This window comes from Notechis scutatus, chromosome 1 (genome assembly GCF_049901735.1).
Source record: "Notechis scutatus isolate UNSWTSFEM ecotype Mainland chromosome 1, rNotScu1.2, whole genome shotgun sequence".
NCBI lineage: Eukaryota > Metazoa > Chordata > Lepidosauria > Squamata > Elapidae > Notechis > Notechis scutatus.
Window position 1 is genome coordinate 55,471,663 of NC_142009.1, and position 50,587 is coordinate 55,522,249.

Here is a 50,587-nt window from a genome sequence, read left to right on the forward strand (position 1 = left end):
CTAAGAAATCAGACATGCTCAGACATTCCACTTTTTTAGCCTCCTGAGAGCAACAGGGGTTTTGCCAAGTGTGAAATATGTCTCTACATGAGATATATTTCAGAGGTACTGTGCCTAAAATCCAGCCAGTTTTGTGGGTATATCCAAAGTCTGGTGGGATTTTTTTTTTTTAAATTCTCTTCCTCTTTAAACAACAGAACTTCAAGGCTTTATCTCATCTGACTTGTGAAATTCTCTTTGGTTTCAAAAAGAATGAGATTTCATGAGATGAAAGCCTGCTTTCTTAAATCCAAAATCCAAAATGTTGCCTCCCAGGCAAGAACTTGTTTGGCAACTCCCTGGATCCCCGCCAAGCATTCTTTGTCTGGGTTGCCCAGCACCATTTTCTTCACAATAGTTACACTGTAGAAATGGTGTTGCCAACCTAGGAGGACCCATAAACAGAAATAAGTCTAGCTATGTGAACACATTTATAATACTGATGCCTTAGGGATGTTCTAGTCCTCAATTTATTTAATTGTGGGGACTGGCTGAACATCCCTAATCCTGTAATTGTCAAGGGAAATTGCCCTAAGCAAAGACTCTTGGAAAGGTAAACCATTAATTCTTCAGTATCTGTGCCAGTATGCGGAAAGGCATTGGGCTTGGCAGATTTGTAAAGTCTGAAGGTATAATTTTAATAACAAAAGTATAGTGGAAGGACTGTCAAGCCCATAATCTTTTATATTTCACCACCCACTGGGAGTTTAGAATTAGCAAGCATTTGGAGGACAGGTATCAAATGTAATTAATTTGGAGGACAGGGTAGCAAAGGTCAATATGTAAGTGTAGATATAATCTCAATTGTCTGAAAAAACATGCTTTTCTGAGGAAGTTGTTCTTTGAGATCAGTTGGCATTTTAATAAGTAACACTGGAGTGCTTATTCAGTTGCTGTGAGAACTAGGCCTCTCCTGGAGGAGAAAGCTATTGCCAGAAGAGACACAATGCCTCTCATTTGCCTGCTGCAGGACAAAGTAGATAGGATGTGGGGAAGACATGGAATACAGCTGAATATTGTGCCATAATCTTTCTTCTTTTCCTCAAGCACCATTAAGCAATAGCTGAATTTTAAAAAAAAGTTTAAGCTAGTTTTCTAATTTTAGCGAAAGATAGAAATTGTAGTAGAATTGTCCATAGGAAATTTCCCCCCCTATGCTTACTGTTTTGAAACCAGAGTAATAAGAACTTGTGGAATCTTGTAACAAGGCTAGGTTACCTACAATCTATAATCCCAAAGCTCCATGCAGGTTTTAGTCATCTAACCCTCCTCCAATCATGCCACTGAGTTTTATCAGTGCAAGTGTAGAAAATCAATCATGTACTTTCCTGCCATTTTGAAGCAGAAAACATATAAAAATGCATCTAAATTCTCAAAATAATTTAATCTTCTTTTATTGTTGATGTTGTTTTTAAACAAAAACTCTGTTCTATCGCCAGGACAAAGCAGACTCGAAAACCGGAGTTGAATTCAGCTCTTTATTAGCAACCAGTAACTTCAACTAAAGTCGAGCCGCGGCAGCCCTTTTTATAGTGGCTGCTCGCGGCTCGTAACCAATGGCATGTATTTAAACTTCCTGCCGCTTAGGCGGCCAATCGGAAACTCTCTTTATTAACCAATCGTTAAGCTATGTTAACTAACCAATAGGAATGTGGTATTAGAAGTATGTACATGAATACACTACAAACTCTAAATCTGCAAGCCAGAGCAAAGGACAAGCAGATGTATGAGACATAAGTCTACCCACTTTGCATTATTACATCCCACTGAAAACTGGCAGAACACTAGTCAGCTGGACCGGCTGGACTACTTCTGGCCAGTAAGCAAGAAACAAGATGTGCTTTGAAGATGGATGAGCATGCACAGTGACATCACTGCACCCACCCCACCCTGAAGAGTTGCCATGACGTGGGCATATAAAGGAAGAACTCGAGCAATGATGGTACTGCAGAGTTTTTCATTTGCTGCAGACACCCCTAGGAGAGATCATCTATATACCTCACAATATGTAAAGTTGGTCAATATAACTCAAACATGAGAATCAGTATACACAAAGTTGGTGTATGTTGAACATGTACATTGAAATTGGAGGTTCATGGGATTATGGTCAAAAGAGAAATTCAAACTGCTGTGTAGATACATTTCCTGTGCTTGCTCAGAATATAGCAGGTGCAATATCAATGCTGTAATTTAATAAAATGAGCCCTCTAGAGCTCAATGTGTTCATACATCATATTAAATCATAGCTTGTGTCAGTTTATAAGTTAGAAATAAGTTACACTCACTGATAAGGATAACATGCTATAATGACAAGGTTTTGACTAATTCTTGGCACAATATCTCTTTTTATTCTTTCCAACCTAATAGAAAGTTTGAGATAAATTATGAAAAGGATCTCAGAATTCTGTCCATAAACAAAATAATTCTCAAGAAACAAAACAGAATTTGATATTGTAAGAAAGGCTGGCTAATGTTCCCCTCACAAAACTCTGAGATTGAAAATGGGCTAGATTTGGCCTAAGGCTGCAACGGGAAAAAAAAATCCAGTCCACTGCCTTTCCATCTCTATTGGGGAAAGAAATACCATGGAATGTTAATGGTTGCTCAGTTGTAAGCTGCTTCTCTTGAGGTCACATGGTGGTCTGCAAGGACCCTGGTGAGGCATAATGGGGGGGAGATAGGCAGGGAGCTGCTGTAACATTCCTACAGTTGGTCTTCAAAACCGGGTCATATATAGGTAGGTTTTTGGGGGTGGGGGAGTTAACTTTGAACTGTTGTCAAATGACCAATTGTATAATTTTGAACATGAGAAAAACATAAAGGATAAAATACTTTTTTTCTTCAGCTTCTTTATGGCAAAATTACATCAAATTCTAGTACTGTGTAGATCTTTGTGATTTGTTGGATCTGGTCAGAATCAGTATTAGAATGTATTTGATTGACTAATTAATTGATTTCCCACTTTTTTCTTCAGGAATTCAAAGCAGCATACCCAGTATCCCCCCCCCTCCAATTTTTCACTACAGCAGCAACCTGATGAGAGGAAGGTTGGGCTCATTGACTAGGTCAAAATAAATAATTTAAGAGGGAGAATGATTTATGTTTCCCTCCATGACTTATTCTCCCAAGAAGTATCAATTCCAGAGTTCTTTTTGCATTAGTAAAAGGGATGTCAAGTTGTTCAAAACATTAGAATAATCAGATACTGATTTCAAAAGGCCTAAAACTGTGTCCCTGTTAGGGCTTCTTCACCAAAACATAATTCACCCACCCACATCTTCCAGTGATTTTTGCCGGTAAGGACTGTGACAAATGTAAGGAAGGCAGCCAAAATAATGATATGTGCTGTGTTCTTGTGCTACTCCTTCCAGTGACTGAGAGAATAGTACAGATTTGTACTGAGCTACAAAATGCAATACTGTTGAAGACCATTACAACATATTCTTACTAGAAATCAAAAGAGCCATCAAACTATATGTACCAATAACAACTCCCAAAACCAGGAAAAACAGATTACCCATAACAAAAAGGAAGCTTCAATCCAAAAAGAGATCACTTTGGTGAAAAAACAAATCTGGTCACATTGCCAACTTCAAAAGCCGATACAAAAATCTATGCCACCAGATAAAAACTGAACGCACCAATTATCACATTAAACAAGAGGAAAACCTTCTACGCACAAATTCCACCCGTGCTTTCTCCAATTTTGTAAACAACAAACTAAAAGACTCAAGGTACATCCCACCCCTGAAAGGACCTAATGGCAAAGACTGCAACAACGACACCATCAAAGCAAAACTCTTTAACACATTCTTTGGCTCAGTATTTGTAAACAGCAATGGATCAAGCCCAGTACTTCCTAGTCGAGCCACAGACAACTACAATGATCTAATACATATCGATTTTACAGAAGACATTGTTGAAAAAGCACTGCGCAATCCAAAACCATCTCTATCTATTGGACTGTATGGAATATGTGCCTACTTCTTAAAAAAGCTATCCACTGCCATAGCCAAACCTCTAAGCATAATGTTTGAAAAATCTTTCAGGACCAGCTCCTTGCCAAAACTATGGTCACAAGCCACGGTCATCCCTATCTTCAAAAAGGGAGACCCCAGCCTAGTTGAAAATTACAGACCAATCTCCTTATGCTGCATCACCTGTAAAGTCATGGAATCAATTATTAACCAATCCATTATCCTCCACTTAGAGACAAACAACCTACTCTCTAATAAACAATTTGGTTTCAGAAAAAAAACTATCCTGCAATCTGCAACTCTTACACTGCAAAAATATATGGACTACACAACTCGATCAGGGCAAAGCAATAGGTGCAATCTACATAGACTTCTGTAAAACCTTTGATTCAGTGGTACACGACAAACTACTCCTAAAACTAAAATCTTATGGCATCTCTGGACATAACTGGATAGAAGCATTCCTGTCAAACAGACAACAAATGGTCAAAATTGGGAGCGTCCTATCAAATTCTGTACCTGTCAACAGTGGTGTCCCCCAAGGCAGTGTGTTAGGACCAACTCTCTTCATACTCTACATAAATGACCTCTGTGATCATATTAAGAGCAACTGCGTTCTCTTTGCTGATGATGTAAAGCTATTCAAAACCACAGGCAATACTACTACCCTCCAAAAAGACCTTGACTATGTATCAGAATGGTCAATCAAATGGCAACTTCAAATCTCAACAAATAAATGCTCTGTCTTACATATTGGCAGAAAAAAATCAGAAAATAAAATACAAGCTAAATAGTCAAGACCTTGTTGAGAATCCAAACTTTGGCAAGAACCTTGGAGTACTCATCTCAAATGATCTAAGTGTTAGAGCCCACTGTAACTACACAGCCAAAAAGGCATTAAGAGTTGCTAATCTAATCCTATGTAGCTTCTTCTCTGGTAATATCACACTACTAACTGGAGCATACAAAATATTTGCTAGACCTATACTTGAATACAGCTCATCAGTCTGGAACCCATATCATGTATCTGATATTAACACAATTGAAAAAGTCCAGAAATATTTCACAAGAAGAGTTCTCCGCTCCTCTACTCATTGCAGAATACCTTATGCCACCAGACTTGAAACTCTAGACCTAGAAAACCTAGAACTACGCCGCCTCCGGTCTGATCTAAATATAGTATATAAAATCATACATTGCAATGTCCTACCTGCAAATGAATACTTCAGCTTCAATCATAACAATACAAGAACACACAATAGATACAAACTCAAGGTTAATCACACCAAACTTGACTGCAGAAAATACGACTTCAGCAAACAGAGTGGTCAATGTCTGGAATACTCTACCTGACTCTGTGGTTTCTTCCCCAAACCCCAAAAACTTTAACCTTAGACTGTCTACTATTGACCTCACTCCCTTCCTAAGAGGCCTGTAGGGGGCATGCATAAGCACACCAATCATGCCTTACCGTCCCTGTCCTATTGTTTTTTATTTTTCTTATAAGTATCTATCTCATGTATTCAAAACTATATTTATTCTTATACCTGTATCTTGTAAGCGATTGACAAATCAAATAAATACTAAAATACTAAAAATACTACATTTTTAAATGTAAGAAACTTACATAAAAAGGAAGAACATCTGAAAAGAGGATTCTTTATCATGACTAGCTCTTCCTGCTACGGTTTTACCTGATCCTTTATGCTTCATTGGCTGCTAAATCAATTGTTATTTAATGAATTTCTGTCCCTGGAGTGTTTAAGTCTTGGCAATTCAGCCCCCAAGATTTAAGGCTAGATCTACTTAACATCCTGTGTTGCGTTGTCTCTTCAGCACTTTTGCTTGGAAATTGGCATGGGGCAAATGAGCTGAATAGCTTCATCTTTTGCTCTTAAATCTTTCAACGCCTATGTTGCTACACACATTCTTTTCACTGCTATTTATCAGGTCATTTTTTTCTTTTCAACCATAGCTACATGATAGGGGATATCTGAAAGTGCAGGGCTAAAATAATCTTTCAAAACAGGTTTAAAATAGATAGTTCAGCTCATATTAAAGGCAACCTCAAAATAAAACCTTCAGTACCGGTTCTTTAACATCCAAGGCCTCTAAAGTTGGTGCAAATAACAGCTTCCTGCTTCCCTACCATAAATTATAATGCATAAATGCATGTTTCTTCATATGCATCACCAAAACAATCTGCTATCACTGCAACCAATGCAAGAATGTTGTGCATTCATTCCCATCTGTCTTTGTCCATAAAATTGTCATGAGAGTAATATCAATATAAGAAATCTGACAACCATATGTGAAAATGCTCTCTACTTTTTCACAAATGAAACTCCATTCCATGTATGGCATGCAGCACTTCTACCTAAGAGGTCTGTAGGGGCGTGCATAAGCGCACCAACGTGCCTACCGTCCCTGTCCTATTGTTTCTCTTATTCTTTTATTTTTCTTATATGTAACCATTTCATGTATTCACAACTATGTATACATTTATACTTATTATCTTGTAAACAATTGGCAAATCAAATAAATAAATAAATAAATAAATAAATAAATAAACTTATCTGTGGTAGGAAGGGGAAATAACAGCAAATTTTAAACTAGCCAGGGAGAAATCCCCATTGCTAATGTCAAAATAGACTAGAAATGGACATAATAAATGTCAATCTTTCAAGTTTCTTAAATTACAAAATTTAAGAAGAAACCAATTCCACAATGTTGTATCTACCGTATAATAGTCTGAAATAGTTTTTTTGTTTACAATCCTGTATTTATAGAATTGATTTATATTTACTTTTATTGCATTCAGGGTTTGTTTTTTTCATTCAAACTTCTGGCTTACTTTAGTTCCTTCGTATCTGCAATTGTGTGTACTCTGGACCCAATGATCTATATGAATAATCTATATTCTGTGTACTATGAACAGTGTACATAGAATATGTACACAATACAGATTATGGCAACATGTTCTCAAGTTGGGAGGCATTGTCTTAATTCTTTCTCATGGGTGGATCTCTCCCTGCTGGACTTGGAGTTTTTCAGGGTTGTCTTCTGCTGCAGTGGAGAAGGACCTGTTTAATCATCCACCCTGATGCCTGGTGAACCCAGTGAGGATCCAAATGGGATTTGGGGAAGTTCCTAAGCATTGGTACATGCTTCAAAGATGAATTATTAATCACTGCTTGGAATGAGGAAGCAATAATGTCCTTCAATAGCTACACAAACTTATCCTTCCCAACCAGTCCAATTTATTTCAACTATAATTCCCAAAATTCCCAGGCAGCATGGGAATCCATTTGAAGGGATTCCATTTGAATTTGGAATTAGAATTGTAATAATAGTAACAACAACAATAAGAACAATTCCCTTCATATTCAAAGTCTTTAACAGGACCTAAATACTATATGGAGGAATAGATGAAATGTTGCAATCATTACTTCCTGCTATTTTAATAATATTTATATAGTTAATTTCTAATGAAAGTGGTTCTTTTCAAAGTAAAACACTTATTTCAAAGATTTTGGAAGAATGTCAGATCTGAAATGTTTATGTAGCAACAAGCCTCTAAATAAACTGAGACTTGGCAATAAACTTCTAAAATATGAGGCACTTCATTAATGTAATTGTAAGTACATTCTTGTCACTGGAATTTCAGTACAAGGGAAGTAGAAGTTTCATGAATTGTTTCCATATGGGCTTTAAAAAGACTTCATTGTTGTAGAAATGAGACAGTCAACAATTCTAGAACTGAAAGGTTTGGTTAGTTTCAATCAATTCAAAGAATCTTGGAACTGTATCTGAACATTGTTCTTGTTGTGTTGGGCCATTCCTCGGTTTTCAATGTCTTAGATGGCATATGGTTATGTTGTCATCATCAGAACTGTACACAAGAGAGACTGCAGCGGTTAGTTCTTTTTTTTTTTAAGTGAGCATGAGCTTTGATAACCATCTGGTAATGAACCACAGTGGTTCTTTAAAGAATTGTTAAAGATATTCCCTTGGAAAATAAAAGGAACAGAGCTTTTAAGTACAAATTAACAAGGGAGGCCAGAGGATGAAAGACATAATCAAGTAATGATTGGATTATTTTCTTCCAGCTTTATTTGTAATTTAAATCATAAAAAATATGCATTAATGTTTACATTATTTAAATAAAAGTACTGTAAATGTTATATTTCAGTGGCTCAAGATCTTTTATTAAAACCCACTGTTTCACAATCTGAAATTATGCAATACATTTTAATAGAGCTAAGGGGCTAATTGTAGAGCTGTAGTGAAATCTTCAAAATAAAATAGTAAAATTTGATGAATGAAATATTTTTGATGCCCTGGAAATAACTGAAGTTTCCCCTTGCAGTTATAGCTATTAGTATTGTCATGAAGACCTCCTCGACTTCAAAGGTTGCTAACAGTCATTGGCCATGATATTTGAGGACTGGCTGAAAACTGCATTAAATGGACTTGTTGCCAGGGGTGGGATTCTACCAGTTTGCACCTATTCGCTAGAACCAGTTGTTAACATTCTAAGCAGTTCAGAGAACCGGTTGTTAGAAGAAATTACTGGCCTAATCCTGTAAGGAAGGCAGGAAGGAAATATTCTGGTGTTGCTTACAGAAACTGCCTCTCTGTTAACCCTTATTACTTTCTTAGCAGGATTAGACTTCCTGTCTCAGGAACCTCTCTGGAGTTTTCTTTCCCTCGTTTGCTGGTACTTTGCTTGTGTGGAGTGACCATTCAAAGTTACAATGGCACTGAAAAAAGTGACTTATGACCATTTTTCACACTTACGACTGTTGCAGCATCCCCACAGTCATGAGAGGCCAGGCGAGGAGATGCGTGCCTCAATGTGAGTGATATTGAGTTGGCCACACCCAGCCAATAACATGACCACCAAGCCATGTCCACCCAGTCACATGACCACCAAGCCACGCCCACAGAACCGGTTGTTAAAATTTTTGAATCCCACCCCTGCTTGTTGCCCAAAAAATGGCTTTAATTTTTTAGCAGCTGCTACTTCCTGTAGCTTTAAGAAGCATGCACAGAGGATTCTGCATCAACACTAGGGCACCAATGCTCAGTTCAGTTCTGTATATGATTCCCTTTTCTCCAAATCTTTGCATGCAGGATTTGAAACCAAAAAGCAAAATGATGAGTATTACATGAACTAATAATCACAAATCCTCACAAATATATTCCATACACCTCCTTTAGATGACAGAACAAAACAAAAGCATGAGTTTTACTGTGTCTGAATATGACTGTTTGTTACTACTGGCTCTTTTCCAAGAGCATGAGTATAATTTATCTATCCACAATTTGTTATCAACAAACATTATTTCCATGACATCTGCAAAGTATTTCCAAGCACACTTAATCAGACAGTGTCCCCATGAACTAATTTGCAACAAACTATGAGATCAATCTCTGCTTATTTTTTAATGTATATCCAATATGCTCACCTATATTGTACCTTCCCTTGGTTTCCCTGTGCCCAGATGATATTATAGAGTATCCTCAAGGTAAATAGAAGGAGCGGGCTGTATTCTAGAAGAAAAGTGTGTTGTACCTGTTTATGTCTCCTGTAGAGCTGTATTTGTTGATGACCTTCACATTAATTTGTTAACCTAAACTCTTACCTAAAAATAAAAACACACAACCATCTGTGCCCAGTTGTTTCTACCCATCCTATCAGATGCAGCACAAAGGGAATACTCCAGGCTCCATCAACAAGGGATTGCCATCTGGCAGGCTCTAGGAAAGAGAGCCTTTTGTGCCATGATGCCTGCCTTTGGAATATAATCCTTCCACATAGCAGACTGGCCCAGCCCCACTGGCTTTTCATAAGGTCTTGAAAATCTGTTTCTGTGTCCAAGCCTGGGTATGTGATGGAGCCTGTCTCCTGGCTATGTTTTTATGTTTTCCAGCTGTTGTGTGTTTTTATTTTTTGTGTCGTATATGTTTTGTCTACTTTATTGTGAGCTGTGCGTGGATGGCTATATAAATTGATGAAATAAATAAATAGTCTGATAGCATGTGTACTCGAGTTTCAAATAAACAGAATGTAAATGTTCTCTTAATTATATGCACACAAACAAATTCATCACGCTATTCCATTTAGAGGTAAGCAATATTGTGGAAAGCACATTCTGAATGTTGTAAATACACTAACCACACCTCCTGGCTGGTGAGATGTAGATAATGGTATGCTTACAAGACTGTTTCTAGATTAGAGCTTCTAACTTGCATAGAACATTGTGACCATGTTTGGGGTAAAACTGGCCTTTTATTTTGTTTGTGGCATAGTAGCCAAAATGGACTGACCTGAGTGTTCCATACTAGCAGGCTTGAAGACCTGCATTCCTATTGGTCCGGTAAAGCCGGGCCATGATTGGACGTTGTTGAACACTCCTGATTGGCTCATATAGGGTTTGCCGCGATTGGATAAAACCAAGTGTGGCAAGCTCAAAAAACTGTCATTGGCTGCCTAGCTGCGGGCAGCTCTATAAAAAGAGCAGCCGCGGCTAGGGTTGTTGTCTCAGAAACTGGTTGCTAAATAAAGAGCTGTTGTTCACTACTCGAGCCTCGCCTCTCTATGGGACCCACTGACCATACTTGACACTGGCGACGAGGATGGGATTCTGAGACAACAAGTCTGATCAGCACGTGGCAAACAGAGCAGAGACGACCAGCGAAATGGCCAGCAGCGCCGCGCCACCCACGCCATTTAACCCAGCCAGCGAGGACTGGGAGTCCTACATTGATCGTTTCCAAATGTTTTTGGAATCCAACAACTTAAAAGACGCTACCGGCAGCAAAAAACGAGCGGTCTTTTTAACGCACTGCGGACCCACCATTTTTTAAATGGCCAAGGCGCTCGCGAAGCCCGCAGATGTCAAGACAATGGATTGGGAAACCCTAGCTCCCATCCTCCGGAACCACTATGCTCCGGCTGTACCAACTCTCATCCGAAGGCATGATTTCTATCAGAGGGATCAGCGCGAGGGTGAGAGCATTGGAGAGTTCGTAGCCGACCTGAGGGACCTAGGGGGCTTGTGCGGATTCGCCAATTTGGATGAGGCCATGCGTGACCGGGTCGTCCTTGGCCTGAAAGACCCAACACTCCAAAGCAGGTTGATGGCTAAAGGGGACATCTCCCTCACAGACGCCATAGCCGAAGCCACCGCAGCCTAAGCCACCCGTAAATCAGCGGCGCGAATGCGGCGTTCAAACAGAACCGACTGTCAATCAACCAGCGAGGCGACTACCACACTAGATAAACACGCAGCCTCCACCCACCATGGCAACATCGAATCCCTTCTGACAGTGAAGAGGAAGAAATTCACATACTTCAATCGGAACGCGAGCGGCGAGACCGGCACGGTCGTAAGATGGGATACCAATGTGCCGGCTGTGGAGGAAATCACCCGCATTCCGAATGCAAGTTCCTGGACGCTGTTTGCCGTTTTTGCGAAAAACGAGGGCATATTGCCAAAGTATGCCGCAACAAAAGAAATTTCAGCCCCCGACGTCGGGGAAACAGCCCGAGAAGACTAGATGGCACCCCCACCAAAAACCGGGACCGCTCAACTGACAGCCGATGGAGCCGGGACAACCGACCCAAGAAATTCTTAGATGCACCAAGAAGAGAAGAAACGCACCAAACAGTCATCATCGGCCACGCTTCATCAATAGACGCACGGAAGATACGTGTTGAGGTCACCATCGAGAACCAACCTTGCACCATGGAAGTGGACTCTGGCTCCTACCTCTCTATGGTCTCCTGGCGGACCATAAAGCGTCTAATTCCCAGCATACGCCGCCAAGAACTTAGCGACCAGAAACTAATCTTGAGAGACTATCAAGGTAACCGCATCCCGGTCACTGGTATAGGACACTTCCAGATTTCTTTCAAGAACCACACCAACATCCTACCACTCACAATCATTGATAAAGACCGCCCCAGCCTACTCGGGTTGCAATGGTTCGCACCACTGGGAATCGAAATGGCAGGCATCAACCACACAGATGATGAAGACTGGGAAGTGGCACTCATTCGGGACTTCCAAGAGGTCTTCGATGACACCCTAGGCAAGTACAAGGGGTCCCCAATCTCCTTTAATCTTAGCCCTGACATCGCTCCCATCCGCCTCAAACCGCGCCAAGTGCCATTTGCACTCAAGCCTAAAATAGACGAGCAATTAAATAAGCTAATAGCACAAGGCGTATTAGAACCTATCGACCATGCCCGATGGGAAACACCAATTGTCACCCCCATCAAACCAGATACCTCCCTGAGAATTTGTGGAGACTACAAGGCCACCCTCAACCATGCCTTGCAGCAGAGTGCCTACCCCGTGCCAGTAGTCCAGCATCTCCTACACTCACTGGGGGGGGTGGCAGAATTTTTGCAAAGCTCGACCTGGCACAAGCCTATCAACAACTGCCGGTCGATGCTGAAACCTCTGAGGCTCAAACTATCGTGACACATCGAGGAGCATTTAAATGCAACCGACTCCAATTTGGAGTGGGCGTCGCACCAGGGGTTTTCCAAAGCCTAATAGAAAGGCTGTTGCAGGGAATTAAAGGAGTCGTACCCTATTTCGACGACGTTCTAATAGCAGCCCCCACAAAAAAACAATTGGAAAAACAACTGAGGGCAGTCCTACAAAAATTTAAAGACTCCGGCCTCAAGGTAAAAAAGGAGAAGTGCCAATTATGCACTGAAAGGGTTGAATTTCTCGGATACCTCCTTGACAAACAAGGAATTCACCCTACTGACAAAAAACTAAAAGCCATCAAAGAAGCCCCCAGACCAAAAAACAAAACGGACCTCCAAGCCTTCCTCGGACTCATTAATTTCTATAATAATTTCCTACCCCAGAAAGCGACTGTCGCGGAACCCTTGCATAGACTCCTCGATAAAAAGGCTTCCTGGATATGGGGACGGCGAGAGGAACACGCTTTTCAACGAATAAAAAACCTTTTGACTTCAGACGCAGTCCTCATTCAATATAACGAAACCCTACCTCTGACTGTTACATGCGACGCATCACCCTTTGGGGTTGGCGCAATCCTGAGCCACACTTTGCCAAATGGAACAGAGGCTCCCGTTGCATTCTTTTCCAGAACCTTGTCCAAGCCGGAGAGGAACTACAGCCAGCTGGACAAAGAAGCCCTCGCCATCGTTTCCGCAGTAAAAAGATTCCACGAATACATTTATGGTAGGACATTTTCAATTATTACATACCATAAACCCCTACTTGGCATTTTAGCGGGTAACAAACCCACTCCACACATCCTGTCACCTAGAATGACAAGATGGTCTGAATTTCTTGCCGCTTATAATTACCAATTAATACATCGACCAGGCAAGACTATCTCACACGCCGATGCTTTAAGCCGATCCCCCCTGCCTGACGTGCAAGATGACCCAGCACCCACGTTATCAACCTTGCAAATTGAAACAGTATCCACACCACCATTAACCGCACTAGACATTGCCCGCGAAACCAGAAGGGACAAACGTTTGGCGCGAGTTCTCAGCTGGGTGGAGAGGGGTTGGCCTGAGAGCGAGAAAAATGACCTCTTTAAACCGTTTAAAAACAGGCAAACTGAACTTTTTTTCGCAAAAGGGGTGTATCCTATGGGGAGACCGGGTGGTAATACCGGAAACATTACAGAAAACAGTTTTAGATATGCTGCATGAGGGGCACCCAGGCATTGTACGCATGAAAGCCCTGGCCAGAAGCTATGCATGGTGGCCAGGCATGGACAAACAAATTGAAACCTGGGTCGCCGCTTGCAACAGATGCCAAGGGACTCGCTCAGCTCCCCCAAAAGCTCCACTGTTAGAATGGGAGACACCCAGGGGCCCTTGGTCACGCATCCATATTGATTTTGCTGGACCAACCAAGGGGCATACCTTTTTAATCACTGTTGATGCGTACTCGAATTGGCTCGAGGTGAGCAAAATGAAAACAACCACCACGGAAGCAGTCATCAAGAAATTAAATAAACTTTTTGCCACCCATGGTCTGCCAGATGTGATAGTATCTGACAATGGGCCACAGTTTACCGCAGTGGCCTTCGAGCAATACTTGGCAGACCGTGGCATCCGACACGCATTGACATCACCAGCTCACCCGGCGGCAAATGGCAGAGCTGAACGCATGGTTCAATTTACAAAAAAAAACCTCCAAAGGATCGAACATGGCAACATTCACGAAAAAATCACCAAAATGCTTCTAATCCAACCCAATACCACCACCAACAAAAGCCCAGCGGAGTTGCTCATGGGCAGAAGACTCCGGTCACCCCTGGACCGGCTGCACCCTGCTTACACTCCAGAAAAAAACCCTGGCTCAACCAGCAAATACCGCGCCTTCAACGTAGGAGACACTGTGTTTGCTAAAAATTTCACCGGGGATCCACTATGGCTTCCTGCAAAAATCACCCAAGTCACCGGCCCTCGCTCCTACCGGCTCGAGACCACCGATGGTAGGTGCTGGAAACGCCACATTGACCAACTAAGATCCAGACTAACCACCCTTCCTCTCACAGACTCTAACCAAGAAATCGGGGGAGCCTCAAATGCAGAAAAAGAACCGGTATCTGCGCAAGCAGAACACCCCCCACACACATTAAAGAAAACCCAAACATTAAACCAACAATACTTACCAGCTGACAGGGAACCGTGGCAGACGGGTACTTCACCTGGAAGCAGCAGCCGGACAAGCTCTACCAGCCCAAGAATCCAGGCAGGAGCAACAGAGCGAGCGACTCGACCGACCCAGGTTCACCAGGTGGGAGTCGCAGCTGTAGGCCCGGCTCACCCTTTCAGGTGGTTCTATCGAGGGGTTTGAGAGCGACGCGGAGCCTGTCCAAACCTGACGACGATCAGAGACATTATGAACCGCGCAAGTCAAGTAGGCAGGTCCGAAGGCCCGCCTACTTATGTGATTATGTAACCCCGCCCCTTGGACGGAACCAAGAGGGGAGGGGTGTTCCATACTAGCAGGCTTGAAGACCTGCATTCCTATTGGTCCAGGAAAGCCGGGCCATGATTGGACGTTGTTGAACACTCCTGATTGGCTCGTATAGGGTTTGCCGCGATTGGATAAAACCAAGTGCGGCAAGCTCAAAAACCTGTAATTGGCTGCCTAGCCGCGGGCAGCTCTATAAAAAGAGCAGCCGCGGCTAGGGTTGTTGTCTCAGAATCTGGTTGCTAAATAAAGAGCTGTTGTTCACTACTCGAGCCTCATCTCTCTATGGGACCCACCGACCATACTTGACACTGAGCATAAAGAAGGAATCTACATATGATACTAACAAACCAAGGCTGGTAAATCTAGTTTATATCTTCTCTATTTTGCTAAAAGTGAAAATCAGAATCTTAGTTTGAAAATATAATCCAGGGTTATTTCCTAGAAGTTGCATCCTAGGTATATTTGTGTAGAATTGGAATCCAATAAGATTTTTGAAAGACAGACAGGATTTTACAATTCTCCCTTTCTGGACATTTTCCTTCACCTTCAATTCAGTGACTTTTTCTTTCAGCCCAATGTTGACCATTTGTCACTTTTCATGCTTCTAACTCATCTCTTAACCTGAAGAGTAAAAGCCTGTGCTTTGCAGAAAATGTTTGGGACAAAAGAAAGCCTGTGTCACCAGCCTTCTTTGATTTGGTGATTCAAGGTTGAGGCTACAATTTCCAGAAATTCCAGCCAGCATAACAGCTTGCCCACCCTCAGCATTAATATATCTTCACGATCATAAAAATAACTTGGGGGCAGTGCTTTGTCACAGCCAAGAGAGTTGAACCACTTGGATTTGAATATGCATCATCCTTTACTTTTACCACAGAGAATATTTTGAGTCCAAAATGTCTTCGTTACACATATTTCTCAATCATGATTCCACTAAAGATAGATGAAATAACCTCAGTATAACTGGAAGACAGAAGGGATCCTAAGAACGATATTCTATAGCTTCTCAGCAGTACTCAAGGCCCAAATCAAAAGAAAGAATGCTTGACGGAAAGCATTGGCAGACACCTAAGCTGGCCTCTCATTTGACAAGCTTACAAGTAGTAAAAATATGGCTTAGGGTCAGATTCTATTCTTTCCTGCATAGACTTAATGAATGGAATGCATGATGTGCTTACTAAGCAAGGGCTAGATAAACATGGAAAAAATCTAGCAGAGCTGTGTCACTGACCACTGTGGTTATATCAGCTATGTAGCTGGAAAGAGAAATTCCATTGCAATGTATCAGTTACTTTTTATATATCACTGCTAATGAACACTTCATAGCCGTTAAGTCTTCATCATTATATATCATAACAGTTTAGATGAGATCAACACATTCTTGTATAGTGTCACAAAATGTTCCAAAAGCAGTTTTACTATGGTTTTCTTTTAAAAAAAACATCTTATTTTAAAATGCTGTGTTTTTTCACCTTTGCTGCAGCCAGATGTATTGTTCCTCAACATTTTGAAACTCAGATCTCCTTTATATTGGGGAGTGGGGTGTGTTATCCAAGTCCTTCACCCCCAAACAGAGGCCTTGAGAACTATTGGTGGTAAAAGGAATCAGTTAGGCGGAATGCATTATTATGAAGGGTTTGCATTTTCTTTCCTTCCATTCCTCTTCTTGCTTTTCTCATTTCTAACTTTTCATTGAGCACAGAAAGGGGCTGCGTTAAGATGAGGTCTTCCCTTTCAGAAATCCTGCCTTCTCGACAGGGCAGAGCATGTGTTCATTGTATTAGATACAAAGACATATGAAACAGAAAAGACTATCATTTATATAAGTTTGAACATATAAGCCTACTACTATTTCTGTCTGCTCTGGCCATTGCTCTCTGAGGCATAAAAGCTTTCCCAGATACCAGCTTTGAGCAAATTCTCTTGGGATTGTAAAAATCAATTTCAGAACTCTGAGCCATTCTGCTTGGCTGCTCTGTGTAAAGCCTCATTTAGAAGCCTCTTCTTTAATTACCTGTGAGCAGGCACCTTTGCCTTTTGGTGAAAATGTCTGAGGCAGATTTGTTAGACGAGAGAGGAGGTTGTTGGTGGTGTGGTTAGGCTGTGTGAACTGAGGTTTTATGTCTGTCAAGGAGCAAGGCCTGGCTCTACTGGAAGAAAACAGCACAGTTGGAGAAACAATCCTTGGGGGAAGAAGGAATTCTTGTGTGGCAGAAGATCCTGCGGGAAATACACACAATCCAGAAATATTGTGTAATAACAATGTGCACAAATTATTTGCTGTAAAAATCACTGAAGCTGTAACCAACACTTCGTGAAAATAACTGTATGTGTGTGGATGAGTGTCTGGATAAGTGCCTATCCCTTTCCCACCTTCCCACCAGGGTCACAAAATTGAGAAGGAGTCCCTATCTAGAGTAGGGGGTCTCCAATTCCGGACCATCACGGGTATGCAACATGCCAGAAACTGAGCTATGTAAACGAGCAAAACCCCATTTCTGCATGCATGGGATGCAACATGCAAAACCACAGGTCCTACAGTCCGCAGAAAAACCTCTCTCCGCGGAACCATTCCCTGGTGCTCAAAAGGTTGGGGCATGCTGATCTAGAGCGGGTAGCCTGATGCATCTACCAGGGACACCCATAAAAAAAATGCAAGCTGTGGCCATAACTGCATAACTGCAGGCCATAAAACCTGCCACTTTGTGCATGTGTACGGGTGCTTGTAAAAAGAAGGCTTCTGTTTTGCCATTTTGAAATCAGTGGACCACCCACTAAACTACCACTTTAAGGCACCCATATTCTTTCTTTCTCATCCTCCGTTTATTTTTTTTTAACTGTAACTATGCCATACTACAAAGAGTAGAGCGTGGCAATAAATTGTGACACAAAAGAAGAAAATTCAAATTTGCTGTCTCATTACAATTTAACGATGTTTAAAATAAAATCCAGGATCCTGCAAGTACATGTTTTTGGGGTTAATTCTACTTATCAACAAGAAGGAGGAGGAGTACATGAGAGAGAAGGGTTGGGATTTTTCGTATCTCAGATATCACCCAATTTGATGTCATCTGGAGGTTGTCTGGACTTTTGCAACTAAGATGGCCTATTAGAACATGCATTTAATTTCATCTTTCGCTCCCTGTTTCTCTATATTGGTTTTTTTCTCTTTGCTTTATCTTTCATTATATTTATTCCTCTTTGAAAATTTCAGAGTAAAGTTTTAGGTCACAAGATCTTGTGGCTAGGGGGGGAAAGAGGTTTTAATCGGTTGGGGGGGGGGGGGGGTGGGGGGGGGGGGGGTTGTTTTTTTTTTTTTTTTTTTTTTTGTTTTTTTATGTGAGTTGTCTTTTGCACTGAGTTATCTTTGTGGGAATCTTAATGGCAGGAAACATGGATTCCTTTGTAATCTCTGGGCAACCTAAGACAAGTGCTCATAATATGCATATTGAAAAAGTAATTCCAATCCAGAAAGGGAGCATGGTTTGTGAAACTTCAAGAGCAATAATACTGCAGTTGAATTCTGGCAAGTGATTGAGCTGGCACAATGAGTTTACATGATTATTCTACCTACAGTCTGCCACTGATCCTAATAAAAGTTTTAAATGTAAAACTTATTTAATTTTAGCAACATGCTAAAAACAAATGTTCAGCATTTAATGAGCAATTATACATATTGGGGAAAATATATTTTTTACTCTTCTGAGTTATAATAAAGAAAGGAGTCAAATAATAAGCAGAGTAGTTGGGCTAGGGACAGTTAATAATGACTAGGAAGACCTAGAGCCATGATGGCGAACCTATGGCATACGTGCCACAGGTGGCATGCAGAGCCATTTGTGTGGGCACGCGAGACCCAGCCAAACTTACCTGCATATGCGAGTGCCTCCCAGCTGATTTTCAGCCCATTTGAGGCCATTTTTGCCCTCCCAGAGGCTCGAGGAAAACCTCTGCAGCCTTGGGAGGCCGAAAAATGGGCCTTCCGGAAATACTGGAAGTGCTGTTTTCAGTCTCTGGGGGGGGTCTCAGGAGAGGCCGTTTTTGCCCTCTCAGAGGCTCGAGGGAAGCCTCTGCAGACTCGGGAGGCCGAAAAACGGGCCTTCTGGAAATATCAGAACTGCCAAAACGGGACTGTTTTCAGCCTCCTGAGGCTGCAGAGCCTTCCCTCGAGTCTCCAGAGGGCAAAAATGGCCTCCCCCAGGCTCCAGAGGCCCTCCAGAAGCAGAAAAAGGGTTCTTCCAGTATTTCCGGTAGGCCCGTTTTTTCGCCTCACGAGGCTGCAGAGGCTTCCCAGGAGGGCGGAAACGGCCTCAAACGGGCCGAAAATCAGCTGGGAGGCATGCGCATGTGCAGTACAGGTAAGGGGGAGGGGCAGGGTGATGCGCATGCATGCACAGGGGGAGAGGCGCATTGCAACATGGGTGCTGACACACCACAACAAAAATGTTTGCCATCACTGACCTAGAGTGACCTCAGTCCCTCTCTATTACACAGGAAAGTAGCCCAATCCCTTAGGCAGTCTGAAAAGACAATATCTGTGCTTTAAGGAATTCATTCAATAAAGTAACATTTAAAGAAGTAGCACCTTTTATAAAGAGTTGACATTTTGTACACAACATTAGTAAGCAAGTAAGACTATGATGGACACAGTAAAATCTTTACCATAATGTGTAGGAGGCAGGGTGGGATTCAGCCAGTATGGACCAGTTCGGGTGAACTGGTAGTTCAGGCAATGAGTTGGCCCCTCATGTTTGGCGCTCTCACCGAACCAGTTGTTACACTGGTTGAATCCCACCATCGGCAGGAGGGATCCTCTTAGGCTCTGCAATCCTTTTACTGACAAGGGTTATCGTACTTTGGGAGGGTTCATGGAATTAAGGTGATGTCGTTGAACAGAATTTTTAAAATGGGGGGTGGGTGGTATGTTACAAATAAATTTCAGTAAAATAAATGAGTTAAACCCACTGGAATTCCAATATTCCTAAAATAAATATTAAAAGGTAGATGATATAATTCACAATTGAGTTAATTTCAAGGACATCATCTTCAGGGCTCCATACTCTGAAAAGAAAATGTAGTGAATAAAAATCCAGTTGCAATACATATTTGATGTTTATTGTGTCTTCTTACCATAAAGATATAATAAAGATTTATCTAATTTAAAAATCCAATTGGGATACAGCTGACAAAGTTCAACTGAGAACAAAAGAATTTTCCCAGAGATAGGTTTGAACTGGAGACCAGGAAAAAAATTCACTGAAATACAAATTGGTTTATTGACAATGCTGGAGGGAAAGGCAGGTCTAAATAGGGGAGGGATTACAACCCATTTATAATTAATGCAAATTGGTATATACATGTGATTGGACGCAGGCGCAAAATATTTGATTTGATATAAACAACAGCAACTTTTGCTTGAGACCATTGAGACAATCAGTGTGCAACTCTGAGGTAATGGGGCAGAACTACAAAGACAATTGGTTTTTGAAAGGCCAAAGGTCTAGTATCCATAAGCATATATTTTTTTCTGAGCTTGGTTGTTGTTTTTTTGCAGATGTTTCATTTCCCACTGATGATTTTACCTAGTTTGGGTAATGAAAGTCTGCAAGAAAAAAACCAAGCTTAGAGATCCACCAAGGATCCTTCATTTCAGCCCTGAGCTACAAATTTTCTCCTTTATAGTTTATTTCTAGGGAGTTACTTTCTTTTGCTTTCCTCTGCTCACTTCCTGTATCTTTTTTCAGCTTATTAGCATTACTTGATCTTCCAAATGTTCAATGGCTAAGCTGACAGTTATTTCCCTTATATTACTGAGGAGGATGGTTGTCTAATTTGATTCCATGTGGCTGAGCCACGGCTTTGTTTTTCCCTGAGAAAAGGTGCTTGGGTTGGAGTCTTTCAGTTTGACTCCTCTGATTCTCTTTGTCCCCCCCAAAAAACGGGAAATCTAGAAAGAACCTGGGTAGCTGTATCATTATGCAGATTGAGGCAATCTGCTTTGATGGCTGGCTATGAAGAGTGATGAATTGGGGTGAAATTACCTTCTCTTCCCAACCACTTGTTTAGAGCAGGGGTGTCAAACTCATGGCCTGTGGGACAGATGTGTCACGTGCTGGCCCCACCCCCACCCAGTTTAGTGAAGGGGGGAAAAATCCCAATATGTCACATGATGCTGCCGTGACAATGCGAGTTTGATACCCCTGATCTAGAGCATTAGCTATCCTTATATCTTGCTCTGATAGCTAGTGTGAAGAAGGTATTGAGACAACATTGTTGTTTTCTGGAGAGTCTACCATCTTCAATCTCAAGGCACCTTCAAAACAAAGCAGACAGTTTTCCCTTTCTCCACCTATTGCTTAGAGGAGCCCTTGAGAGTATTCCTGAGCTTACTGTAAATTTCTAAAGTATCCACATTCCTCACTTTGAATCATTGACTGAGAAGCAAAGGCTGAAGCAGTGTTGGTACTGGTAGATACAGGATGGAAATGCAGTCAGCACTGCAGGTGATGCTTGCAATCACCATTACATCTTAATGGCAGGTATCCTTCAGACATAATTGCAAGAGAAAGTTAGGCTCCTCATAAGTATCTCTTAAGGATGCGGTGGCTCAGTGGCTAAGACACTGAGCTTGTCAATCAGAAAGGTTGGCAGTCTGGCGGTTTGAATCCCTAGCACCACACAACGGAGTGAGCTCCTGTTACTTGTCCCAGCTTCTGCCAACCTAGCAGTTTGAAAGCATGTAAAATGCAAGTAGAAAATAGGGACCACTTTGGTGGGAAGGTAACAGTGCCTTCGGCGTTTAGTCATGCCGGCCACCTGACCACGGAGACGTCTTCAGACAGTGCTGGCTCTTCGGCTTTGTAACAGAGATGAGCACCTCCCCCTAGAGCCGGAAACGACTAGCACGTATGTGGGAGGGAAACCTTTACCTTTATCTTTAAGTATCTCTTGTTCCATCTTTTATGTACACCAGGGGTGGCAAACTCATGGCATCACGGCAGTGTCACATGACATATCCGGACTTTTCCCCCCTTCACTAAACTGGGTGGGGGCCAGCACATGACTCATCTGGCCTGTGGACTACAAGTTTTACACCCCTGGTGTGTGTGTGTGTGTACACACACACACACACACACACATTTCTCCTAGCCTTTCAGTTCTATAATTTATCACAAGTTAAGTGTAAATGTCAAACTTTATCCAAACCACTACTGAAATTAGAAGACTTGCTGGTGAAGATTCAAGGACATGGCTTTGAATTTATTATAGAGAGTAGAAAATCCATTAATGAAGAAATCCAGCAACTGTTCACATAAGAAAGAAGCCATGTGTACAGTAGAAGCAAGATTCTTTCGCCTCTTTCCCCAGCTTGTGTAATGACTGGAGAACTTCTTATTCTTAGGCAGAAGGTGTGGTTGATATCAGTGCATCGTTATTGTAACAGACAAGTCTGCTGTCTGGCCGTTTACTTTTGATCTTGTCCAATTTGGAGCATCTTCTTTCCACTTCCTTGCCTTCCTTTAGGAGTGCAGACCCAGAACAGAATATGATCCTCCTTCTACCTTCCTCTGTTTGTCATCTGAAACTGAAGAAATCTCCCTTCCCCTTCTTATCCAGCAGAATTGGGGGTAGATAAGTTCTCCAGAAAGCTGAGAGCAGCAGGCACAAATGAGATACAACAAACACAGGACATTCTAGAAGTCCGATTTGCTTTCAGGATCTTGGAACTATATAAGGAAAAACTGGATAAGAAGAACTATTTTATTGTTAAGAAACACTGTGTTTTTTTAAACTTGGCAGGGCAGTGGAAATAGTCTTTGTCTCTTGTTAGCAAGCAGAGAAACATTGATGGGATTACTGGTGTGCTGCCCAGTTACTTTGTTGCAATGTCCTTATTAGGTCTGCCTCAAGCAATCACAAGGTCTGGATCTCTGCTGTCTTACTTTATCTCATTCTGTAAGAGTGAGCAATGCTACTTTCTTTTTCACCGGGGAAGTATTTGGGGAGAGGTTGTTTAGGGGCAGGAATAGTTCCTTTGTTTTGCCAGAATGATGTAAAGTGAGGAACTGAATGAGATGTCCTGAAAATAAACTCTCTTCTTATTTTAGCCATTACAAACGGAGACCTAAGTATATGTTCATGTTCACTGTACTGGCAGCTGCAGGCAAAAAGCCAAACAGATTGACCTCTGCACTATGGTGAAAGGTCCAATAAACTTGGAATCCAACTTTTTAGACAGTTGTGCACAGGGAAGGAAAGCCGTATGCAGTCTGCAACAACCTGGGTGATGGAGACCTTCCAGACAATAAGTGTTTGTAACTTTGCTAACGTTTTTGGGAAATTGTATGGTAGTAAAAGGAGCTCTTTGGAGGATTATTTGTGTGGCTTGGGGTTCCTGGAGAAAGGAGGTGTCTTCAGGAATGGAGCAGGAAGAAGTATTAGGCAATTGATATATGCGGTAGCCCTACAAGCTATGGTAATATGGGTGTGTAAAAATGAACTGAGTTATTGTAGATGAACTCAGCCATAGGCAAAAATTCAAGCCAGCTGTCTTGATGGTAGTTTACATATGAATGAAGGTACAGTATCACTCTAGAGTGCCACCTGTCCTCTCAATCTCATTATCAGATTGAGGATGATAGGCAAGAGAAAATTGGAGTTCAACATCTAAGAGTTAGAAAGGAGTCTTCCAAAACTTAGCCATGCATTAAATGTATGTAATAGATGAGACAATTTTCTTCAGTGATAGCAAATGGGGTTAATACCCCTGTGAGATGTCTTAGGGACAGAAGGAAATCCACTACTAGAAATGTCATGAACTTGATTTTTTTTGCCAGACATCAGCAAGTAAGTTTTTTTTTCTTTGCTGTATAATTTTTTATTCATCTTTGCATACTGGCATGAAGAAATTCTATGATTTCAGGAACTGCTGGAAACTGCTGCCAACTACATGAAACAAAGGCTTGACATTTATCACTTTATGACTGAAATACCTAAACAGTCCGCTGACCTATAAACTGATTATATGTGAGTGAAATAGATTTGTTTCATGTATCTGAGTCTGTAAAGTTAGGAAGTTTCTCCTCCCCTCCTTTGGTCTATCCCAGGGTATGGTGTATCCAGATGCCAAGTTGTGGACTGTTACGTTGGGATTAAGATTAAGCTCCCTTCAATAACGCACAATTTGATTTTGTGAATAGGTGACAAAGCTCTGACAATATTAGATTATTAATAAATATTTTAGTATTATGCTCCAGAAATAATAAAGCAGTTATAAATATTGTTAGGCACATCAAAGACCTTTGATATGGGACAAAGTAGGTATCTGGATGAAATTATGAAAAGAATTGAATTTCTATCATAGTTTATTTTATGGATACACATTTTTTTCATATAAGAAAATATTATTATTCCAAACTTTTTGCTTCAACGAGAGTCAACTCATCTAAGGAGATCCTTCTCTAGCAGAAACTTTTTAGTCTTTGTTAACTTCAAGAAGACTTTCATTGAGCAGGATAATCTATCTTCTAGAGGGAAGTTGTTCCAGAGCATTTCTAGAGAGGAATGGTGAGGCCAGTTTCACAATGCTCTGGAACAACTTCCCTCTAGAAGATAGACTATCCTGCTCAATGAAAGTCTTCTGGAAGTTAACAAAGACTAAACTTTTCTGGAAGGCCTTAGGAATATGATTGCTATCAATATATAATTACTTTTTCTTGTGGATTGGAATCATTTGGGATTTTTATTTGTTCTGAGCTTGTTCTGAGCTATAATGTTGGTACTTGGGACTGTGAGTTGATTCTTCTTATGAAGGACATTATATCAGGTTATTTTTATGTTGATTTTTCATATTGTGGATGTTTATGGTTTTTATGTTACGTAAGCCACTGTGACTCAAGATTGCATGATAGTATGTGGTTGCTCTTGGTATTATTGTTATTGTTATTATTTAATGGCATTAGATTGCTCCACAAATGATAGAGTAAGCACCTAATTGAACATAAAAGTGGACTGACAGCACCTCTCATTGCCTCCTGAACAACATGGAGGAATTTGGAAATCAATATTTATCATTTATATAAATAAAAGGTCAAAAATCCTAGATAAACTCTTGCTTGTGCAAAAGTACCATGCATATGATTTCTCTTTGCTATCATCTATGGTTGTTCAGATTTCTACAGTCCAGATTTGGTAGCCTTCTACCTATGACTCAACTACTTTCATTTCAGAGATTTTATAGCAGCAGCTTCTGTAAAGGAGGAAAGACACAGAGAAGAGCCTAGAGGTGATGGGCGTTTTGCTGCTCTGGATGCTTGGTGGGTGTTTTCCCTGCCAGCTATCAACATGTTGATGTGGAAGGGTAGCAAAGCTGAAGGAATCATTCAATCATCCCTTTGTATACAACATATGTATTCAGAATACCATCAGGACACCATTGATCATTGACTTGGAACTGATGCCATAAAGGCAGCATAATGGTCAGTAAATTTAATCCAGTTTTTTTGCCATTTTTGCAGATAAATACAGTTATTAGACTGAGTATAAAAGTCTGATAACTGTATCTATCGGAAAAGTTCTGAAGCACCCAGGAAGAAACCATAGCAAGAAGTTATTTCAGAATCTGATTGCACTTGAGCAAAACCTTAAATGCATACCTTCTCACTGTCTGTCCAAGCTCAGCTGGAGCCTGTTAGTATTCATTAAAAAGCATAACTCTTCAAAGCAGGTAATCCTGGTTTATGCTTCTCCCGGCAAGGATCTCCTGGCTTTCTCACTGAAACCAGCAACATTCCTGAAGTCTGGGATTTAATTCAAGGCCAGAGACTGTGGGGGCAGGGGTTGAAGTGCTTTCTAAAATAATCCTATGGTGGAGACAGAGCTCTCCACATTTGTGCTACTGGATAGCTTAGGCTATTTAAGCCTGGGAAGAAACGGTTTCTTGTTTCTCTTCCTTTTGTGTGGAAAAACTATATCCCAGGATCCTAATATTATACTATGATTGTATCATTAATTAATAATTTTAAACTATTCTACGGAGATTCTTAGTCATCTAGGTCACATTGTCCCAAAGGTGCTTTTTTAAAAGTCAACTCTTTATTTTTCCTTCAAGATGTTTCACTTCTCATCCAAGAAACTACATTCGCTCTTTTCTCTGCCACAATATAAAATGTGTAAGTAAATAGGAGACTGATTCAACCATCAAGAAGCTAAATGAAACACTTTTTAAAAAATATAAATATCAACATTATATACCCCATAGTATTTTACAGCACTCTCTGGCAGGTTTACAATGTCAGCATATTATCCCCAACAATCTGGGTCCTCATTTTAATGATCTCAGAAGGATGAAAAAATGAGTCAATCTTGAGTCCATCAGGATTGAACTCTAGGATATGGGCAGAATTTGCCTGCCATTCTAATTGCTACATCACAATAGTTCCTTAAAGCAGTGGTCACCAACCAGTGGGCCAGGGACCACTAGTGGTTTTGATGGTTCGTAGAGAAATGTCACCTCCAAAGCACCACCTAAAGTAATTAATCCAGGCTGTGCAGGAACACAAGGCTGCGCAGCCCACATGGCTTGCGGGAACACAAGGCTTGCATCACTTGCATTGCAAACAACATGAGGTAGTGAGGGGAGGGGGGAAAGGGTGGAGGAGGGGAACTTGCCCCACTCACCCCATGCACCTGGCCTGGCTGCTTCTTTCCACTTCTTTCTTCTTCTGCTTTTGGCTGCATGCAAGGAAAGCAGCAAAAGTCTGTCTTTGTCTCCCCCAAACTCTGCCAGAAATGAGTCTTTGGGACCCTGCAAGGCATCCTGCTCCAAGAGGCTGCACTGGCACAACAAGTCTCACAAAGACTCGTTTCTGGCGGAGTTTGGGGGAGAGAAAGAAAGACTTCTGCTGCTTATGCTGCTTTCCTTGCATGAAGCCAAAAGTCTCTCTCTCTCTCTCCCTCTCCCCCCTGCTCCCCCTGAGAACGGAGCTGGAGACGGTATCCTGTGATCCCAAATAAAGGATGATCAATCGGTAGGAAAACAGGGTGGGGAATTTTCTTGCAGAGTTTTTTGGGGATTTTCCCAGGGTCTCTGGTCCACAGGATTTAAAATTATGAGTTTGGTGGTCCCTGAGGTCCAAAAGGTTGGCGACCCCTGCCTTAAAGGAGTATGTTTTCCCCCTTTTCTTTGACAATATATATTTATATCTTCTTGTTTTTTTTTTCTAGTTTCATTGCCATTTTAAAAGCAATAAGACTGCATAAATAATTAAAAAACCCTCCTCTCTCACAATGCATCCATTGTTTTATTTGCTTCTGGTTCCCTCTAGTGTTCAACCTTCAAAATCCCACCTTATCATTTTGTTTTTCTTCCCAATACAAAAACATGGGTAGTTTCCCACAGGAAGGATTTTTTTAAAATTTAAACCATTTATATTAAATCCTTCTGGATCCTTAGTCCATTTATAATGTTCTAAAACATAAAATTCCAATCATCCCGTTGCAGCTAATTCCAAAAATTCATTTTTATACATCTTTAAACTCATACTTAAAATTTCTGTCATAAAGGACTGAAGGAGTGAATACCATAAAAGCCTGCCATTCCAAAGGGTCTCAATATTTAAAAAGCATCACCACCACCACCACCAGCACCACCACCACCATCATCACTCAAAGTTGTTAAGAAATGAGACTGACTGTTGAGTCCTGAAAGATCACATTACCACTATGAGCTCAGATAGAATCCCCTGAATCCCAGCCACTATACTTATTAGCTCATCACGAAAACATCAATTCCTTGTAGTTTACTTATGGGCAATCTCAAAATCTCTCCTTTCTCTGATCCATATCCTGCATTCAGCCAATAATTTCAATTGTAATGTTGTCCCTGTTTTTCAAGGACATCTTCAATTCATCATGCCCTCGCCAGAAATCCCTTGCCGAAAGGAAATTCCTGATTTCCTTTCAATTATAATGTATTTTGGCTAGGAACATCTCTCATTGATGAGGAACACCTTTCAGAAAGCACCTTTTCATTGTTTAACCTGACATGTAAAGTGTTCTGGTTTTAAAAAAAAGACTAGAGATGCCTTAAGACAGGGGTATCAAGCTGGCGTCCCATGGGCTGGAAGTGTCACGCACAGGCCACACCCACCCCAGCTCTGTGGAGGGGAAAAACATCATGAAATGTCATGTGATGAAAAAAAGTAATGCAGTGAGTTTGACACCCGTGTCTTAAGACATATTTTTATTATGTGATCCCCTTATTTCATTTACAGAATAATTCAGATAATGCCTCCATCACTTCTGTCTGATCACAGAAGTTGTGTTAGAGATGGAAAAACAGAATAGCTACCTAATTAAGTAGCTATTGGTACCCACCACACTCTTTAAAAACCCTTTAATTAGGACTGGTTAGATGTTGCACACAAATATTTTCTAACTTAACAGTGCAGTGCAAATACTGAACTGGGATTGTATCTGTTTAAAGTCCATACCAGATATATTAAATATAAGCAGGATAAAATAGCCAAGTTGACTTAAAAATAATTTGTAATCCTTTATTTTATACTGATGTATAGCAACCATACAGCATGAAAGTGAAATTAAAATTATTCATATCATCATAAAATTAGATTTCAGGCTGAAAACAATATAAGGAAACAGTGCCAGAGACCTGTTCCTTGAAAGAATTCAGTGGAGATTGCTTCTAATTAACTGTTCAGAGGTTTGCAAATGAGAAGGCTGTTATCAGTTGCAATATTAAAGCTTGTTTTATTTATTTATTTATTATTTATTTATTTAGTATGGGAACCTATGCAATTTTAAATGTTGGCATTTATTTCAAAAGATTGTTTGACATGATATACTTTTTACTTTCTTGTTTTGGTTTAAGTTCTCTTTTAGCTGCCTGAAATTGGAAGGCTGATTATCCTTGAGCTTTTATTTACTTAGTGTGTTGCATTTCTGTTGGCCAATACACAATAAAAGACATTGTGTTGCTCATTTCTTCTCAAATATCTGCCTTGCTAAATCTTTTCTCCTCTAACATGTTTCACACAGATGAGCTTAATTGGATTCAGCTTCTCCCACGATAATCACAGCTACAGTGTTTGTGCTGCAGAAACTCCAAATGAACCAATGTATAAACCTCAGTACAGTCTTTGTCTGGATTTGAAGACAAGAAGAAGGCAACCAGGCCAAGAGTTCTACATTCTAACATTTCCTGACTTTGAATAATCTGTTTTTAAAAGTATGTTAACCCTTTAAGAGATCAAGGTGCAAGTCTCTTCTAACTTGGTAGCTCCAGAAGGGTTGGAACTACAACTTCCAGAGTTGCAGTCAATATTGAAGACAAACATCAGCCTTTTTGTTTGCCAACTAGCCTTAGCCTGTTAGTGATGGGATTTTTAACTCTTAAGTACTGGATCTTAAAAAGAAAAGAAAAGATATTAACATCTTAAAGTTGGTGTTTTCTATATATCCTTTTAGATATGTTCAGTAATTGTCATCTTTCAATAAACATTATCAACAGAGATTAACAGTAGGCAAAACAAATGTTTTACCTGTATAGTTTCCTGCTGGCTCAAGGACAGGCGGGCAGTACTTTGAATGAGTACTGATGAAGGGCCTCAAAAACAGGTTTTAGGTATTAGAGTCATATACGTAAGTCTCTTTGATGTTTATAGGATTTTTTTGAAAACGCAAAACAATTTATAAGCCAACTAAAAGTGTAGATGTCCCATATTTCAACATACAATTCACATGTTGGAGTCTTTGGTGCTCCCTGTTTGCTTATGATATTTCATTACCCAATTAGGATACATCATCAGTGCTAGTGAGTGCAGAGTTTGGTCCTTATTTATATAACCTGACAAATATGTATAGATTCATCCATAGTTTCTACTGGGAAACACTGCGCATCCTACACCAAACTAAATCCAAAAACTCTAGAGAATTCTTGGATGCTTAGCATTCAGACAAGTAAGCCATCAAGAAAAACATAGAGATAAATCACATTTACATGCAAATCAAAAGAGATAGTAAAAAAAGTTAAGAAGGAAACAAAAAGACCAAAACACATCCTCTTTGGCAATCAATAGCCAGATAAGCAAGGTTTAACACCAGACAAACAATCAAGCAGAAAACAAAATGCTAATCAAGGAACAACCAAGGAGAAAATCAGATTTCCACCAACATCAGCAGGGCAAGTTAGTATATAAAAACAGGGAATAAACCCTACACCTACTAGCACTGATGATGTCCCCTAATCGGGTAATGAAATGTCTGCAACCAGGCTAAAAGAGCACAAGGACTTCATGGTTTAATCCTGAACTATATACTTTCTCTTCTATTGAAATTAGATGTTGGAAATATAAAACCGTACATGCCCTGCTTTTCTTAACTGGCACTTGAAAAATGCTATATCAAGTATTAACACAGAAACACAGGGAGCTGCAATATTGTGAGGAAAACCGTTCGTCTAAGAACCTCCAATTTCACTGACTGATGGCATCTCTTCTGTTTTAGATAAGAGTATTTCTAACATTAAAGCTAGTCTTGCAAATATTTAGAAAGAAGTGTTCTGCCATACATCAAAAAACATTTCTCTGCAAACTAATAAAAGAACTTTGCTGAGGAAAAAATGAAGCAAAATAGCTGTGCAGCATCAATACACAGAGAGAGCTTACAAGGCTATGAGCCTGGAAGATGTAGCTACTTTATTGCTTTATTTCCCATATCTGGAGATACTGAGGAAAGAACACCAGATCTTAGGCAAGCTGAGCTTGTTACTAGTGTTCTTAATAAAGATACTGTATAATCAAATTGTTCTATTTATTTTTGTTACATGGTATTTTATTGTCAATAACATGTTATCTATCCCCTATACAGGAATTGAAGTACATCAGAACTGTAATATATGTTAATTCTTGAGCAGAAATATAAAAAAACGATGTTCATGATTTCTTAATCAGTTCCATAGGCCCCTCATCACTGCTAACTCTACAGAAGGTTCACCCTCCTCTTGACTTTGATCAATTTTCTTGTATTTTAGACCTTGGAAATATATATTCAGTTACCAGCAGCTTCTGCTACTCATATGGTAAAAACATCCCTCTTGCATTATTATGTTTTTCTTTTTAGCTTCCCTCAATCCCCTTTGCACCGTTAGGACTTTGCTGTTGCTAAGCTTATGTGATCTTGGCTTTCTTCCAACATAGGTAATTATATCCTGGCTGATCTAAAAATTCCTCCTCTTGTTTCATATGGAAAAGCAGATCTGTCCTCAGTGGTTGCTGGCTATCCATAAATGATAGAATACTCTTCCTTCCAGCATCCCAAAAGATGATATAAATTTCAAGGCTGGATAAATAAAGGTTTTGTGAAAGAAAAAAAATGAACAGCACAACAGTTTGTAAGGAAAAATAATTTTCTATGTACAAATGAAGAGAGGGAGGGAGGGAGGGAGGGAGGGAAGGAGGAATTCTATACCTGAAATTCAGAGACTATTGCTGATTTTTAGCTCAAAGCATGTTGTTTCTTCATGCAAGGTGAAAAGTTACAGATGACCGCTCATGAGAAGAGTGGCTGATTAATTTATTGACCAGCCCAAGAGTAATTCTTTACCTCTTGGAGCAAGTTACTTTGCTTAGAAACTTTACTGGTTTTACAAGGAAAAATGCATTCAGTGTTTGGAATCCTTGATATTACCAATAGATAGTCTAATTGCCTATACCAGAGGCAGAGAAGTCAGTAGGATCTAATTTCTTCTTCTTCTTTTTTTTGAATTTTTTTTTTGGGTTTTCACAAAAACAAAATACAAATAAAACATCTTTTTTGAAAATAGCATGGTCCCAGGTTATCACTTCTTCATACAGACACAAAACTCAATTTCATGCTCATTTTTATATTCTATTCTATATCTTATTACCATTTTATATTTTCTACATAATTTTTCCCCTCTTTTAATTTTCTCAACTTTGTTTTAATTATCTCAATTCAAATCATTATATTTATACTTTTGTCTGTCCTGTTACAATTTCACATTATCTTTTCTTATTAAGCAAATTTTTCCCTGTAGTTACCAATTAGAGTATGATACCTTTATATCCTTTAATTTTATCCATTCAAGCTCTTATTTAAGCTTCAATGTATAGCTTTAAAATTATAGCATTCAATATAATACATAACTTCCAATCGAATTCTGCTTGGTACATTCTTAAAATAGACACTATATTCTTAAAAAGAAAAAATTATATATATATGTAAATAAAACACATTCCATTCCAATTCATTTCTATCATTAATATGCATTAAAATCTTAACATTTCTTTTCAATTGAATATCATACTTCCTTGGGAACGCTTATAAACTTTCCATAGTTAATTCTTTTTTTCCCATATTTCTCACTTATATTTTTATAAATCATTACTAATAATTAAAAATGTTCCCTTTTAATTCTCTCAATCATTTTAATTCATTTATTTTTTAACAAACATCTCACTGCATTACAATAAATATTTTATCCATCATCATATTTTCTAAAGTTATTTCTATTTGTAATATAACAAAGCTATCTTATGTACCTTTGCAGAATCCCTTTTACAATTAAATTTTCACCCATTATCTCTAAACAAACATGGTTACAATCCTTATATCTTTTCCCTGTTTCTCCATTTCTTGTTTCTGTCTTTTACAACTTCTTTTCCTTGCCTTCTTCCCCCTCTTCTTCTCCCTCACCTTTTTACCTGTCTCTCTACTTCTAACTCTCTCATCTGTAATCCCCTCTTCTGTTGCTTTCTAATATTATACTTATCTTTCAAATTGTTCTTTTTGGTTGTTTTTTCTAATCTTAAACCTTTCACTCTCTTTCCCCCCTTTTCTTTTTTCCCCCCACTTAAAATTATTTGATCATTAAAGATGGCTTCTTCTTTGTCCCAATCTTCTTGTTCTGCAAGTGTTTCTTGTTGCTTCTCATAGTTCCAGATCTCCATTTCTAAGAATTGAAACACGAAGCCAAAAGAACTTCTCCCTTCTTGTGCATCTTCTTTCCATTTTTTAAGTTCTGTTTTCAGTTCTTCTAAGAGTGATACCATTTTAAAAACTTTCAAGCAACCACCCAGTTAATTTTAGTCATCTAGATGCAAAAACCAAAAATCACCAAGTAATCCAAATAATCCAAGGCTGTTTCTACTTGCTTCTTTTTTTCTACTTTCTCTTCCTAGGGTTCTATTATTTTGTTACCAAGTTTCCATTAAAATGTATCTTTGAGGAATCTTGTTAAAATTTCACTGTAAGTTCCTTTTAATTACAGTTCCATTCCTTAATTTCAGGCATTTTTCCAGATCCTGCCCTTCTATTCTTTTTTTTTTTTTCCTCCTTTCCAGCTTTTAAAAACTTTTAAATGTCCAGAAATCTTTATTGTCCCTTTGACTTTTATTTTCAGCTTAGATGCCTATTAATGTCAAAGTGGATTTTTTTTTTCAGTTTCTTGCTTAAGTCTCTTAGCTGTCAGTATAAGAAAGGGAAGGAAAAAAACCTAGTCCTTTCCCTTTCCTCTCTCCTTCTCAGCTTCAAAATCTTCTTTGGGAACAATGTTGTTAAGTTTTAATTCCAGGGTACCTTATTTGTTGCTTTTGCTGTTTGACCCAGTCAACCAAAACTTTCTCTTATCTTCCTCCTGCACATTCTTTTCCGGTTGAATTCTTCTTTGTGGTGGCCATTTCTGACCACCGCTACAACCTCCTTCGGGAAAGGGAGTAATGGCCAGTTGGGGAGGAGAGATGCGGCTCTCCTCAACCCTGCAGGCAGTTTCCCCCCTCTTCACCACCTCTACGGGGTGGCTTAGCCCTGAAACCAGCCGGCTCGGGGCGCTCCAGCAGCGAGCATGGATCGAAGCCTCGGAGAGACGAGGTTTCGGTCTGTCACCGAAGAAGCTCAAACCGGAAGTCAGTGGGATCTAATTTCTGACCCATCGGAACATCTCTATGGAGCTATCATCTTTATCAAGCCACATTTATGGATTAAATTGGATTAGATAAGTTGTTGTATTAGTTCCTGATTACGTATCTTGACTATCTAGAACTGGGGTGTCAAACTCCCAGCCCACAGGCTGGATGCGTCACATGTTGGCCACGTCCACATCTGGCTAAGCAAAGGGGGGGGAAGTCCCAATACATCATGTGATGCAATCGTGATGACGTGAGTTTGACACCCCTGATCTAGAGTCTTAGAGTCAGCCCAAACAGTGAGATGGGTAGTATATAAATTTAATAAATAAATAATGATTTTAAAAATGTTCTTATGTACTTCAAAATTTCCCAAGAACCTGAACATTAGGTCAAGACGTTTTTATATTAGTTATGATACTATGAAATATTCTCAAGAGGAAAAAAATTCATAAAAGTGCTTTTTAAAAAAAGTATAAAGTATAATATATGGTTATAACTATTAATTGTTACAATTCTCTAGATATTTATCTAAGGTAAGTATTATTCAAGCGTGTATATATTTACTTCTAATATAAAACTATCATTCTTTTTAATCTACCTTATTTTATATAAATGAGTTCCATATTTCATTATATTTGTCCATACAAAGTTATGTCAATAGGCAAGCTGCTGATAGGTGGCAAGTATAATCAGGTTTTCAATTCTTTGAATAAATGGGGCCATACATTTATCTTTCCAATATTAGTTTTTGGCCCTAGTAAAGGCACAGAGAATCCATTTACTCTGTCCAGTTGTCAGATTCCATGTAATAGGTATGTAATTCAAGAGAATAATATCCTCTGAAAAAATTAGCTTTTTGCTGCAACAAAAGCTAATTTTTTCAAAGGATAATATTTTCTTTAATGATATACCCACGATTCTTAAAAAATGGGAGTAAACCAAGAAAGGTTACAATGCTTTGCAGACTACTGATAATAAGCAGGATTTTCCCTTCAAATAGGCAGAAATTGTGGTTGTCTACAAATATCTGCCTTTGAAAGGTGGGACATGAAAACTAAAAACCGTTAGAGAAAACCAGCCTTCTCCAGAATTGCATTGCAAGTTCCAGCTCTCCCTTTTTTAATCCAGATACTACAATCACCTTCTAGTTCTAGAATCTAGACTGTCTAGAACCTCCAGTTCTGTATTGCGTACCATACCATTAGTATGAAACAACAGATGAAAGGAAATATAATATACAGCAGAGTTTGGATTCTTGATACCACAGGTGGTGGGGTGGGGACCTTACATCAGCTGAGAAGTCTATGGGCCAGAAGAGAGATCCTGAAGAAAACCAATGGCATCATGTTTAATTTCTTAGTTCTATCAGAACTCCCCAAATTAAGGCCACAGAAAAGCGGAAGGGGCACTGTGAAGAGAGGAGTAAAGTTATGGTGATACCATCTTACTCAAGAAATGATCAGGGTGAGGAATCTGGTATTTCAGATACCAAGAAACCAAGCCCCAGTAATAGGACTAAAATGCCAGAAACAGGTTCCACTATACCTGACTTTGAAACTGAAGTTTCAGATCTGGAATTAGAGCCAAGGCCTTGAAGCCCCCTTGGTGAGAATGTATAAGATAGGGGTAGAGGGACAGAAACAATTCTGGTTAAAAAAAAAAAAAAGGAGGTGCCTCTAAGGAAGACTGATGATGACAAAATTTATTTATTTTTATTTTTATTTATTTTTATTTATTTATTTGATTTGCCAATTGTTTACAAGATAATAAGTATAAGTGTATACATAGTTGTGAATACATGAAATGGGTACATATAAGAAAAATAAAAGAATAAGAGAAACAATAGGACAGGGACGGTAGGCACGTTGGTGCGCTTATGCACGCCCCTACAGACCTCTTAGGAAAGGGGTGAGGTCAATAGTAGACAGTCTCAGGTTAAAGTTTTTGGGGTTTGGGGAAGAGACTACAGAGTCGGGTAGAGTATTCCAGACATTGACCACTCTATTGCTGAAGTCGTATTTCCTGCAATCAAGTTTGGTGCGGTTAACTTTGAGTTTGTATCTATTGTGTGCTCTTGCTCTGTTATGGTTGAAGCTGAAGTATTCATTGACAGGTAGGACATTGCAATGTATGATTTTATAAATGTATGATTTTAAAATCAAGGCTCCAAACCTTCAGTTGCACTTATGTGAGGAATACAGGAGATGGATATATTTAAGACTTTTTAGAAAGCTTATGCCTCACAGAAACTTTGTATTAGTGACAACCAATTGTTGGTGCTAAGGATCTCTTGTTTGATTTCAGTGATTCCTTGAACTTCTCAGTTGGACTTGTTTACCACAGCTTGCATCCTTAGAACCTTGATGATGAACAACCTTTTGGAATTCTTGATAGTGTTTCTGCCTAACTTTGTAAAATTGATTTATGGACTGATTTGTAGTTTTACCACCCCACTCAGCTAATATGTGAATTGTATATTCACTCTGTTTAACTTCCCAGTAGCATCTTATTAAGCTGTGAAACCAGGCAGGGGAATTGTTAGGCAGTAATGTGATCAGTTCACCAGAATTCCTGGTTTGTCCACCACAAGATACAGGCTACAGCCACTTTAGAATTGTACTAGAAATTCAGGAGAGAGAAAGAACATTTGTATAAAATACCAAAATTATCTCTGTCTCTCTCCAAATGCCTAAGAGAATAGAGGTGAAAGAAATCTTCAGTTCTGTGGCCCAGGTTTTGATTATAATACACCAAGATGATCTTGTCTTCCTCAGTCAAACCATGGATGAGAGATCTTATTATTTGGGACTCTCTCAATGTAACTCATACTTTCTGACAGTGGATATTGTGAGATACACTCACTTGGTTTGCGTAATGTCAAGGATTGTTTAACCATGGTTTACTGAATAATAATTGGTTTGCATCATAGTAAGCTACTAACCATGGTTTACAAATCCCATATGTGAGGCACACATTGCATTAAGCCAAAACTAGACAAAGCATCTTATTGTTTATGGCCATGGTTGGTTTCATAGGTTATATCAGATTTTTAACCAGAATTAGTTGAACAGATGTGATGTCTGACATGTAATGCTAAGCCACTGTAATAATTTAGCAAAATACTATCATAGTTTTATATCAACAAACCATATTATTGCTTAGCATTATATATAAATTGGACTCTTGCCCTGAATTTAAAGATAATGTACAGATATCATAACTAATATCATCCATAGTTTCCTCCATGAATGTTTCTAAATTCCCCTTTACTACATTCTATAGTAAATCCTATGTTTTAATTTTGCACTCTGCCAAAGAATAGTTTCTGATTTAGAGGAAATTTATTACAGCTGCTATAGGAACAAAAGAGTTAATCCACAATCCTAATGCTGATCTTCCCCCTTGCTTTGGGTTTATTTGGCATTATACCTAGTATGACATAATTTTGTCATATAATATTATACTATCCTTTGGATTGCTGTGTTTCTATTTGTGTATAATAGAGGGTTTTCAGTTCTGTATGGTTGTGTTTTAGTTTTTTTTAGCTCTTCTGGGCCCATAGGCAAAAAGTGGGGTACAAATAATAGATTAGACTAATTAAAGAGCTGAACTATGTCATTGCTTAAATTGCTTAAATTACAGGCTGGAGAGGATATTAAACCTTCTAATTTTTTAGAAAGGTCCTGCAGCAACAGGCAAAATAATTTGGCTAAAACTGCAGAACCCCAGCCAACATAGCAAATGATAGCAGTGATGGGAATTGTTGTCCAAGACTTCTCCAGCAGATATGATTTATATATTTTCTTCAGTTTTCATCTTCTACCTCTCCTATGACTTTTTTCCTAAACGTTTTCACTCACTATATTATTCATATGTTTTAATATTAAAATCTTTACCTCCTAAACCAGACCATGCAGTGCTGAGAAAAGTCTAGGAGACACAGCAAGGACAGAAGGAAATGAGGTAATACTGAAGAGTAGGAGTCCTGTTTCAGAGAACTGATCACAATGGGATACCATATAATCAAAAGAATTTGCAGAATAAGTCCAGGCAGACTTGCATTTTGTTTGCTCTTGAGGATCACTAATTGATATTGGGCCAGCTATGATTTCCTTGCATAAGCTATATTCGAAAGCTTTGTGGAGACAAAATAGAGTGGCCAGAGGACTACATATACACTGCTCAAAAAAATAAAGGGAACACAAAAATAAGACATCCTAGATCTGAATGAATGAAATATTCTTATTAAATACTTTGTTCATTACATAGTTGAATGTGCTGACAACAAAATCACACAAAAATTATCAATGGAAATCAAATATAGCAACCTATGGAGGTCTAGATTTGGAGTTACACTCCAAATTAAAGTGGAAAAAAAAACACTACAGGCTGATCCAACTTTGATGTAATGTCCTTAAAACAAGTCAAAATGAGGCTCAGTAGTGTGTGTGGCCTCCACGTGCCTGTATGACCTCCCTACAACACCTGGGCATGCTCCTGATGAGGTGGCAGATGGTCTCCTGAGGGATCTCCTCCCACACCTAGACTAAAGCATCCCCCAACTCATGGACAGTCTGTGGTGCAACGTGGCATTGGTGGATGGAGCGAGACATGATGTCCCAGATGTGCTCAATTGGATTCAGGTCTGGGGAACAGGCGGGCCAGTCCATAGCATCAATGCCTTCATCTTGCAGGAACTGCTGACACACTCCAGCCACATGAGGTCTAGCATTGTCTTGCATTAGGAGGAACCCAGGGCCAACCGCACCAGCATATGGTCTCACAAGGGGTCTGAGGATCTCATCTCGGTACCTAATAGCGGTCAGGCTACCTCTGGCGAGCACATGGAGGGCTGTGCAGCCCCCTAAAGAAATGCCACCCCGCACCATTACTGACCCACTGCCAAACCAGTCATGCTGGAGGATGTTGCAGGCAGCAGAACATTCTCCACGGTGTCTCCAGACCCTGTCATGTCTGTCACATGTGCTCAGTGTGAACCTGCTTTCATCTGTGAAGAGCACAGGGCGCCAGTGGTGAATTTGCCAATCTTGGTGTTCTCTGGCAAATGCCAAACATCTTGCACAGTGTTGGGCTGTAAGCACAACCCCCACCTGTGGACGTCGGGCCCTCATACCACCCTCATGGAGTCTGTTTCTGACCGTTTGAGCAGCCACATGCACATTTGTGGCCCACTGGAGGTCATTTTGCAGGGCTCTGGCAGTGCTCCTCCTGTCCCTCCTTGCACAAAGGCGGAGGTAGCGGTCCTGATGCTGGGTTGTTGCCTTCCTACAGCCTTCTCCACGTCTCGTGATGTACTGGCCTGTCTCCTGGTAGCGCCTCTGTGCTCTGGACACTACGCTGACATACACAGCAAACCTTCTTGCCACAGCTCGCATTGATGTGCCATCCTGGATGAGCTGCACTATCTGAGCCACTTGTGTGGGCTGTAGACTCCATCTCATGCTACCACTAGAGTGAAAGCACTGCCAACATTCAAAAGTGACCAAACCATCAGCCAGAAAGCATAGGAACTGAGAAGTGGTCTGTGGTCACCACCTGCAGAACCACTCCTTTATTGGGGATGTCTTGCTAACTGCCTCTGCTTTCCACTTGTTGTCTATTTCATTTGCACAACAGCATGTGAAATTGATTGTCAATCAGTGTTGCTACCTAAGTGGACAGTTTGATTTCACAGAAGTGTGATTGACTTGGGGTTACATTGTGTTGTTTAATTGTTCCCTTTATTTTTTGAGCAGTGTACGTTGAGCTCCTTACCGAGAGATGAGCTATAAATATCATAGCATTAATTTAATTAGAAGACAAAAGGATCTATTCTGGATTATGTATACAGTTTATATCTACTGCCTTCTGAAAAGGGAAATGCATAGGCCAGCCCAGAGGCACAAATATTTGCTGCCAGACATGGGTGGCAAAAATCCAGATAAGCCCTAGATGGCAGCAAACAATTTGGGTGGGGGGGGGAGACATGGTTGTCTGGACTTTTTTTTTAGCCCTGGACATTTTTTGGATGCCCACTTTACATTCCTCCCCTAAAAGATCAGCACTGCATTTTCCGTGTTCAAAACCTAGTAGCTCTATCTATCATCTTTTTCTTAAACTAATAAAACCAAACTTTAAAACTTCATTGCGATCTTTAACCAGTGCAGTCTTAAACTGCTGTACTTCTGCAGGGTTGAAAATCAATGAAGCGTTCCAGGCTCATATGTTCATTAATGGAGATGCAATAATTACAAAGAATAGAATTGTTAAATGTTACACATTTTTTCTGTCTTCTATTGCTAGGATTGAATCATACCCTAAGCCAGTGGTCCCCAACCTTTTTTGTACCAGGGACCAGTTTCACGCAGAAACACTTTTTCAAGGACCGGTGGGGGGAGGAGTCCGAGTTTGATGGTTTGCTTGCAGACGTTTCATTACCTGACTAGGTAACATCTGATGTTGTTACCTAGTTGGGTAATAAAACGTCTGCCAGCAAACCACCAAGTTCAGGGAGCGCCAATGCCTCCTCATTGCAACCCTGAGCGACAGATATTCTCTTCTATTGGGACATTTAAAACGGAGGGTTTCAGCTGCAGATTCAGCAACTGCTGAGGAGCGCCTTCAAAACTGAGCGCTGGGCGGTGGCGGCCCACGGCTGTGTCCGCGGCTCAGGACAAGTCCCTGCAGGACGGCTGAGAAGCCCCTCCTCTCGGCCCTGCCTTCCTCAGCCCCATCCCTCAGGTGTCTCCCTCCCTCCCTCAGCCTCATCCCTCAGGTGTCTGCCTTGTTCCTCTCTCAGTCGCTCTCTCACTCCTCCACCAGCCCAGGAAGAAACTGCTTCAAAGAAGCCGGCAGGGTGGCTTTTCCTGTTGGCGCAGCTCCTCGAAGCGCCCGTTCACCCCCCCCTCGCCACCCATGGTTCAATCCAGTGCTCCGTTCTGCCTGCCTGCCTGCCTGCCTGCCTTAGTTTCTGGTTGTTTCGAGCAGCTTCGCTGAGTAAAAGAGGCGAATAGTTATTATTCTCAGCCGAAGCTGCTCTGAAACAACCAGAAACGAAGGCAGGCAAGCAGGCAGGCAGGCAACGGAGCACTGGATTGAACCGTGGGCGGCGGGGTGGGGTGAACGGGCGCTTCAAGGAGCTGCGCCGACAGGAAAAGCCACTCTGCCGGCTTCTTTGAAGCAGTTTCTTCCTGGGCTGGTGGAGGAGCGAGAGAGCGACTGAGAGAGGAACGAGGTGGGAGGAAACCGAAGCCACTGAGTCAGAGTAGGACAGGCTTTGGTTGCTTCCTCCCTCCCCTTCTTTCATTTGTGTCCTTGATCCCTGATCCCAGCAGCATCCACCGAAGGCGAAGAAAGCCGCCATTTTTATTTTATTTTTTATTTTTATTTTCTTTGCAGCCCGGTACAAAGTGATCCACGGACCGGTACCGGTCCGCGGCCCGGTGGTTGGGGACCCCTGCCCTAAGCCATAATGGTTTGTGTGATGTTGACTCATTATGTTGTCTGAACTGGCTATTGGGAATCAAAAACCACAGTTTTAGGTTTAGTGTATTATACACGACCACCTACAATTACATATTCAACAAATCATAGTTAATCTCAGTCGTAATGTATTGCATTACACCAGCTACAAAGATGGCCTCATTTCAGCAATGTTTTCTCTCTTTACAAATAAATAAAATTTCAGGAAACTCAAAATATAAGATCACATAAAGGAGAAGAAGATAAAAATCATCTGAGAGAAAATAGTCAGAGATACCATATTCTATACATTTAAAGTGTTATCAGAAAACTACAACAAAATTGTCGATGCATAATATGGTATAACGCAAAAGTCAATAGAAAGAATTTATGTGAAAAAATAAATATTGCAATCAAATTATAAATATGATTGAAAAACATTAAATGTTCAGCTGCCTAGCATTAGATGTCCAGGTTCACAGTGGACCTAAAATATCAAAGCTGCTTAGCTTTAAAATCCATTTAAGACTAGGATTTAAATCTTAGAATGCTTCTATCCATATATTTTTTTCTATAGTGAAATTGAAAGATGTACAGCAAAGTTATCATTTACCATAATAACTTCTTCTACCCAGATTCCTGTCTTCAAAAATATGAAAGAGCACTTTCTTTCCAATGCCCTACCCATGTGTCTGCAAATGAAACTTATATCTGCAACAATCATGACGGGCTCTTAAAATCCTAACTCAAATTAAAACCATGAGTTTGATTTTAGTATGTTAAAATTATATGTTATCTTGACTTAAAATCCCACAGAATTCCTTTCCTCCCCACCCCATAATAATATTTAATCTCCAAATTTCTCTGCCCATAAACATCACACTGCCTTTCTGCTAGGAGCACTGATTATTTAAGTCAGTATTCCTTACTATATAATCCCAGACTTTAGTCAGTATACATCAGAATGTGACTATCTGATTTTAAAGGTCTCTTAATATTTCCCAGAAAATACAGTATCTATAATCCTTTCCATTGGTATTTCATCCAAAAAGTTTATACCTGTACTATATCAGTTCTGCCATTCAAATTGTATCCATCCTTACCTAGCACTGTATAGGTTTGCATTTTAAGTATTTGAAGTTAGACTGACAGACTTTTTTTCAGATGAGTTTTCCAGCTGCCAGATATTTCTAGCCATGGGAGCTTCACCACAAATGGGAGGAAATACAGCCAAGGAGAACAGTAACCTGTTTACCATACTGACAAAAGCTTCATTGTGGTTGGCATGGGAAAACATAAGCGGTCACATTCTGGTTTTGCAGGAAGGAAGGTTTAACCCAGATCTTTAAAGTACATTCAAACAACTTCACTTTGGGAGATGAAGCATGCTCCAATTGCAGTTTCTATTTTCAAAGTTGAAAAAATACAGTAAAGGAATCTGTTTTATATCCAGGCAAATTATTAGCCAAAATAGTTTAACCTTGTCTAGACTAAAATGTGGATGACTTCTTTGGGGCTGAGAGTGAAGTATGAATATGTGAAGATAGCTGCCTATCCCTGCTTTACCATCTATTAAGAGAAGCATTTTGTCCTACTATTTTTACCACCAGTGGCACTTTGTCAAAGGCAAAAGAAAGTCAGGAGACAGGTATCTTCAAGGTATGGTTGCCACATGTGTAACACACATAAAGATTCATTGTGTCAAGCTTTAATTACACTGTCAGAGACACCATTTTGACATTTTTAACCTTATCCTGAAACCACTCCTGCCAAGAGAAGAGAGGTGTCCATGTGGGTGGGAGGACACAAAAAAAGTGAAAATGGCAGTCATAAAGTCATATGTGTGTGTGTGTGTGTGTGTGTGTGTGTTTTCTTAAGTTTTCGCGGGTACTTACATCAAGATACAAAAAGAGCCAAAAAACAGACAGAAGATATTAGAGACACCAATCAAGCAGAACACAGCAAACTCCGAGACCAATAAACACAGACCAAGACTCCCAACCAATCAGGATGAAGAAAAAACCATTCTGGCACAGCAATAGGCTGCCCCAAATTTAAATCTGAAACCACTGTAAAAGTCTGACTCACAGACGAACACTATACAGAAGCCTGATGATGGCAGATGAGATTCTGCTGAAACGTTGCTACAACTTTAACTGAGGTTTTCACCTTATTTGTATGTGGACCTTTGGTTATTCAGATTTTCTCCCACGTAAAATTGGAAGTATCTTGGCAACATTTCTGACGAATTATTCGTCATCTTCAGGCTTGTGTCTTTAGCTTTGTGCTTCTCGGAGAACTCTGAGAAGCACAAATCAAGACACAAGCCTGAAGATGATATATATATATATATATATATATATATATATATATATATATATATATATATATATATATATATATATATATATATATATATATATATATATATAGAGAGAAGATATAGATATAGATATAGATATATAGATATATAGATATATAGATATATAGATATATAGATATATAGATATATAGATATATATATATGGCATTCATCTTTGTTCGGGTATTTTCCCACGTCATTGTAGTTGTGCTTTTAAAGTTGTAGCAACGTTTCGGCAGAATCTCATCTGCCATCATCAGGCTTCTGTATAGTGTTCATCTGTGAGTCAGACTTTTACAGTGGTTTCAGATTTAAATTTGGGGCAGCCTATTGCTGTGCCAGAATGGTTTTTTCTTCATCCTGATTGGTTGGGAGTCTTGGTCTGTGTTTATTAGTCTTGGAGTTTGCTGTGTTCTTCTTGATTGGTGTTTCTAATATCTTCTGTCTGTTTTGTGGCTCTTTTTGTATCTTGATTGGCTGGCAACATTGTGTTACTTTATTGGTGGCCTTTAGTGCAGCTTGGCTCCAGGTAAATGGACGGCTATCATTAGTCAGGAAGCTAGGTTTCATCTCAACGCCCAATCCCACCACCACCCAGCACAGATAATCTCCCTGGCTAAAACACTAATTGCTAGAACCACAGCCTGGCAGACAAGACACACATAAAGACTGAACTATACACCCTGACTAAAGTACTGACAGCCAACGGCTTCCACAAAAGCAAAATCACCGGCTTGATCCACAAAAACACAAAGAGACATAATGGAGACCCAGAAGATGAACAGACCTATGGAACAGCTGTCCTGCCCTACATAAGAGGTACTACAGACAAAATCAGTAAGATACTACACAGACATCACATCAGACTGCCTTCAAAACAGACAGAAAAATAGCAGCCATCCTTAGAAACCCCAAAGATAAAATTGACCTGGAAAACCAAGGCATATACAAAGTCCCCTGTGCATCATGACCGGCCACATACATTGGACTGACTAATAGAAGAATAAGTACCCGCCTGGATGAACACAAAAATGCAGTCAAAAAGCTGGAATACACTTCCTCACTAGTCCAACACATGGAAGCCACAGGTCATAGCATCAACTTCAATGGCACCAAAACCCTAGCCACTATAGAAAACCCCAGCTACAAAATCATCAGAGAAGCCATAGAGATTGAAAAAAGACCAGAAAGCATGAGTAGAAGAGATGATTCCACCAGACTGTCAATTATTTGGAAGCCTGCACTCACAAACAAAAAAATCTCCACACCACTAGCCAGACAAGCACCTGGGCACAAACAGATCACCCCTGATACCTCCAGCTCAAACACACCCCAACCAGGCACCCAGATGAAACCTAGCTTCCTAACTAATGATAGCCGCCCATTTACCCGGAGCCAAGCTGCACTAAAGGCCTCCAATAAAGTAACACAATGTTGCCAGCCAATCAAGATACAAAAAGAGCCAGAAAACAGACAGAAGATATTAGAAACACCAATCAAGCAGAACACAGCAAACTCTAAGACCAATAAACACAGACCAAGACTCCCAACCAATCAGGATGAAGAAAAAACCATTCTGGCACAGCAATAGGCTAGCCCCAAATTTAAATCTGAAACCACTGTAAAAGTCTGACTCACAGGCAACACTATACAGAAGCCTGATGATGGCAGATGAGATTCTGCCGAAACGTTGCTACAACTTTAAAAGCACAACTACAATGACGTGGGAAAATACCGAACAAAGCTGAATGCCATACATGTAAGTACCCATGTGAAAAACTTAAGAAAACATATATATATATATTCTATATATATATATATATATATATATATATATATATATTTCAGCAGAATCTCATCTGCCATCATCAGGCTTCTATTGTGTCCGTCTGTGAGTCAGACTTTGTTACAGTAGTTTCAGATTTGAATTTGGGGCAGCCTATTGCTGTGCCAGAATGGTTTTTTCTTCATCCTGATTGGTTGGGAGTCTTGGTCTGTGTTTAGATGGTCTCGGAGTTTGCTGTGTTCTGCTTGATTGGTGTCTCTAATATCTTCTGTCTGTTTTTTGGCTCTTTTTGTATCTGATTGGCTGGCAGCATTGTGTTGCTTTAATGGAGGCCTTTAGTGCAGCTTGGCTTCGGGTAAATGGACTATCATTAGTTAGGAAGCTGGGTTTCATCTGGGTGCCTGGTTGGGGTGTGTTTGAGCTGGAGGTATCAGGGGGATCTGTTTGTGCCCAGGTGTTTGCCTGGCTTGTGGTGTGGAGATTTTTTGTTTGTGAGTGCAGGCTTCCAAATGATTGACAGCCTGGTGGAATCATCTCTTCTGTTCATGCTTTCTGGTCTTTTTCAATCTCTATGGCTTCTCTGATGATTCTGTGGATTAGGGTTTTCTATAGTGGCCAGGGTTTTGGTGCCATTGAAGTTGATGCTATGACCTGTGGCTTCCATGTGTTGGACTAGTGAGGAAGTGTGTTCCAGCTTTTTGACTGCATTTTTGTGTTCATCCAGGCGATGCTTATTCTTCTATTGGTCTGTCCAATGTATGTGGACGGGCATGATGCACAGGGGACTTATATGCCTTGGTTTTCAGGTCAATTTTATCTTTGGGGTTGCTAAGGATGGCTGCTATTTTTCTGTCTGTTTTGAAGGCAGTCCTGATGTGATGTCTGTGTAGTACCTTACTAATTTTGTCTGTAGTACCTCTTATGTAGGGCAGGACAGCTGTTCCATAGGTCTGTTCATCTTCTGGGTCTCTATTATGTTTCAGTGTGTTTTTGTGGATCAAGCTGGTGATTTTGCTTTTGTGGAAGCCGTTGGCTGTCAGTACTTTAGTCAGGGTGCATAGTTCAGTCTTAATGTGTGTTTGTCTGCCAGGCGTTGGTTCTGGTAATTAGTGTTTTAGCCACGGAGTTTATCTGTGCTGGGTGGTGGTGGGATTGGGCGCATGAGGTAGCGGTTGGTGTGGGTTTTCTTCTGGTATATGGTGTGTCCTAGTGTGCCATCTGTTTTTTGTAGATTAGTACATCTAGGAATGGTAGTTGTTTGTTTGTTTCTGTTTCCATGGTGAACTTGATTTTGGGGTGTGCGCTGTTTAGGTGTGTTAGGAAATTGTTTAGGTTTTCTTGTCCATGGGGCCAAATCACGAATGTGTCATCGATGTATCTTAACCATAGTTTGGGTTTGAGGGTGGCATTGGCCAGGGCTCTGGATTCGAATTCTTCCATGAACAGGTTTGCAATGACAGGTGACAGTGGTGATCCCATGGGAGCTCCTTCTATTTGTTTGTATCTTTGTCCTTTGTATATGAAATATGTGTTGGTTAAGCAGTGTTCTGTTAGTTCCATGAGGTGTTTAGCTGGTTGGTATTTATTTTTGATGATTTCAAGGGTCTCTTTTATCGGGACTTGAGTGAATAGTGAAACCACGTCCAAAACTTACAAGCAGATCTTCTTGCTCCACGTGTAGATCTTTGATCATTTCCAAGAAGTGGTATGAGTTTTTTACATGAGAAGCTGCTGTTTCAGCATGGGGCTGTAGCTCTTTTGCTAGGTGTTTAGCTATATATATATATATATATATATATATTCTCAAGTTTCATGGTACTTACATGTATGGCATTCAGCTTTGTTCGGGTATTTTCCCACGTCATTGTAGTTGTGCTTTTAAAGTTGTAGCAACGTTGGCAGAATCTCATCTGCCATCATTCTGTATAGTGTTCGTCTGTGAGTCAGACTTTTACAGTGGTTTCAGATTTAAATTTGGGGCAGCCTATTGCTGTGCCAGAATGGTTTTTTCTTCATCCTGATTGGTTGGGAGTCTTGGTCTGTGTTTATTGGTCTTAGAGTTTGCTGTGTTCTGCTTGATTGGTGTTTCTAATATCTTCTGTCTGTTTTCTGGCTCTTTTTGTATCTTGATTGGCTGGCAACATTGTGTTACTTTATTGGAGGCCTTTAGTGCAGCTTGGCTCCGGGTAAATGGGCGGCTATCATTAGTTAGGAAGCTAGGTTTCATCTGGGTGCCTGGTTGGGGTGTGTTTGAGCTGGAGGTATCAGGGTGATCTGTTTGTGCCCAGGTGCTTGTCTGGCTAGTGGTGTGGAGATTTTTTGTTTGTGAGTGCAGGCTTCCAAATAATTGACAGTCTGGTGGAATCATCTCTTCTACTCATTCTTTCTGGTCTTTTTCAATCTCTATGGCTTCTCTGATGATTTTGTAGCTGGGGTTTTCTATAGTGGCTAGGGTTTTGGTGCCATTGAAGTTGATGCTATGACCTGTGGCTTCCATGTGTTGGACTAGTGAGGAAGTGTATTCCAGCTTTTTGACTGCATTTTTGTGTTCATCCAGGCGGGTACTTATTCTTCTATTAGTCAGTCCAATGTATGTGGCCGGTCATGATGCACAGGAGACTTTGTATATGCCTTGGTTTTCCAGGTCAATTTTATCTTTGGGGTTTCTAAGGATGGCTGCTATTTTTCTGTCTGTTTTGAAGGCAGTCTGATGTGATGTCTGTGTAGTATCTTACTGATTTTCTCTGTAGTACCTCTTATGTAGGGCAGGACAGCTGTTCCATAGGTCTGTTCATCTTCTGGTCTCCATTATGTCTCTTTGTGTTTTTGTGGATCAAGCCGGTGATTTTGCTTTTGTGGAAGCCGTTGGCTGTCAGTACTTTAGTCAGGGTGTATAGTTCAGTCTTTATGTGTGTCTTGTCTGCCAGGCTGTGGTTCTGGCAATTAGTGTTTTAGCCAGGGAGATTATCTGTGCTGGGTGGTGGTGGGATTGGGCGTTGAGATGAAACCTAGCTTCCTGACTAATGATAGCCGTCCATTTACCTGGAGCCAAGCTGCACTAAAGGCCACCAATAAAGTAACACAATGTTGCCAGCCAATCAAGATACAAAAAGAGCCACAAAACAGACAGAAGATATTAGAAACACCAATCAAGAAGAACACAGCAAACTCAAGACTAATAAACACAGACCAAGACTCCCAACCAATCAGGATGAAGAAAAACCATTCTGGCACAGCATATATATGGTGTTCGGCTTGGTTCGGGTATTTTCCCACGTCATTGTAGTTCTTTTAAAGTTGTAGCAACGTTTCAGCAGAATCTCATCTGCCATCATCAGGCTTCTGTATTGTGTCCGTCTGTGGGTCAGACTTTTACAGTGGTTTCAGATTTAAATTTGGGGCAGCCTATTGCTGTGCCAGAATGGTTTTTCTTCATCCTGATTGGTTGGGAGTCTTGGTCTGTGTTTATTGGTCTCGGAGTTTGCTGTGTTCTGCTTGATGGGTGTCTCTGATATCTTCTGTCTGTTTTTGGCTCTTTTTGTATCTTGATTGGCTGGCAGCATTGTGGTTACTTTAATGAAACGTTGCTACAACTTTAAAGAACTACAATGACGTGGGAAAATACCCAACCAAGCCGAACACCATACATAGTAAGTACCGCTTGAAACTTAAGAAAACATATATATATATATATATATATATATTTGTTTTCTGAGGTTCTCGCGGGTATTTGTATGTGGATCTTTGGTTATTCGGTTCTCTCCGCGTAAGATTCAAAGTATCTAGGCAACGCTTTGCGAGGTCCCACTCGCCATCTTCAGGCTGGTGCTTTCGCTTAGTGCCAGTGCAAGCAGTGTGTGACCGGAGCTGCCATCTCTCTCTGCAGTGGTGGGGATGGTGTGCTGGGCTGGTTGGCTGTGCTGCAGCCTCTTGATTGGTTGATGGAGTTGATGTTGGTATAATGGGCTGTGTAATGGCCTTTGTTGTGGAGATATCCTGGATCTTGGCCAAACATCTCCTGGGTCGTTAGCCTCTTGTGTTTTAACGGCTTGGGTAATGGGTTGTGTGATGGGCTTGTGAGTTCTTTTGTTGTGGTATCCTGGGTCTTGCGTTGTAATCTCCTGGGTCGTTTGTGTTTTGATCTCTTTTCCATTAGCCTCCTGTGTAGTAACAGCTGGGTAATGGGTTGTGTGATGACCTTGTGAGATTTATTGCTGTGGTATCCTTGGTCTTGTGCTGTGATATCCTGGGTCATTTGCTGTGTTGTGACTTCTTGAGTTCTTGAGGTGTAATTTCTTGAGTTTTCTGATGTGATGTCCTGAGCAGGTGGCTGTGATGTAGCATTTTGGGTTTTTAATATGGCTTTGAGTTTGGGGTTCAGTCTGGGTCTGTGTTCGTTTGGTCGTGCCACTTCGAGTTAGGTCTAGAGTTGAAGTGGAGCAGTGCCTGCATCTTCTGGTCTGGGGTGTCTCATCTTCCAGGGGAAAGAGTCTGCTTTAATACGCGGAAGTGTGGTGGTGTTATTCATGTTCATGTCGCCTATCATGTTGGGCATTGCTCACATATCTCATAAAGGGCGTTTGTCTCTATGGTGTCAGTTGAGAGTTTGTCGCTCTGTCAGGCACCTGCTTGATGAGGCTTCTTTCTCACTGAGCCTTGTTCGCTGGCAGTTTTTGTGTACCATCGGCAGAGTGGGGTGAGATTCGTTAGCGCATCGTTAGGTCTGTTGACTGTAGTGCCTTTATATATGTAAAAGGCACTACAGACAAAATCAGCAAGATCCTCCAAAAACACAACATTAAAACAGCATTCTGCACAAACAGAAAAATATCCACCATCCTAAGAAACCCTAAAGACAAAATCGAGTTAGAAAACCAAGGAGTATATGAAACCTGCACTGCCTGCCTCACCACATACATTGACAAACTAACAGAAGAATAAGTGCACGCGTTGAAGAACATAAGAACTCAATCAAAAAGAAGAACCAACCTCTTCCCTGGTCCAACACCTCAAAGCCA

The 50,587-nt window shown here is 40.3% G+C and overlaps 1 long non-coding RNA gene across 1 annotated transcript; it reads left to right on the forward strand.

The window, feature by feature from the left end:
- Positions 1 to 23,260: 23,260 nt before the first annotated feature.
- Positions 23,261 to 30,829, forward strand: LOC148132810 (uncharacterized). The gene is made up of 3 exons (XR_015749421.1): positions 23,261 to 23,324; positions 25,243 to 25,491; positions 29,072 to 30,829. It is a non-coding gene; the product is annotated as an uncharacterized LOC148132810 (long non-coding RNA).
- The last annotated feature ends 19,758 nt before the right edge of the window (positions 30,830 to 50,587 follow it).